Genomic DNA, 72,089 nt, shown 5'->3' with positions numbered 1-72,089 from the left:
GCAGGATATATGTTGCTGAAACTCGTAAAATTTTATTAAATAAGTTTGCAAGAAAGATATATGCCATCCTTTATTTTATACGTTACCAAGATTGTTGTATATCATTACAAAGAGTTTTATCACTCTTTATTTTAGCATATAAGTGCATTATTATCTTAAGTAGTAATGAAATAGCAAAACCTTGCCCTGGCCCTTAGTTTTATTTGCAAAGTACGTCTGTTCGAAAACTTACAATAGATGAAGTTTGCGAATTGTGGGTATTACCTATGTTTTGGTCCTATTTAATAAAAAGTGTAGACGACAGTGCATATTACAAAATATTGCTTTAAGCACAATAAATTGTCTTTCCAATGATAGCCCATAAGCTAGGTTATAGTAAAAAGTAAACTCAGGAGATGACTTACAAGACGACACATTTAACAAAAACACATACGAGTCGGCAATACTGTGACTTTACGGTACCCTTCAAAACATGACAGCAAATAAAATAGATTTCATACAAAAAATTACCTTTTGTAATATATCTAGGTAAAAATTCGGTAGAATTTGAGATTGGCAGTGACAGTAATTTGCAATATAAACTTAGGGGTGTGGGGTAAGTTTTGGTCTTATTTCCTGAACACTAAGGAAGATATTGTATATTACAACATGTCATATCAAAGAAGAATAAATTACCTTTATAATGATAACCCACTAGCCACGTTATGTTAAAAAATAAGCTCAGCAGATGACTTACAAGAAGACAGATTTTAAAAAAACGTATGCGAGTTGGCAATACTGTGATATTGCTATATCATTCAAAATATGACTGTTACAGCTACAGTATCCCGATATTTTTTCTGTTAAAAAGTTTATTTCAAGTTTTTAACATGTACCTGTATTAAATAATTAGATATTACTCCCTAATATTTTTCTTCGTTCAGCGAAGGAAAATACGAGTGACGTTATGACCGTGTCACCACGAGTCAAAGACGAGTGGTGACACGGTCATTACGTCACGAGTATTTTCCGAGCTGAACGAAGAAAAATATTAGGAAATAATATACTTATCACATGCACAAGCCAAGAATTCGTTAATTTTGAAAAGTAAAGAAGTTTTCCATAACGATTCCGCGTTTAAACTTTTGAACTACTTTAGGAATAATATCAATACGCCGTGCGCAAGTTGTCAATCATTTCCAGTCGTCCGTCGCGTGAGCGAGGAGCACGGCGTTCACGTTCGTTCGTGTATGGAGCAAATGCCAGACGACCTCTCGGTCTACACGTACCTTCCGCAAAGTTATACACTATTTTAAACATAGCATAGACCTAGAAATTTACCTCAGACGAAGATACGCTATTTTTGTGGGACAAAATCGACTGAATCTCGACGGCGCATATACTGTAAACGTCGCGCCCGATCCTGGTTGTAATGCTTACGGAATCCACGGTAACGCGACCAGTTTCGAGTTCGTTGTTCCGCAAATTATTTATGTAGTTCCTTCGGAACTTACAGGCGGTACACTCTTGTGTATACATTTTTCGAATTATCATTGTCGTAGTTTGAGAAAATATCAATTTCATTTCATGACTTTTTGAGGCCTGGACATCGCACTTGACCCCCTTATGCAGTGGAAACCGTATGTATACCACATGAAAGTGCACAGTGCGTCGAAAGTTCAAGGCGGGGTCTATACGAATACGAACCCCCGTGCATATTGGCGACAAAACTAAAACACGAGGACTCAAAATTTGCCCAGTTGATGTATTTTGTCATACTCTAGTAATCATGACTAATGTTAGAGTATGACAAAATACATCAACTGGGCAAATTTTGAGTCCTCGTGTTTTAGTTTTGTCGCCAATATGCACGGGGGTTCGTATTCGTATAGACCCGCCTTGAACTGACGAACAGGATATAAGACTAGATACACAGAGTTATCTGAACTTTGGAAAAGTGCAGGAATGCATGTACACAAATGGTTGTCAAATTCAGAAGGAGTTTTGGAGCAGATACCAACCAAAGACAGAGCATTTGAAGTTGATATAGACAAAGGTAATTTGCCTTCAATGAAGACACTAGGAGTATGGTGGATAGCTGAAGAAGATATGTTCACTTTCAGAGCGAATCCTCCCGACCAGAACTATGATATTACTAAGCGCAGTTTTCTGAAGAAGATTGCAACATTATTTGATCCGTTGGGTTTTCTTGCGCCATTTATCATCCGAGCAAAAGTACTGCTTCAAGAAATGTGGGTAAATGGCCTAGATTGGGATGAAAACCCTGACAATAATCTCACCTTAAGAGTTCGTAAATGGTTTGATGAATAGGCAGATTTGGAGAAAGTCCAAGTTCCAAGATGTCTCCAATTACGTACTGAAAGGAGCAAGTGTCAGTAACACTACATGCGTTTATGGATGCTTCACAAGACGTCTATGGTTTTGTTGTGTATGCCAGATATAAATATCAAGACACCTCAGTTTCTTGCCGCCTGGTAGCTGCTAAAACCCATGTAGCTCCACTAACAAGCACAAGTATTCCTCGTTTGGAGTTGAATGGTGCAATCCTAGGACTGAGATTGGCAAAAAGAAGTATTTGGTATTGATATTCATAACACAATATTCTGATCTGACAGTATGAACGTTCTGTGGTGGATACAAGGTTGAAATCGAAGGTTTAAGCCTTTTGTCGCCAACAGAGTAGGTGAAATCGACATTTCGTCATGTCCCGAACAATGGAGATACATTTCAACAAAGGAGAATCCTGCTGATTTGGTAATTCAGGGAAATGACGGCCTCAGAGTTGGCCTGTTAAGAATCTTGGTGGAAAGGTCCAGAGTTTCTAGCATTATTTGAATCGGACTGGCCCATAAATCCTGTCATTAAAGGGGCAAATTCAGATGCTGAAGTTGTGTATCCTACCGATTGAATCCTGTAAGTTTTTTTCAAGTTGGACACGATTTACAGGAATTCAAGCATGGGCGTGCCGCTTTTTTGGACAATTCTAGATTGCCAAAAGAAAATTGACCAGAGGAGAATTTGGCAATGATGGTTACGGGAATGGCTACCAAGTTTGAATGCAAGGAAAAAATGGTTGAAGTCCCAGAAAGACCTACAAGTAGATGATGTGGTGTTAGTGGTATCTCCTGATGTACAACGTGGATGTTGGCCCTTGGGAAGAGTTACTGAGGTACATCCTGGTGCTGATGGACATGTGCGCATAGTCACTGTAAAAGTTGGTCGTAAAAACTGACTCGACCAATCACCAAAGTGTGCCCACTGGAACTGTGAACTTTGTACATAGACATTGAACATCAGAAAAGTTGAAACTAAAGGAGTAATCATTTCTGAGTTTATTCGAAATACGTAAATCTTGATTTGAATAACTAAATTTTCATCATGGATTATGAACATTGGCAGACAGAATCAACATGTTTACACATATTGATGAGGGGGAGAATGGAGAAAAGGACAGTTCATTCCTCCACTGAAAATTTGCATTTGAATAGCTCACTCTAAATTTGAATATAAGAGTGTCTTTAAAACCCCAGAAAGAGTTTTCTCTGTAAAGGTTATATGGTTATATGCTTGAAATGGTTTCCAAATGGTCGAAATGAAGTATTGATGTGGAAAGATTGTACTTTTTCGCAAAAGATTGAATGCTTAATTTTTATTGCAACTAAATACTTAAAAGCCGTTGCATCTAACGGACGTCCGTAAATGAAAGGAATAGGGTGAAGATGAGGATGCATTCATTATAACCATTTTTCTTAAGAGCACAGAATGGCACAGTGTTATCCCATTTCCTAAGTCTCATGTTAGGGTTCCAGGACCACTTAATGTGTAACCAGTATCACAAGTATATGTCACTGTTTGTCCATGTGAGTAGTCATCACCATTTTTCTGACCGTTTGATGGCGCCGCATCATGATCAGTACAGTCGTCAGCTGTAGTATTAAATACATGTTAATGAATTTCGAGGAACAAGTAAATTGTGATAACTAATCCATCGCACCAACTTCCAATCGAGTGTTTAGATTGACATTTCATTATAAGATTAACTAATTTTAGTTTGACTGTTTTTTAAGGCTTTACTGGACATGATTTCTTATGCCACTTGACAAAATGCTTGATACACGTTCAATACATTTACGTATATTGACGTGTATGGAACACGATATTAATTGTATACGTAACGTATATCTTTGTGTATGCAACATTTCAATACATAAATGCACGCAGCGCATATCTATGTAGAACAAGAGAATACATAATGCAGATCTTTGCACACCAAGCGTACACTGTATTTAGGTATTTTTATTAGTATATGTACCTGAATACTTAACGCATATGACACATATGCTTTAAGTATAAAGAAATTGGCCAGTGAGCATATCCGCATATGTACACTGACGAAAACAATAGCGTAAACTAGATAAATTCTATATAAAATTTCTTTTACCTGAACAAGTTGGCACAGCATTATCCCAATTTCCTAAGTCGCATGTCAGAGTTCCAGCACCACTTAATGTGTAACCACTATCACAAGTATATGTCACTGTTGTCCATGTGAGTAGTCATCACTATTTTCTGACCATTTGTTGGTGCCGCACCAGGATCAGTACAGTCGTCAGCTGTGGTATTAATTGGGTATATGCATTGATAAGTTTCTCGACCAAGGTAAAATTGTTATATTTAAATACCATAACCTTTTTAAATAGGGCATTTAGAATGAAATTTGTATCAGTAGATGAACTACCCCTAGTTTGACAGTTTTATAAGTCTCTATAGGACATGTCTTGGGATTCATATCCGCATATGTACTTCGATGAAAGAAATAGGGTACACGAGATAATAAATTGTCGTTAAGAATTTCTCTTACGTAAACAAGTTGGCACCGCATAATCCCAATTTCCTAAGTCGCATGTCAGGGTTCCATCACCACTTAATGTGTAACCAGTATCACAAGTATATGTCACTGTTTGTCCATGTGAGTAGTCATCACCATTTTTCTGACCGTTTGTTGGTGCCGCACCAGGATCAGTACAGTCGTCAGCTGTGATATTAAGTATACATATTGATGAGTTTCTCCACAAAGGTAAATTGTTATAATTAAATGTTGTAACATCTTAAACTGGAATTTAGAATGAAATTTGAATCATCAAATTAGCTAATTGACATTTGAGTGCTTTTCCTGGACTTTAAAGAACATGTCTTCGGATTCATATTCGCATATGTACTCCGATGAAAGCAATACGCTTCATGTGATGATACATTGTCTGTAAGAGTTTCTCTTACGTAAACAAGTAGGCACAGCATTATCCCAATTTCCTAAGTCGCATGTGAGGGTTCCATCACCACTTATTGTGTAACCACTATCACAAGTATATGTCACTGTTTGTTCATGTGAGTAGTCATCACCATTTTTCTGACCGTTTGTTGGTGCCGCACCAGGATCAGAACAGTCGTCAGCTGTGGTATTGAGTATACATATTGGTGAGTTTCTCAAAAAGTTAAATAATTATAAATAAATATCATACTATTTTAAATGAGAGTTTAGAACAAATGTAAATTTGTTAATCTGATGATAGAAAAAATTTCTATCATCAGATTAACAAATTTACATTTGTGTGATTTTCCTGGACTTTAAAGAACACGTCTTCGGATTCTTATCCGCATATGTATTCCGATGAAAGTAATAGGGTATGTGAGGTGATAAATTGTCTATAAGAGGTTCTCTTACGTAAGCAAGTTGGCACAGCATAATCCCAATTTCCTAAGTCGCATGTCAGGGTTCCAGCGCCACTTAACGTGTAACCAGTATCACAAGTATATGTTACTGTTTGTCCATGTGAGTAGTCATCACCATTTTCTGACCGTTTGTTGGAGCCGCACCAGGATCAGTACAGTCGTCAGCTGTGGTATTGAGTATACATATTGGTGAGTTTTTCAAGAAAGCTAAATTGTTATAACTAAAGATCAAACAATTTTAAAAGGGGTAATTTAGAATGAAATTTTTTATCTTAAGAAGAATTTCTTTTAGTTTGACTGTTTTTAAGGCTTTACAGGACATGGCTTGTGTTGCATATCAGCATACATGACAGCTTGCCCATACAAATTTCTGCTAGTGCTTCTGCCAGCTTAATAAGTTAGTGGGTGTGTGTGTCAATATGTACTGACTGATAACATGAATTTATATTGACACCTAAACCAAGCATGGCTAGTGATTGGACAGAAATGCCGTTCCACTTATCACGATTCGAACACCCTACCAAGTGTAACATTTGTTTTTTGGGTCCTAAACGCTATTTTCAGTACAACTTTAGACACGAGCTGAGCACAATCACCTAGGTTTTTTAGAGAAAGCATAACATTTTTTTATCGGCGCTTTACACTGTGTCGCATGCTTTTTCAAAGAAGCAGGTCTTTAGTCAACATTTTAAAACCAGTACTGATGCTGAACGAATATGACTAGAAAGGCTATACCACAAGGAAGCAGCAGCATCCATCTATGCAGTCGTAGTTCTCGTTTTTTCCGGACGATTATGGATTGCAACGGGAAAACTCCGATTCGTGCAACGGAAAAGAGTTTTTCCGTCGCAACGTACGAGAGCTACAGCGACATATGAGAAAGAACGATCATCATAATTTGAGTCTTGTTGGTTGAGTTTTAAGAGAAACTTCGTCACTTGAAAGGAGAGATCTGAATTCTTGTTAATGAAATCGAAAACTTTAGTGTATACACAGTCCTTCAGAACACGACTGGTTTGTCATAGCGTAATACTATCAGTAAAATTGTCCAAGGTTTATTGGTGGAGAATGGAACAAAATTGAGACATTATTCTTAAAGTTGGCCGCCAATGTTAGCCGTCAGTTTCGTACAGTCTCCGTATGTTCCCGACGTTACACGGGCTAGCCGGCATCAGAGCATTTTTCTGTTTATCTGTGGTTTAATAAAGTGAAAAAGTCAGCATATCAAACTTAGACTACAATATATCAGAATTGGACCACATATATATCTCACATGGATATACAAGGCTTACATTAGATAAAAGATAAAAACAGTAACCGCCGGCTAAGTACAAAGCTGGGATCGAGGTACGGGCCCGGATATGGGCTGAGCGAATCTTTGTCCCGGGGAACTTACAAACAGGCGAAATTGGTCAGGCTTTATTTTAGTGTAATGTCCTATTGGCCGAAATGTTCTGCAACTGTGAATGCCGAACCCTTGTCATAACAACGAAGAAACACATCAGTTTTGTAGTCATTCAAGTCACTTGAACTGGACCATTGATACATGTCATGCCGTCGTACCGATCGACACGATCGAGAGCGTAGCACTTGTCGCTGACGTGTAATGCATACCATACAATGTCAGCTTTTTGCGCACGGAAATAAGCAAGCGCGTTCATGATGACCGTTGTTTGAGGGACTGTGGGAGTTAAATACTCGAAATTATCGTGTGTCGCAAAGCATTTCTTTTCGTTTCGAGACATTATTCTCAAAGTTGGCCGCCAATGTACTTTACAACATAACATGCACTTTTAATAGTTTGCTAGTATCCGTTTCAAGTCAATGGACAAGGGACTCATTATTTGGTGTCGCCGTTTTCAACTACCGAAAATCCAGTCGTTCTAGACTGACCAGGTGGGAGTGTAGAGAAAAACGTCGAAGAGCAAAGTGTAGAACTTGGGATAAAGTGGAGATAATTGTTTGCGTTCCTGCCAGCCTTACCCGAAGCATTCATTATAGCTTTATCGCCCTCGTCCACGCTGAATATTCATAGACGTGGTGGCTATCCGATTCTAGGGGCCTGAACTGGATAGTGTCCACGTCAAATTTGTAGGGGCAAAAGCTGGAATGTATGTACCGTTATCAACGTATTAGGGTACACGAGATGGTGAATTGTCTATGAGAGGTTCTCTTACGTAAACAAGTTGCACAGCATTATCCCAATTTCCTAATTCGCATGTCAGGGTTCCAACACCACTTAATGTGTAACCAGTATCACAATTATATGTCACTGTTTGTCCATGTGAGTAGTCATCACCATTTTTCTGACCGTTTGTTGGTGCCGCACCAGGATCAGTACAGTCGTCAGCTGTGGTATTAATTGAGTATACATATTGGTGAGCTTCTCAAAAGAGCTAAATTATTATAACAATATACCACACTAATTTAAATGGGAGTTAAGAATGAAATTTCTATCATAAGATTAGCAAATTGACATTTGTGTGATTTTCCTGGACCTTAAAGAACGCGTCTTCAGATTCATGTCCGCATATGTACTCTGATGAAAGTAATAGGGTATGTGAGATGATAAATTGTCTATAAAAATTTCTCTTACGTAAACAAGTTGGCACAGCATAATCCCAATTTCCTAAGTGGCATGTCAGGGTTGCATCACCACTTAATGTGTAACCAGTGTCACAAGTATATGTCAATGTTTGTCCATTTGAGTAGTCATCGCCATTTTTCTGACCGTTTGTTGGTGCCTCACCAGGATCAGTACAGTCGTCAGCTGTGATTTTAAGTAAAAATATTGATGAGATTCTGAAATAAGGCAAATTGTTATAACTAAATATCATACGATTCTAAAAGGGAATTTTGAATTAAATTCTACTTTAAGATCAGATAATTGACTATTGACTGGTTTTCTTTACTTTAAAGAACACGTCTTCAGATTCATGTTCGCATATGTACTGTGATGAAAGTAATAGGGTATGTGAGATGATAAATTGTCTTTAAGAATTTCTCTTACGTAAACAAGTTGGCACAGCATAATCCCAATTCCTAAGTCGCATGTCAGGGTTCCAACACCACTTAATGTGTAACCAGTATCACAATTATATGTCACTGTTTGTCCATGTGAGTAGTCATCACCTTTTTTGACCGTTTGTTGGTGCCGCACCAGGATCAGTGCAGTCGTCAGCTGTGGTATTAATTGAGTATATTATTGGTGAGCTTTTCAAAAAAGCTAATTTATTATGACTACATATCACACTAATTTAAATGGGAGTTAAGAATAAAATTGTTATCATCAGTTTAGCAAATTGATATTTGTGTGATTTTCCTGGACTTTAAAGAACACGTCTTTAGTTTCATGTCCGCATATGTACTCTGATGAAAGTAATAGGGTATGTGAGATGATAAATTGTCTATAAGAATTTCTCTTACGTAAACAAGTTGGGACAGTGTTATCCCAATTTCCTAAGTCGCATGTGAGGGTTCCATCACCACTTAATGTATAACCAGTATCACAAGTATATGTCACTGTTTGTCCATGTGAGTAGTCATCACCATTTTTCTGACCGTTTGTTGGTGCTGAACCAGGATCAGGACAGTCGTCAGCTGTAATATTAAGGATACATATTGGAGTGTGTTTCATGAAAGGTAAATTGTTACAACTAATAATCGTAAAATTCAAATCGGAATTTAGAATGAAATTCGTATCGTAAGATTAGCTTTTTAATATATGACTGATTTTCCAGGACTTTACAGAACATGTCTTCGGATTCATATTCGCATATGTACTCCGATGGAAGTAATACGCTGCATATGATGATAAATTGTCTGTAAGAGTTTCCCTTACGTAAACAAGTAGGCACAGCATAATCCCAATTTCCTAAGTCGCATGTGAGGGTTCCAGCACCACTTAATGTGTAACCAGTATCACAAGTATATGTCACTGTTTGTCCATGTGAGTAGTCATCACCATTTTCTGACCGTTTGTTGGTGCCGCACCAGGATCAGTACAGTCGTCAGCTGTGGTATCGAGTGTACATATTGGTGAGTTTCTCAGAAAAGCTAAATTATTATAACGGAATATCACACTAATATAAAAGCGAATTAAGAATGAAAACTGTGTATCATAAGATTAGCAAATGACATTTGTGTGGTTTTCCTGGACTTTAAAGAACACGTCTTCAGATTCATGTCCGCATATGTACTCTGATGAAAGTAATAGGGTATGTGAGATGATAAATTGTCTTTAAGAATTTCTCTTACGTAAACAAGTTGGCACAGCATAATCCCAATTTCCTAAGTCGCATGTCAGGGTTGCATCACCACTTAATGTGTAACCAGTATCACAAGTATATGTCACTGTTTGTCCATGTGAGTAGTCATCACCGCTTTTCTGACCGTTTGTTGGTGCCGCACCAGGATCAGTGCAGTCGTCAGCTGTGGTATCGAGTGTACATATTGGTGAGTTTCTTAGAACAGCTAAATTATTATAAAGGAATATCACACTACTATAAAAGCGAGTTAAGGTGAAGTACTACGAATTACGTCAAAATTAGGTTGTGGTGTCATTTTCTTGAAACTTTGCACAAATATTCTTGGAAGTTATGCAAGTGCAAAAATGAAATAAAAAATGGGGGTCACCACGCTCGTTTCCATGGAAACGGACGTTAAAATGGCGTCGTCAGAAATAAATAAAAATGATATAATTCACTTAAACTAAAGAAAGCAATTATAAAACGCTTAGCAAATGAGTTAATTTTAATAAATACCAAGACTTAAGATCCATATCTATCGAATGTATAGTTTTCATGATGTTTGTAAAGAAATTTTAACATAAGTATCGATTACAAAATGACGATATCGAAATTATATCACTACATAATTTTCGAACTTTCTTCCTGTCGCTTTGAATGGTGTCATTTTGACCAAACTTGGCGAATAAAATCCTGACAGAATACCATTTAGTTTACACTTTTAATAAAAGGGTGTCACCACGCTACTTTTTACAATATCTCCAGTTGAATGGGTAATATGCGCCATGTAAATGGGAGAGAAATGTTAATTTTCGCTCATATTGAATAAAAACCAGCTTCCTAGGGGGTCAAAATATGACAAGGTTATAGGTCACATGTATTTCTAAGAGACTGGGTCAAAAAAATTAGGTAAAAGCCCAATTTCAACAATGACAGGTGATGTTAAATACATGCGCTACAAAATAACCCATTTGCGGCAGGCTGGAGTTAAATCTGCGCAGAAACGTTCTAAAGCGTGTGCGCGTCCGAATTCGTCGCGCTTTACCTTAAAAATGAAATTTCTATCATAAGATTAGAAAATTGACACTTGTGTGATGTTCCTGGACTTAAATGAACATGTGTTCGTGTTAATATCCGCATATATACTCCGGTGAAACCTATATGGTACACGAGATGATAAATTGCCTATAAGAGGTTCTCTTACGTAAACAAGTTGGCACAGCATTATCCCAAACTCCCAAGTCGCATGTGAGGGTTCCATCACCACTAATGTATAACCAGTATCACAAGTATATGTCACTGTTTGTCCATGTGAGTAGTCATCACCGTTTTTCTGACCGTTTGTTGGTGCCGCACCAGGATCAGCACAGTCGTCAGCTGTGGTATTGAGTATACATATTGGTGACGTTCTCAAAGAAGCTAAATCATTATAACTAAATATCACACTAATTGAAAAGGGTGTTAAGAATGAAATTTCTATCATAAGATTAGCAAATTGACATTTGTGTGATGTTCCTGGACTTAAACGAATATGTGTTCGTGTTAATATCCGCAATATACTCCGGTGAAACCTATATGGTACACGAGATGATAAATTGTCTATAAGAGGTTCTCTTACGTAAGCAAGTTGGCACAGCATTATCCCAAACTCCAAAGTCGCATGTCAGGGTTCCATCACCACTTAATGTGTAACCAGTATCACAAGTATATGTCACTGTTGTCCATGTGAGTAGTCATTACCATTTTTCTGACCGTTTGTTGGTGCTGCACCAGGATCAGTGCAGTCGTCAGCTGTGGTATCGAGGATACATATTGGTGAGTTTCTCAAAAAGCTAAATTATTATAACGGAATATCACACTAATTTAAAACGGAGTTAAGAATGAAATTTCTATCATAAGATCAGCAAATTGACATTTGTGTGGTTTTCCTTGACTTTAAAGAACATACGTTTGGATTCATATCCGCATATGTATTCCGATGAAAGCAATAGGGTACACGAGATGATAAATTGTCCATGAGAGGTTCTCTTACGTAAGCAAGTTGGCACAGCATTATCCCAAACTCCTAAGTCGCATGTCAGGGTTCCATCATCACTTAATGTGTAACCAGTATCACAAGTATATGTCACTGTTTGTCCATGTGAGTAGTCATCACCATTTTTCTGACCGTTTGTTGGTGCCGCACCAGGATCAGTGCAGTCGTCAGCTGTGGTATCGAGGATACATATTGGTGAGTTCTCAAAAAAGCTAAATTATTATAACGGAATATCACACTAATTTAAATGGGCGTAAGAATACAATTGTTATCATAAGTTTAGCAAATTGATATTTGTGTGATTTCCTGGACTTTAAAGAACACGTCTTCAGATTCATGTTCGCATATGTACTCTGATGAAAGTAATAGGGTACACGAGATGATAAATTGTCTTCAAGAATTTCTCTACGTAAACAAGTTGGCACAGCATAATCCCAATTTCCTAAGTCGCATGTCAGGGTTGCATCACCACTTAATGTGTAACCAGTATCACAAGTATATGTCACTGTTTGTCCATGTGAGTAGTCATCACCATTTTTCTGACCGTTTGTTGGTGCCGCACCAGGATCAGTGCAGTCGTCAGCTGTGGTATCGAGGATACATATTGGTGAGTTTCTCAAAAAAGCTAAATTATTATAACGGAATATCACACTAATTTAAAACGGAGTTAAGAATGAAATTTCTATCATAAGATTAGCAAATTGACATTTGTATGATTTTCTGGACTTTAAAGAACATATGTTCGGATGCATAACCATGTATATGTCACTGTTTGTCCATGTGAGTAGTCATCACCATTTTTCTGACCGTTTGTTGGTGCCGCACCAGTATCAGTGCAGTCGTCACCTGTGGTATTAATTGAGTATACATGGTGAGCTTCTCAAAAAGCTAATTATTATGACTATATATCACACTAATTTAAATGGGCGTTAAGAATACAATTGTTATCATAAGTTTAGCAAATTGATATTTGTGTGATTTTCCTGGGCTTTAAAGAACACGTCTTCAGATTCATGTCCGCATATGTACTCTGATGAAAGTAATAGGGTATGTGAGATGATAAATTGTCGTTAAGAATTTCTCTTACGTAAACAAGTTGGCACAGCATTATCCCAATTTCCTAAGTCGCATGTCAGGGTGCAGCACCACTTAATGTGTAACCAGTATCACAAGTATATGTCACTGTTTGTCCATGTGAGTAGTCATCACCATTTTTCTGACCGTTTGTTGGTGCCGCACCAGGATCAGTACAGTCGTCAGCTGTGATGTGAAGTAAAAATATTGATGAGATTCTGAAATAAGGCAAATTGTTATAACTAAATATCATACGATTCTAAAAGGGAATTTTGAATTAAATTCTACTTTACGATCAGATAATTGACAATTGACTGGTTTTTCTTTACTTTAAAGAACACTTAAAACGTATATGTACTCCGATAAAAGTAATAGGGTACATGAGATGATAAATTGTCTATAGGAGTTTCTCTTACGTAAACAAGTTGGCACAGCATAATCCCAATTCCTAAGTCGCATGTCAGGGTTGCATCACCACTTAATGTGTAACCAGTATCACAAGTATATGTCACTGTTTGTCCATGTGAGTAGTCATCACCATTTTTCTGACCGTTGTTGGTGCCGCACCAGGATCAGTGCAGTCGTCAGCTGTGGTATTAATTGAGTATACATGGTGAGCTTCTCAAAAAGCTAATTTATTATGACTATATATCACACTAATTTAAATGGGCGTTAAGAATACAATTGTTATCATAAGTTAGAAAATTGATATTTGTGTGATTTTCCTGGACTTTAAAGAACACGTCTTCAGATTCATGTCCGCATATGTACTCTGATGAAAGTAATAGGGTATGTGAGATGATAAATTGTCTTTAAGAATTTCTCTTACGTAAACAAGTTGGCACAGCATAATCCCAATTTCCTAAGTCGCATGTCAGGGTTGCATCACCACTTAATGTGTAACCAGTATCACAAGTATATGTCACTGTTTGTCCATGTGAGTAGTCATCACCATTTTCTGACCGTTTGTTGGTGCCGCACCAGGATCAGTGCAGTCGTCAGCTGTGATATCGAAGTAAAAATATGATGAGATTCTGAAAAAGGCAAATTGTTATAACTAAATATCATACTAATTTAAAAGGGAATTTAGAATGAAATTCTACATTAGATCAGCAAATTGACATTTGTTGGTTTTCTGTACTTTAAAGAATACTTGAAAACGCTATATGTACTCCGATGAAAGTAATAGGGTACATGAGATGATAAATTGTCTATAAGAAGTTCTCTTACGTAAACAAGTTGGCACAGCATTATCCCAAACTCCTAAGTCGCATGTCAGGGTTGCATCACCACTTAATGTGTAACCAGTATCACAAGTATATGTCACTGTTTGTCCATGTGAGTAGTCATCACCATTTTCTGACCGTTTGTTGGTGCCGCACCAGGATCAGTGCAGTCGTCAGCTGTGTTATCGAGGTTACATATTGGTGAGTTTCTCAGAAAAGCTAAATTATTATAACGGAATATCACACTAATATAAAAGCGAATTAAGAATGAAAAATGTGTATCATGAGATTCGCAAATTGACATTTGTGTGTTTTCCTGGACTTTAAAGAACACGTCTTCAGATTCATGTCCGCATATGTACTCTGATGAAAGTAATAGGGTATGTGAGATGATAAATTGTCTTTAAGAATTTCTCTTACGTAAACAAGTTGGCACAGCATAATCCCAATTTCCTAAGTCGCATGTCAGGGTTGCATCACCACTTAATGTGTAACCAGTATCACAAGTATATGTCACTGTTTGTCCATGTGAGTAGTCATCACCGCTTTTCTGACCGTTTGTTGGTGCCGCACCAGGATCAGTGCAGTCGTCAGCTGTGGTATCGAGTGTACATATTGGTGAGTTTCTCAGAAAAGCTAAATTATTATAAAGGAATATCACACTAATATAAAAGCGAGTAAGAATGAAAATGTTGTATCATGAGATTAGCAAATTGACATTTGTGTGTTTTCCTGGACTTAAAGAACATGTTGTTCGGATTCATATCCGCATATGTACTCTGATGAAGTATTAGGGTATACGAGATGATAAATTGTCTTTAAGAGTTTCTCTTACGTAAACAAGTTGGCACAGCATTATCCCAATTCCTAAGTCGCATGTCAGGGTTGCATCACCACTTAATGTGTAACCAGTATCACAAGTATATGTCACTGTTTGTCCATGTGAGTAGTCATCACCGTTTTTCTGACCGTTTGTTGGTGCCGCACCAGGATCAGTGCAGTCGTCAGCTGTGGTATCGAGTATACATATTGGTGAGGTTCTCAAAAAGTTAAATATTATAACGGAATATCACACTAATTTAAACGGAGTTAAGAATGAAATTTCTATCATAAGATTAGCAAATTGACATTTGTGTGGTTTCCTGGACTTAAACGACATACGTTTGGATTCATATCCGCATTTATTCCGATGAAAGCAATAGGGTACACGAGATGATAAATTGTCTATAGAGGTTCTCTTACGTAAGCAAGTTGGCACAGCATTATCCCAAACTCCTAAGTCGCATGTCAGGTTCCATCACCACTTAATGTGTAACCAGTATCACAAGTATATGTCACTGTTTGTCCATGTGAGTAGTCATCACCATTTTTCTGACCGTTTGTTGGTGCGCACCAGGATCAGTGCAGTCGTCAGCTGTGTTATCGAGTGTACATATTGGTGAGTTTCTCAGAAAAGCTAAATTATTATAACGGAATATCACACTAATATAAAAGCGAATTAAGAATGAAAAATGTGTATCATGAGATTCGCAAATTGACATTTGTGTGGTTTTCCTGGACTTTAAAGAACACGTCTTCAGATTCATGTCCGCATATGTACTCTGATGAAAGTAATAGGGTATGTGAGATGATAAATTGTCTTTAAGAATTTCTCTTACGTAAACAAGTTGGCACAGCATAATCCCAATTTCCTAAGTCGCATGTCAGGGTTGCATCACCACTTAATGTGTAACCAGTATCACAAGTATATGTCACTGTTTGTCCATGTGAGTAGTCATCACCATTTTTCTGACCGTTTGTTGGTGCCGCACCAGGATCAGTGCAGTCGTCAGCTGTGGTATCGAGGATAATATTGGTGAGTTTCTCAAAAAAGTTAAATTATTATAACGGAATATCACACTAATTTAAACGGAGTTAAGAATGAAATTTCTATCATAAGATTAGCAAATTGACATTTGTGTGGTTTTCCTGGACTTTAAAGAACATACGTTTGGATTCATATCCGCATTTGTATTCCGATGAAAGCAATAGGGTACACGAGATGATAAATTGTCTATAAGAGGTTCTCTTACGTAAGCAAGTTGGCACAGCATTATCCCAAACTCCTAATTCGCATGTCAGGGTTCCACACCACTTAATGTGTAACCAGTATCACAAGTATATGTCACTGTTTGTCCATGTGAGTAGTCATCACCGCTTTTCTGACCGTTTGTTGGTGCCGCACAGGATCAGTGCAGTCGTCAGCTGTGTTATCGAGTGTACATATTGGTGAGTTTCTCAGAAAAGCTAAATTATTATAACGGAATATCACACTAATATAAAAGCGAATATAAAGAATGAAAAATGTGTATCATGAGATTCGCAAATTGACATTTGTGTGGTTTTCCTGGACTTTAAAGAACGCGTCAAGACGTCTTCAGATTCATGTCCGCATATGTACTCTGATGAAAGTAATAGGGTATGTGAGATGATAAATTGTCTTTAAGAATTTCTCTTACGTAAACAAGTTGGCACAGCATAATCCCAATTTCCTAAGTCGCATGTCAGGGTTGCATCACCACTTAATGTGTAACCAGTATCACAAGTATATGTCACTGTTTGTCCATGTGAGTAGTCATCACCATTTTTCTGACCGTTTGTTGGTGCCGCACCAGGATCAGTGCAGTCGTCAGCTGTGGTATCGAGGATACATATTGGTGAGTTTCTCAAAAAAGTTAAATTATTATAACGGAATATCACACTAATTTAAAACGGAGTTAAGAATGAAATTTCTATCATAAGATTAGCAAATTGACATTTGTGTGGTTTTCCTGGACTTTAAAGAACATACGTTTGGATTCATATCCGCATTGTATTCCGATGAAAGCAATAGGGTACACGAGATGATAAATTGTCTATAAGAGGTTCTCTTACGTAAGCAAGTTGGCACAGCATTATCCCAAACTCCTAAGTCGCATGTCAGGGTTCCATCACCACTTAATGTGTAACCAGTATCACAAGTATATGTCACTGTTTGTCCATGTGAGTAGTCATCACCGCTTTTCTGACCGTTTGTTGGTGCCGCACCGGGATCAGTGCAGTCGTCAGCTGTGTTATCGAGTGTACATATTGGTGAGTTTCTCAGAAAAGCTAAATTATTATAACGGAATATCACACTAATATAAAAGCGAATTAAGAATGAAAAATGTGTATCATGAGATTCGCAAATTGACATTTGTGTGGTTTTCCTGGACTTTAAAGAACACGTCTTCAGATTCATGTCCGCATATGTACTCTGATGAAAGTAATAGGGTATGTGAGATGATAAATTGTCTTTAAGAATTTCTCTTACGTAAACAAGTTGGCACAGCATAATCCCAATTTCCTAAGTGGCATGTCAGGGTTGCATCACCACTTAATGTGTAACCAGTATCACAAGTATATGTCACTGTTTGTCCATGTGAGTAGTCATCACCATTTTCTGACCGTTTGTGGTGCCGCACCAGGATCAGTGCAGTCGTCAGCTGTGGTATCGAGGATACATATTGGTGAGTTTCTCAAAAAAGTTAAATTATTATAACGGAATATCACACTAATTTAAAACGGAGTTAAGAATGAAATTTCTATCATAAGATTAGCAAATTGACATTTGTGTGGTTTTCCTGGACTTTAAAGAACATACGTTTGGATTCATATCCGCATTTGTATTCCGATGAAAGCAATAGGGTACACGAGATGATAAATTGTCTATAAGAGGTTCTCTTACGTAAGCAAGTTGGCACAGCATTATCCCAAACTCCTAATTCGCATGTCAGGGTTGCATCACCACTTAATGTGTAACCAGTATCACAAGTATATGTCACTGTTTGTCCATGTGAGTAGTCATCACCGCTTTTCTGACCGTTTGTTGGTGCCGCACCAGGATCAGTGCAGTCGTCAGCTGTGTATCGAGTGTACATATTGGTGAGTTTCTCAGAAAAGCTAAATTATTATAACGGAATATCACACTAATATAAAAGCGAATAAAGAATGAAAAATGTGTATCATGAGATTCGCAAATTGACATTTGTGTGGTTTTCCTGGACTTTAAAGAACGCGTCTAAGAACGCGTCTTCAGATTCATGTCCGCATATGTACTCTGATGAAAGTAATAGGGTATGTGAGATGATAAATTGTCTTTAAGAATTTCTCTTACGTAAACAAGTTGGCACAGCATAATCCCAATTTCCTAAGTCGCATGTCAGGGTTGCATCACACTTAATGTGTAACCAGTATCACAAGTATATGTCACTGTTTGTCCATGTGAGTAGTCATCACCATTTTTCTGACCGTTTGTTGGTGCCGCACCAGGATCAGTGCAGTCGTCAGCTGTGGTATCGAGGATACATATTGGTGAGTTTCTCAAAAAAGTTAAATTATTATAACGGAATATCACACTAATTTAAAACGGAGTTAAGAATGAAATTTCTATCATAAGATTAGCAAATTGACATTTGTGTGGTTTTCCTGGACTTTAAAGAACATACGTTTGGATTCATATCCGCATTGTATTCCGATGAAAGCAATAGGGTACACGAGATGATAAATTGTCTATAAGAGGTTCTCTTACGTAAGCAAGTTGGCACAGTATTATCCCAAACTCCTAATTCGCATGTCAGGGTTCAATCACCACTTAATGTGTAACCAGTATCACAAGTATATGTCACTGTTTGTCCATGTGAGTAGTCATCACCGCTTTTCTGACCGTTTGTTGGTGCCGCACCGGATCAGTGCAGTCGTCAGCTGTGTTATCGAGTGTACATATTGGTGAGTTTCTCAGAAAAGCTAAATTATTATAACGGAATATCACACTAATAAAGCGAATTAAGAATGAAAAATGTGTATCATGAGATTCGCAAATTGACATTTGTGTGGTTTCCCGGACTTTAAAGAACACGTCTTCAGATTCATGTCCGCATATGTACTCTGATGAAAGTAATAGGGTATGTGAGATGATAAATTGTCTTTAAGAATTTCTCTTACGTAAACAAGTTGGCACAGCATAATCCCAATTTCCTAAGTCGCATGTCAGGGTTGCATCACCACTTAATGTGTAACCAGTATCACAAGTATATGTCACTGTTTGTCCATGTGAGTAGTCATCACCATTTTTCTGACCGTTTGTTGGTGCCGCACCAGGATCAGTGCAGTCGTCAGCTGTGGTATCGAGGATACATATTGGTGAGTTTCTCAAAAAAGCTAAATTATTATAACGGAATATCACACTAATTTAAAACGGAGTTAAGAATGAAATTTCTATCATAAGATTAGCAAATTGACATTTGTGTGGTTTTCCTGGACTTTAAAACATACGTTTGGATTCATATCCGCATTGTATTCCGATGAAAGCAATAGGGTACACGAGATGATAAATTGTCTATGAGAGGTTCTCTACGTAAGCAAGTTGGCACAGCATTATCCCAAACTCCTAATTCGCATGTCAGGGTTGCATCACCACTTAATGTGTAACCAGTATCACAAGTATATGTCACTGTTTGTCCATGTGAGTAGTCATCACCGCTTTTCTGACCGTTTGTTGGTGCCGCACCAGGATCAGTGCAGTCGTCAGCTGTGTTATCGAGTGTACATATTGGTGAGTTTCTCAGAAAAGCTAAATTATTATAACGGAATATCACACTAATATAAAAGCGAATTAAGAATGAAAAATGTGTATCATGAGATTCGCAAATTGACATTTGTGTGGTTTCCTGGACTTTAAAGAACACGTCTTCAGATTCATGTCCGCATATGTACTCTGATGAAAGTAATAGGGTATGTGAGATGATAAATTGTCTTTAAGAATTTCTCTTACGTAAACAAGTTGGCACAGCATAATCCCAATTTCCTAAGTCGCATGTCAGGGTTGCATCACCACTTAATGTGTAACCAGTATCACAAGTATATGTCACTGTTTGTCCATGTGAGTAGTCATCACCATTTTTCTGACCGTTTGTTGGTGCGCACCAGGATCAGTGCAGTCGTCAGCTGTGTTATCGAGTGTACATATTGGTGAGTTTCTCAGAAAAGCTAAATTATTATAACGGAATATCACACTAATATAAAACGAAGTAAGAATGAAAAATGTGTATCATGAGATTCGCAAATTGACATTTGTGTGGTTTTCCTGGACTTTAAAGAACACGTCTTCAGATTCATGTCCGCATATGTACTCTGATGAAAGTAATAGGGTATGTGAGATGATAAATTGTCTTTAAGAATTTCTCTTACGTAAACAAGTTGGCACAGCATAATCCCAATTTCCTAAGTCGCATGTCAGGGTTGCATCACCACTTAATGTGTAACCAGTATCACAAGTATATGTCACTGTTTGTCCATGTGAGTAGTCATCACCATTTTCTGACCGTTTGTTGGTGCCGCACCAGGATCAGTGCAGTCGTCAGCTGTGGTATCGAGGATACATATTGGTGAGTTTCTCAAAAAAGTTAAATTATTATAACGGAATATCACATAATTTAAAACGGAGTTAAGAATGAAAGTTTCTATCATAAGATTAGCAAATTGACATTTGTGTGGTTTTCCTGGACTTTAAAGAACATACGTTTGGATTCATATCCGCATTTGTATTCCGATGAAAGCAATAGGGTACACGAGATGATAAATTGTCTATGAGAGGTTCTCTTACGTAAGCAGGTTGGCACAGCATTATCCCAAACTCCTAATTCGCATGTCAGGGTTGCATCACCACTAATGTGTAACCAGTATCACAAGTATATGTCACTGTTTGTCCATGTGAGTAGTCATCACCGCTTTTCTGACCGTTTGTTGGTGCCGCACCAGGATCAGTGCAGTCGTCAGCTGTGTTATCGAGTGTACATATTGGTGAGTTTCTCAGAAAAGCTAAATTATTATAACGGAATATCACACTAATATAAAAGCGAATTAAGAATGAAATGTGTATCATGAGATTCGCAAATTGACATTTGTGTGGTTTTCCTGGACTTTAAAGAACACGTCTTCAGATTCATGTCCGCATATGTACTCTGATGAAAGTAATAGGGTATGTGAGATGATAAATTGTCTTTAAGAATTTCTCTTACGTAAACAAGTTGGCACAGCATAATCCCAATTTCCTAAGTCGCATGTCAGGGTTGCATCACCACTTAATGTGTAACCAGTATCACAAGTATATGTCACTGTTTGTCCATGTGAGTAGTCATCACCATTTTTCTGACCGTTTGTTGGTGCCGCACCAGGATCAGTGCAGTCGTCAGCTGTGGTATCGAGGATACATATTGGTGAGTTCTCAAAAAAGTTAAATTATTATAACGGAATATCACACTAATTTAAAACGGAGTTAAGAATGAAATTTCTATCATAAGATTAGCAAATTGACATTTGTGTGGTTTTCCTGGACTTTAAAGAACATACGTTTGGATTCATATCCGCATTTGTATTCCGATGAAAGCAATAGGGTACACGAGATGATAAATTGTCTATAAGAGGTTCTCTTACGTAAGCAAGTTGGCACAGTATTATCCAAACTCCTAAGTCGCATGTCAGGGTTCCATCACCACTTAATGTGTAACCAGTATCACAAGTATATGTCACTGTTTGTCCATGTGAGTAGTCATCACCGCTTTTCTGACCGTTTGTTGGTGCCGCACCAGGATCAGTGCAGTCGTCAGCTGTGTTATCGAGTGTACATATTGGTGAGTTTCTCAGAAAAGCTAAATTATTATAACGGAATATCACACTAATATAAAAGCGAATTAAGAATGAAAAATGTGTATCATGAGATTCGCAAATTGACTTGTGTGGTTTTCCTGGACTTTAAAGAACACGTCTTCAGATTCATGTCCGCATATGTACTCTGATGAAAGTAATAGGGTATGTGAGATGATAAATTGTCTTTAAGAATTTCTCTTACGTAAACAAGTTGGCACAGCATAATCCCAATTTCCTAAGTCGCATGTCAGGGTTGCATCACCACTTAATGTGTAACCAGTATCACAAGTATATGTCACTGTTTGTCCATGTGAGTAGTCATCACCGCTTTTCTGACCGTTTGTTGGTGCCGCACCAGGATCAGTGCAGTCGTCAGCTGTGGTATCGAGGATACATATTGGTGAGTTTCTCAAAAAAGTTAAATTATTATAACGGAATATCACACTAATTTAAAACGGAGTTAAGAATGAAAATTTCTATCATAAGATTAGCAAATTGACATTTGTGTGGTTTTCCTGGACTTTAAAGAACATACGTTTGGATTCATATCCGCATTTGTATTCCGATGAAAGCAATAGGGTACACGAGATGATAAATTGTCTATGAGAATTTCTCTTACGTAAACAGGTTGGCACAGCATATCCCAAATCCTAATTCGCATGTCAGGGTTGCATCACCACTTAATGTGTAACCAGTATCACAAGTATATGTCACTGTTTGTCCATGTGAGTAGTCATCACCATTTTCTGACCGTTTGTTGGTGCCGCACCAGGATCAGTGCAGTCGTCAGCTGTGGTATCGAGGATACATATTGGTGAGTTTCTCAAAAAAGTTAAATTATTATAACGGAATATCACACTAATTTAAAACGGAGTTAAGAATGAAATTTCTATCATAAGATTAGCAAATTGACATTTGTGTGGTTTTCCTGGACTTTAAAGAACATACGTTTGGATTCATATCCGCATTTGTATTCCGATGAAAGCAATAGGGTACACGAGATGATAAATTGTCTATAAGAGGTTCTCTTACGTAAGCAAGTTGGCACAGTATTATCCCAAACTCCTAATTCGCATGTCAGGGTTCCATCACCACTTAATGTGTAACCAGTATCACAAGTATATGTCACTGTTTGTCCATGTGAGTAGTCATCACCGCTTTTCTGACCGTTTGTTGGTGCCGCACCAGGATCAGTGCAGTCGTCAGCTGTGTTATCGAGTGTACATATTGGTGAGTTTCTCAGAAAAGCTAAATTATTATAACGGAATATCACACTAATATAAAAGCGAATTAAGAATGAAAAATGTGTATCATGAGATTCGCAAATTGACATTTGTGTGGTTTTCCTGGACTTTAAAGAACACGTCTTCAGATTCATGTCCGCATATGTACTCTGATGAAAGTAATAGGGTATGTGAGATGATAAATTGTCTTTAAGAATTTCTCTTACGTAAACAAGTTGGCACAGCATAATCCCAATTTCCTAAGTCGCATGTCAGGGTTGCATCACCACTTAATGTGTAACCAGTATCACAAGTATATGTCACTGTTTGTCCATGTGAGTAGTCATCACCATTTTTCTGACCGTTTGTTGGTGCCGCACCAGGATCAGTGCAGTCGTCAGCTGTGGTATCGAGGATACATATTGGTGAGTTTCTCAAAAAAGTTAAATTATTATAACGGAATATCACACTAATTTAAAACGGAGTTAAGAATGAAATTTCTATCATAAGATTAGCAAATTGACATTTGTGTGGTTTTCCTGGACTTTAAAGAACATACGTTTGGATTCATATCCGCATTTGTATTCCGATGAAAGCAATAGGGTACACGAGATGATAAATTGTCTATAAGAGGTTCTCTTACGTAAGCAAGTTGGCACAGCATTATCCCAAACTCCTAATTCGCATGTCAGGGTTGCATCACCACTTAATGTGTAACCAGTATCACAAGTATATGTCACTGTTTGTCCATGTGAGTAGTCATCACCGCTTTTCTGACCGTTTGTTGGTGCCGCACCAGGATCAGTGCAGTCGTCAGCTGTGTTATCGAGTGTACATATTGGTGAGTTTCTCAGAAAAGCTAAATTATTATAACGGAATATCACACTAATATAAAAGCGAATTAAGAATGAAAAATGTGTATCATGAGATTCGCAAATTGACATTTGTGTGGTTTTCCTGGACTTTAAAGAACACGTCTTCAGATTCATGTCCGCATATGTACTCTGATGAAAGTAATAGGGTATGTGAGATGATAAATTGTCTTTAAGAATTTCTCTTACGTAAACAAGTTGGCACAGCATAATCCCAATTTCCTAAGTCGCATGTCAGGGTTGCATCACCACTTAATGTGTAACCAGTATCACAAGTATATGTCACTGTTTGTCCATGTGAGTAGTCATCACCATTTTTCTGACCGTTTGTTGGTGCCGCACCAGGATCAGTGCAGTCGTCAGCTGTGGTATCGAGGATACATATTGGTGAGTTTCTCAAAAAAGTTAAATTATTATAACGGAATATCACACTAATTTAAAACGGAGTTAAGAATGAAGTTTCTATCATAAGATTAGCAAATTGACATTTGTGTGGTTTTCCTGGACTTTAAAGAACATACGTTTGGATTCATATCCGCATTTGTATTCCGATGAAAGCAATAGGGTACACGAGATGATAAATTGTCTATGAGAGGTTCTCTTACGTAAGCAAGTTGGCACAGCATTATCCCAAACTCCTAATTCGCATGTCAGGGTTGCATCACCACTTAATGTGTAACCAGTATCACAAGTATATGTCACTGTTTGTCCATGTGAGTAGTCATCACCGCTTTTCTGACCGTTTGTTGGTGCCGCACCAGGATCAGTGCAGTCGTCAGCTGTGTTATCGAGTGTACATATTGGTGAGTTTCTCAGAAAAGCTAAATTATTATAACGGAATATCACACTAATATAAAAGCGAATAAGAATGAAAAATGTGTATCATGAGATTCGCAAATTGACATTTGTGTGGTTTTCCTGGACTTTAAAGAACACGTCTTCAGATTCATGTCCGCATATGTACTCTGATGAAAGTAATAGGGTATGTGAGATGATAAATTGTCTTTAAGAATTTCTCTTACGTAAACAAGTTGGCACAGCATAATCCCAATTTCCTAAGTCGCATGTCAGGGTTGCATCACCACTTAATGTGTAACCAGTATCACAAGTATATGTCACTGTTTGTCCATGTGAGTAGTCATCACCATTTTTCTGACCGTTTGTTGGTGCCGCACCAGGATCAGTGCAGTCGTCAGCTGTGGTATCGAGGATACATATTGGTGAGTTTCTCAAAAAAGTTAAATTATTATAACGGAATATCACACTAATTTAAAACGGAGTTAAGAATGAATTTCTATCATAAGATTAGCAAATTGACATTGTGTGGTTTTCCTGGACTTTAAAGAACATACGTTTGGATTCATATCCGCATTTGTATTCCGATGAAAGCAATAGGGTACACGAGATGATAAATTGTCTATGAGAGGTTCTCTTACGTAAGCAGGTTGGCACAGCATTATCCCAAACTCCTAATTCGCATGTCAGGGTTCCATCACCACTTAATGTGTAACCAGTATCACAAGTATATGTCACTGTTTGTCCATGTGAGTAGTCATCACCGCTTTCTGACCGTTTGTTGGTGCCGCACCAGGATCAGTGCAGTCGTCAGCTGTGTTATCGAGTGTACATATTGGTGAGTTTCTCAGAAAAGCTAAATTATTATAACGGAATATCACACTAATATAAAAGCGAATTAAGAATGAAAAATGTGTATCATGAGATTCGCAAATTGACATTTGTGTGGTTTTCCTGGACTTTAAAGAACACGTCTTCAGATTCATGTCCGCATATGTACTCTGATGAAAGTAATAGGGTATGTGAGATGATAAATTGTCTTTAAGAATTTCTCTTACGTAAACAAGTTGGCACAGCATAATCCCAATTTCCTAAGTCGCATGTCAGGGTTGCATCACCACTTAATGTGTAACCAGTATCACAAGTATATGTCACTGTTTGTCCATGTGAGTAGTCATCACCATTTTTCTGACCGTTTGTTGGTGCCGCACCAGGATCAGTGCAGTCGTCAGCTGTGGTATCGAGGATACATATTGGTGAGTTTCTCAAAAAAGTTAAATTATTATAACGGAATATCACACTAATTTAAAACGGAGTTAAGAATGAAATTTCTATCATAAGATTAGCAAATTGACATTTGTGTGGTTTTCCTGGACTTTAAAGAACATACGTTTGGATTCATATCCGCATTTGTATTCCGATGAAAGCAATAGGGTACACGAGATGATAAATTGTCTATGAGAGGTTCTCTTACGTAAGCAAGTTGGCACAGCATTATCCCAAACTCCTAATTCGCATGTCAGGGTTCCATCACCACTTAATGTGTAACCAGTATCACAAGTATATGTCACTGTTTGTCCATGTGAGTAGTCATCACCGCTTTTCTGACCGTTTGTTGGTGCCGCACCAGGATCAGTGCAGTCGTCAGCTGTGTTATCGAGTGTACATATTGGTGAGTTTCTCAGAAAAGCTAAATTATTATAACGGAATATCACACTAATATAAAAGCGAATTAAGAATGAAAAATGTGTATCATGAGATTCGCAAATTGACATTTGTGTGGTTTTCCTGGACTTTAAAGAACACGTCTTCAGATTCATGTCCGCATATGTACTCTGATGAAAGTAATAGGGTATGTGAGATGATAAATTGTCTTTAAGAATTTCTCTTACGTAAACAAGTTGGCACAGCATAATCCCAATTCCTAAGTCGCATGTCAGGGTTGCATCACCACTTAATGTGTAACCAGTATCACAAGTATATGTCACTGTTTGTCCATGTGAGTAGTCATCACCATTTTTCTGACCGTTTGTGGTGCCGCACCAGGATCAGTGCAGTCGTCAGCTGTGGTATCGAGGATACATATTGGTGAGTTTCTCAAAAAAGTTAAATTATTATAACGGAATATCACACTAATTTAAAACGGAGTTAAGAATGAAATTTCTATCATAAGATTAGCAAATTAACATTTGTTGTTTTCCTGGACTTTAAAGAACATACGTTTGGATTCATATCCGCATTTGTATTCCGATGAAAGCAATAGGGTACACGAGATGATAAATTGTCTATAAGAGGTTCTCTTACGTAAGCAAGTTGGCACAGCATTATCCCAAACTCCTAATTCGCATGTCAGGGTTCCATCACCACTTAATGTGTAACCAGTATCACAAGTATATGTCACTGTTTGTCCATGTGAGTAGTCATCACCGCTTTTCTGACCGTTTGTTGGTGCCGCACCAGGATCAGTGCAGTCGTCAGCTGTGTTATCGAGTGTACATATGGTGAGTTTCTCAGAAAAGCTAAATTATTATAACGGAATATCACACTAATATAAAAGCGAATTAAGAATGAAAAATGTGTATCATGAGATTCGCAAATTGACATTTGTGTGGTTTTCCTGGACTTTAAAGAACACGTCTTCAGATTCATGTCCGCATATGTACTCTGATGAAAGTAATAGGGTATGTGAGATGATAAATTGTCTTTTAAGAATTTCTCTTACGTAAACAAGTTGGCACAGCATAATCCCAATTCCTAAGTCGCATGTCAGGGTTGCATCACCACTTAATGTGTAACCAGTATCACAAGTATATGTCACTGTTTGTCCATGTGAGTAGTCATCACCATTTTTCTGACCGTTTGTTGGTGCCGCACCAGGATCAGTGCAGTCGTCAGCTGTGGTATCGAGGATACATATTGGTGAGTTTCTCAAAAAAGTTAAATTATTATAACGGAATATCACACTAATTTAAAACGGAGTTAAGAATGAATTTCTATCATAAGATTAGCAAATTGACATTTGTGTGGTTTTCCTGGACTTTAAAGAACATACGTTTGGATTCATATCCGCATTTGTATTCCGATGAAAGCAATAGGGTACACGAGATGATAAATTGTCTATGAGAGGTTCTTACGTAAGCAAGGTTGGCACAGCATTATCCCAAACTCCTAATTCGCATGTCAGGGTTCCATCACCACTTATGTGTAACCAGTATCACAAGTATATGTCACTGTTTGTCCATGTGAGTAGTCATCACCGCTTTTCTGACCGTTTGTTGGTGCCGCACCAGGATCAGTGCAGTCGTCAGCTGTGTTATCGAGTGTACATATTGGTGAGTTTCTCAGAAAAGCTAAATTATTATAACGGAATATCACACTAATATAAAAGCGAATTAAGAATGAAAAATGTGTATCATGAGATTCGCAAATTGACATTTGTGTGGTTTTCCTGGACTTTAAAGAACACGTCTTCAGATTCATGTCCGCATATGTACTCTGATGAAAGTAATAGGGTATGTGAGATGATAAATTGTCTTTAAGAATTTCTCTTACGTAAACAAGTTGGCACAGCATAATCCCAATTTCCTAAGTCGCATGTCAGGGTTGCATCACCACTTAATGTGTAACCAGTATCACAAGTATATGTCACTGTTTGTCCATGTGAGTAGTCATCACCATTTTTCTGACCGTTTGTTGGTGCCGCACCAGGATCAGTGCAGTCGTCAGCTGTGGTATCGAGGATACATATTGGTGAGTTTCTCAAAAAAGTTAAATTATTATAACGGAATATCACACTAATTTAAAACGGAGTTAAGAATGAAATTTCTATCATAAGATTAGCAAATTGACATTTGTGTGGTTTTCCTGGACTTTAAAGAACATACGTTTGGATTCATATCCGCATTTGTATTCCGATGAAAGCAATAGGGTACACGAGATGATAAATTGTCTATAAGAGGTTCTCTTACGTAAGCAAGTTGGCACAGCATTATCCCAAACTCCTAATTCGCATGTCAGGGTTCCATCACCACTTAATGTGTAACCAGTATCACAAGTATATGTCACTGTTTGTCCATGTGAGTAGTCATCACCGCTTTTCTGACCGTTTGTTGGTGCCGCACCAGGATCAGTGCAGTCGTCAGCTGTGTTATCGAGTGTACATATTGGTGAGTTTCTCAGAAAAGCTAAATTATTATAACGGAATATCACACTAATATAAAAGCGAATTAAGAATGAAAAATGTGTATCATGAGATTCGCAAATTGACATTTGTGTGGTTTTCCTGGACTTTAAAGAACACGTCTTCAGATTCATGTCCGCATATGTACTCTGATGAAAGTAATAGGGTATGTGAGATGATAAATTGTCTTTAAGAATTTCTCTTACGTAAACAAGTTGGCACAGCATAATCCCAATTTCCTAAGTCGCATGTCAGGGTTGCATCACCACTTAATGTGTAACCAGTATCACAAGTATATGTCACTGTTTGTCCATGTGAGTAGTCATCACCATTTTTCTGACCGTTTGTTGGTGCCGCACCAGGATCAGTGCAGTCGTCAGCTGTGGTATCGAGGATACATATTGGTGAGTTTCTCAAAAAAGTTAAATTATTATAACGGAATATCACACTAATTTAAAACGGAGTTAAGAATGAAATTTCTATCATAAGATTAGCAAATTGACATTTGTGTGGTTTTCCTGGACTTTAAAGAACATACGTTTGGATTCATATCCGCATTTGTATTCCGATGAAAGCAATAGGGTACACGAGATGATAAATTGTCTATAAGAGGTTCTCTTACGTAAGCAAGTTGGCACAGCATTATCCCAAACTCCTAATTCGCATGTCAGGGTTCCATCACCACTTAATGTGTAACCAGTATCACAAGTATATGTCACTGTTTGTCCATGTGAGTAGTCATCACCGCTTTTCTGACCGTTTGTTGGTGCCGCACCAGGATCAGTGCAGTCGTCAGCTGTGTTATCGAGTGTACATATTGGTGAGTTTCTCAGAAAAGCTAAATTATTATAACGGAATATCACACTAATATAAAAGCGAATTAAGAATGAAAAATGTGTATCATGAGATTCGCAAATTGACATTTGTGTGGTTTTCCTGGACTTTAAAGAACACGTCTTCAGATTCATGTCCGCATATGTACTCTGATGAAAGTAATAGGGTATGTGAGATGATAAATTGTCTTTAAGAATTTCTCTTACGTAAACAAGTTGGCACAGCATAATCCCAATTTCCTAAGTCGCATGTCAGGGTTGCATCACCACTTAATGTGTAACCAGTATCACAAGTATATGTCACTGTTTGTCCATGTGAGTAGTCATCACCATTTTTCTGACCGTTTGTTGGTGCCGCACCAGGATCAGTGCAGTCGTCAGCTGTGGTATCGAGGATACATATTGGTGAGTTTCTCAAAAAAGTTAAATTATTATAACGGAATATCACACTAATTTAAAACGGAGTTAAGAATGAAATTTCTATCATAAGATTAGCAAATTGACATTTGTGTGGTTTTCCTGGACTTTAAAGAACATACGTTTGGATTCATATCCGCATTTGTATTCCGATGAAAGCAATAGGGTACACGAGATGATAAATTGTCTATGAGAGGTTCTCTTACGTAAGCAGGTTGGCACAGCATTATCCCAAACTCCTAATTCGCATGTCAGGGTTCCATCACCACTTAATGTGTAACCAGTATCACAAGTATATGTCACTGTTTGTCCATGTGAGTAGTCATCACCGCTTTTCTGACCGTTTGTTGGTGCCGCACCAGGATCAGTGCAGTCGTCAGCTGTGTTATCGAGTGTACATATTGGTGAGTTTCTCAGAAAAGCTAAATTATTATAACGGAATATCACACTAATATAAAAGCGAATTAAGAATGAAAAATGTGTATCATGAGATTCGCAAATTGACATTTGTGTGGTTTTCCGGACTTTAAAGAACACGTCTTCAGATTCATGTCCGCATATGTACTCTGATGAAAGTAATAGGGTATGTGAGATGATAAATTGTCTTTAAGAATTTCTCTTACGTAAACAAGTTGGCACAGCATAATCCCAATTTCCTAAGTCGCATGTCAGGGTTGCATCACCACTTAATGTGTAACCAGTATCACAAGTATATGTCACTGTTTGTCCATGTGAGTAGTCATCACCATTTTTCTGACCGTTTGTTGGTGCCGCACCAGGATCAGTGCAGTCGTCAGCTGTGGTATCGAGGATACATATTGGTGAGTTTCTCAAAAAAGTTAAATTATTATAACGGAATATCACACTAATTTAAAACGGAGTTAAGAATGAAATTTCTATCATAAGATTAGCAAATTGACATTTGTGTGGTTTTCCTGGACTTTAAAGAACATACGTTTGGATTCATATCCGCATTTGTATTCCGATGAAAGCAATAGGGTACACGAGATGATAATTGTCTATGAGAGGTTCTCTTACGTAAGCAAGGTTGGCACAGCATTATCCCAAACTCCTAATTCGCATGTCAGGGTTCCATCACCACTTAATGTGTAACCAGTATCACAAGTATATGTCACTGTTTGTCCATGTGAGTAGTCATCACCGCTTTCTGACCGTTTGTTGGTGCCGCACCAGGATCAGTGCAGTCGTCAGCTGTGTTATCGAGTGTACATATTGGTGAGTTTCTCAGAAAAGCTAAATTATTATAACGGAATATCACACTAATATAAAAGCGAATTAAGAATGAAAAATGTGTATCATGAGATTCGCAAATTGACATTTGTGTGGTTTTCCTGGACTTTAAAGAACACGTCTTCAGATTCATGTCCGCATATGTACTCTGATGAAAGTAATAGGGTATGTGAGATGATAAATTGTCTTTAAGAATTTCTCTTACGTAAACAAGTTGGCACAGCATAATCCCAATTTCCTAAGTCGCATGTCAGGGTTGCATCACCACTTAATGTGTAACCAGTATCACAAGTATATGTCACTGTTTGTCCATGTGAGTAGTCATCACCATTTTTCTGACCGTTTGTTGGTGCCGCACCAGGATCAGTGCAGTCGTCAGCTGTGGTATCGAGGATACATATTGGTGAGTTTCTCAAAAAAGTTAAATTATTATAACGGAATATCACACTAATTTAAAACGGAGTTAAGAATGAAGTTTCTATCATAAGATTAGCAAATTGACATTTGTGTGGTTTTCCTGGACTTTAAAGAACATACGTTTGGATTCATATCCGCATTTGTATTCCGATGAAAGCAATAGGGTACACGAGATGATAAATGTCTATGAGAGGTTCTCTTACGTAAGCAGGTTGGCACAGCATTATCCCAAACTCCTAATTCGCATGTCAGGGTTCCATCACCACTTAATGTGTAACCAGTATCACAAGTATATGTCACTGTTTGTCCATGTGAGTAGTCATCACCGCTTTTCTGACCGTTTGTTGGTGCCGCACCAGGATCAGTGCAGTCGTCAGCTGTGTTATCGAGTGTACATATTGGTGAGTTTCTCAGAAAAGCTAAATTATTATAACGGAATATCACACTAATATAAAAGCGAATTAAGAATGAAAAATGTGTATCATGAGATTCGCAAATTGACATTTGTGTGGTTTTCCTGGACTTTAAAGAACACGTCTTCAGATTCATGTCCGCATATGTACTCTGATGAAAGTAATAGGGTATGTGAGATGATAAATTGTCTTTAAGAATTTCTCTTACGTAAACAAGTTGGCACAGCATAATCCCAATTTCCTAAGTCGCATGTCAGGGTTGCATCACCACTTAATGTGTAACCAGTATCACAAGTATATGTCACTGTTTGTCCATGTGAGTAGTCATCACCATTTTTCTGACCGTTTGTTGGTGCCGCACCAGGATCAGTGCAGTCGTCAGCTGTGGTATCGAGGATACATATTGGTGAGTTTCTCAAAAAAGTTAAATTATTATAACGGAATATCACACTAATTTAAAACGGAGTTAAGAATGAAATTTCTATCATAAGATTAGCAAATTGACATTTGTGTGGTTTTCCTGGACTTTAAAGAACATACGTTGGATTCATATCCGCACTTGTATTCCGATGAAAGTAATAGGGTACACGAGATGATAAATTGTCTATGAGAGGTTCTCTTACGTAAGCAGGTTGGCACAGCATTATCCCAAACTCCTAATTCGCATGTCAGGGTTGCATCACCACTTAATGTGTAACCAGTATCACAAGTATATGTCACTGTTGTCCATGTGAGTAGTCATCACCGCTTTTCTGACCGTTTGTTGGTGCCGCACCAGGATCAGTGCAGTCGTCAGCTGTGTTATCGAGTGTACATATTGGTGAGTTTCTCAGAAAAGCTAAATTATTATAACGGAATATCACACTAATATAAAAGCGAATTAAGAATGAAAAATGTGTATCATGAGATTCGCAAATTGACATTTGTGTGGTTTTCCTGGACTTTAAAGAACACGTCTTCAGATTCATGTCCGCATATGTACTCTGATGAAAGTAATAGGGTATGTGAGATGATAAATTGTCTTTAAGAATTCTCTTACGTAAACAAGTTGGCACAGCATAATCCCAATTTCCTAAGTCGCATGTCAGGGTTGCATCACCACTTAATGTGTAACCAGTATCACAAGTATATGTCACTGTTTGTCCATGTGAGTAGTCATCACCATTTTTCTGACCGTTTGTTGGTGCCGCACCAGGATCAGTGCAGTCGTCAGCTGTGGTATCGAGGATACATATTGGTGAGTTTCTCAAAAAAGTTAAATTATTATAACGGAATATCACACTAATTTAAAACGGAGTTAAGAATGAAATTTCTATCATAAGATTAGCAAATTGACATTTGTGTGTTTTTCCTGGACTTTAAAGAACATACGTTTGGATTCATATCCGCATTTGTATTCCGATGAAAGTAATAGGGTACACGAGATGATAAATTGTCTATGAGAGGTTCTCTTACGTAAGCAGGTTGGCACAGCATTATCCAAACTCCTAATTCGCATGTCAGGGTTGCATCACCACTTAATGTGTAACCAGTATCACAAGTATATGTCACTTTTGTCCATGTGAGTAGTCATCACCGCTTTTCTGACCGTTTGTTGGTGCCGCACCAGGATCAGTGCAGTCGTCAGCTGTGTTATCGAGTGTACATATTGGTGAGTTTCTCAGAAAAGCTAAATTATTATAACGGAATATCACACTAATATAAAAGCGAATTAAGAATGAAAAATGTGTATCATGAGATTCGCAAATTGACATTTGTGTGGTTTTCTGGACTTTAAAGAACACGTCTTCAGATTCATGTCCGCATATGTACTCTGATGAAAGTAATAGGGTATGTGAGATGATAAATTGTCTTTAAGAATTTCTCTTACGTAAACAAGTTGGCACAGCATAATCCCAATTCCTAAGTCGCATGTCAGGGTTGCATCACCACTTAATGTGTAACCAGTATCACAAGTATATGTCACTGTTGTCCATGTGAGTAGTCATCACCATTTTTCTGACCGTTTGTTGGTGCCGCACCAGGATCAGTGCAGTCGTCAGCTGTGGTATCGAGGATACATATTGGTGAGTTTCTCAAAAAAGTTAAATTATTATAACGGAATATCACACTAATTTAAAACGGAGTTAAGAATGAAATTTCTATCATAAGATTAGCAAATTAACATTTGTGTGGTTTTCCTGGACTTTAAAGAACATACGTTTGGATTCATATCCGCATTTGTATTCCGATGAAAGCAATAGGGTACACGAGATGATAAATTGTCTATAAGAGGTTCTCTTACGTAAGCAAGTTGGCACAGTATTATCCCAAACTCCTAAGTCGCATGTCAGGGTTCCATCACCACTTAATGTGTAACCAGTATCACAAGTATATGTCACTGTTTGTCCATGTGAGTAGTCATCACCGCTTTTCTGACCGTTTGTTGGTGCCGCACCAGGATCAGTGCAGTCGTCAGCTGTGTTATCGAGTGTACATATTGGTGAGTTTCTCAGAAAAGCTAAATTATTATAACGGAATATCACACTAATATAAAAGCGAATTAAGAATGAAAAATGTGTATCATGAGATTCGCAAATTGACATTTGTGTGGTTTTCCTGGACTTTAAAGAACACGTCTTCAGATTCATGTCCGCATATGTACTCTGATGAAAGTAATAGGGTATGTGAGATGATAAATTGTCTTTAAGAATTTCTCTTACGTAAACAAGTTGGCACAGCATAATCCCAATTTCCTAAGTCGCATGTCAGGGTTGCATCACCACTTAATGTGTAACCAGTATCACAAGTATATGTCACTGTTTGTCCATGTGAGTAGTCATCACCATTTTTCTGACCGTTTGTTGGTGCCGCACCAGGATCAGTGCAGTCGTCAGCTGTGGTATCGAGGATACATATTGGTGAGTTTCTCAAAAAAGTTAAATTATTATAACGGAATATCACACTAATTTAAAACGGAGTTAAGAATGAAGTTTCTATCATAAGATTAGCAAATTGACATTTGTGTGGTTTTCCTGGACTTAAAGAACATACTTGGATTCATATCCGCATTTGTATTCCGATGAAAGCAATAGGGTACACGAGATGATAAATTGTCTATGAGAGGTTCTCTTACGTAAGCAGGTTGGCACAGCATTATCCCAAACTCCTAATTCGCATGTCAGGGTTGCATCACCACTTAATGTGTAACCAGTATCACAAGTATATGTCACTGTTTGTCCATGTGAGTAGTCATCACCGCTTTTCTGACCGTTTGTTGGTGCCGCACCAGGATCAGTGCAGTCGTCAGCTGTGTTATCGAGTGTACATATTGGTGAGTTTCTCAGAAAAGCTAAATATTTATAACGGAATATCACACTAATATAAAAGCGAATTAAGAATGAAAAATGTGTATCATGAGATTCGCAAATTGACATTTGTGTGGTTTTCCTGGACTTTAAAGAACACGTCTTCAGATTCATGTCCGCATATGTACTCTGATGAAAGTAATAGGGTATGTGAGATGATAAATTGTCTTTAAGAATTTCTCTTACGTAAACAAGTTGGCACAGCATAATCCCAATTTCCTAAGTCGCATGTCAGGGTTGCATCACCACTTAATGTGTAACCAGTATCACAAGTATATGTCACTGTTTGTCCATGTGAGTAGTCATCACCGCTTTTCTGACCGTTTGTTGGTGCCGCACCAGGATCAGTGCAGTCGTCAGCTGTGGTATCGAGGATACATATTGGTGAGTTTCTCAAAAAGTTAAATTATTATAACGGAATATCACACTAATTTAAAACGGAGTTAAGAATGAAATTTCTATCATAAGATTAGCAAATTGACATTTGTGTGGTTTCCTGGACTTTAAAGAACATACGTTTGGATTCATATCCGCATTGTATTCCGATGAAAGCAATAGGGTACACGAGATGATAAATTGTCTATGAGAGGTTCTCTTACGTAAGCAGGTTGGCACAGCATTATCCCAAACTCCTAATTCGCATGTCAGGGTTGCATCACCACTTAATGTGTAACCAGTATCACAAGTATATGTCACTGTTTGTCCATGTGAGTAGTCATCACCGCTTTTCTGACCGTTTGTTGGTGCCGCACCAGGATCAGTGCAGTCGTCAGCTGTGTTATCGAGTGTACATATTGGTGAGTTTCTCAGAAAAGCTAAATTATTATAACGGAATATCACACTAATATAAAGCGAATTAAGAATGAAAAATGTGTATCATGAGATTCGCAAATTGACATTTGTGTGGTTTTCCTGGACTTTAAAGAACACGTCTTCAGATTCATGTCCGCATATGTACTCTGATGAAAGTAATAGGGTATGTGAGATGATAAATTGTCTTTAAGAATTTCTCTTACGTAAACAAGTTGGCACAGCATAATCCCAATTTCCTAAGTCGCATGTCAGGGTTGCATCACCACTTAATGTGTAACCAGTATCACAAGTATATGTCACTGTTTGTCCATGTGAGTAGTCATCACCATTTTTCTGACCGTTTGTTGGTGCCGCACCAGGATCAGTGCAGTCGTCAGCTGTGGTATCGAGGATACATATTGGTGAGTTTCTCAAAAAAGTTAAATTATTATAACGGAATATCACACTAATTTAAAACGGAGTTAAGAATGAAGTTTCTATCATAAGATTAGCAAATTGACATTTGTGTGGTTTTCCTGGACTTTAAAGAACATACGTTTGGATTCATATCCGCATTTGTATTCCGATGAAACAATAGGGTACACGAGATGATAAATTGTCTATGAGAGGTTCTCTTACGTAAGCAGGTTGGCACAGCATTATCCCAAACTCCTAATTCGCATGTCAGGGTTGCATCACCACTTAATGTGTAACCAGTATCACAAGTATATGTCACTGTTTGTCCATGTGAGTAGTCATCACCGCTTTTCTGACCGTTTGTTGGTGCCGCACCAGGATCAGTGCAGTCGTCAGCTGTGTTATCGAGTGTACATATTGGTGAGTTTCTCAGAAAAGCTAAATTATTATAACGGAATATCACACTAATATAAAAGCGAATTAAGAATGAAAAATGTGTATCATGAGATTCGCAAATTGACATTTGTGTGGTTTTCCTGGACTTTAAAGAACACGTCTTCAGATTCATGTCCGCATATGTACTCTGATGAAAGTAATAGGGTATGTGAGATGATAAATTGTCTTTAAGAATTTCTCTTACGTAAACAAGTTGGCACAGCATAATCCCAATTTCCTAAGTCGCATGTCAGGGTTGCATCACCACTTAATGTGTAACCAGTATCACAAGTATATGTCACTGTTTGTCCATGTGAGTAGTCATCACCATTTTTCTGACCGTTTGTTGGTGCCGCACCAGGATCAGTGCAGTCGTCAGCTGTGTATCGAGGATACATATTGGTGAGTTTCTCAAAAAAGTTAAATTATTATAACGGAATATCACACTAATTTAAAACGGAGTTAAGAATGAAATTTCTATCATAAGATTAGCAAATTGACATTTGTGTGGTTTTCCTGGACTTTAAAGAACATACGTTTGGATTCATATCCGCATTTGTATTCCGATGAAAGCAATAGGGTACACGAGATGATAAATTGTCTATAAGAGGTTCTCTTACGTAAGCAAGTTGGCACAGCATTATCCCAAACTCCTAAGTCGCATGTCAGGGTTGCATCACCACTTAATGTGTAACCAGTATCACAAGTATATGTCACTGTTTGTCCATGTGAGTAGTCATCACCGCTTTTCTGACCGTTTGTTGGTGCCGCACCAGGATCAGTGCAGTCGTCAGCTGTGTTATCGAGTGTACATATTGGTGAGTTTCTCAGAAAAGCTAAATTATTATAACGGAATATCACACTAATATAAAAGCGAATTAAGAATGAAAAATGTGTATCATGAGATTCGCAAATGACATTTGTGGTTTTCCTGGACTTTAAAGAACACGTCTTCAGATTCATGTCCGCATATGTACTCTGATGAAAGTAATAGGGTATGTGAGATGATAAATTGTCTTTAAGAATTTCTCTTACGTAAACAAGTTGGCACAGCATAATCCCAATTTCCTAAGTCGCATGTCAGGGTTGCATCACCATTAATGTGTAACCAGTATCACAAGTATATGTCACTGTTTGTCCATGTGAGTAGTCATCACCATTTTTCTGACCGTTTGTTGGTGCCGCACCAGGATCAGTGCAGTCGTCAGCTGTGTATCGAGGATACATATTGGTGAGTTTCTCAAAAAAGTTAAATTATTATAACGGAATATCACACTAATTTAAAACGGAGTTAAGAATGAAATTTCTATCATAAGATTAGCAAATTGACATTTGTGTGGTTTCCTGGACTTTAAAGAACATACGTTTGGATTCATATCCGCATTTGTATTCCGATGAAAGCAATAGGGTACACGAGATGATAAATTGTCTATGAGAGGTTCTCTTACGTAAGCAGGTTGGCACAGCATTATCCCAAACTCCTAATTCGCATGTCAGGGTTCCATCACCACTTAATGTGTAACCAGTATCACAAGTATATGTCACTGTTTGTCCATGTGAGTAGTCATCACCGCTTTTCTGACCGTTTGTTGGTGCCGCACCAGGATCAGTGCAGTCGTCAGCTGTGTTATCGAGTGTACATATTGGTGAGTTTCTCAGAAAAGCTAAATTATTATAACGGAATATCACACTAATATAAAAGCGAATTAAGAATGAAAAATGTGTATCATGAGATTCGCAAATTGACATTTGTGTGGTTTTCCTGGACTTTAAAGAACACGTCTTCAGATTCATGTCCGCATATGTACTCTGATGAAAGTAATAGGGTATGTGAGATGATAAATTGTCTTTAAGAATTTCTCTTACGTAAACAAGTTGGCACAGCATAATCCCAATTTCCTAAGTCGCATGTCAGGGTTGCATCACCACTTAATGTGTAACCAGTATCACAAGTATATGTCACTGTTTGTCCATGTGAGTAGTCATCACCATTTTTCTGACCGTTTGTTGTGCCGCACCAGGATCAGTGCAGTCGTCAGCTGTGGTATCGAGGATACATATTGGTGAGTTTCTCAAAAAAGTTAAATTATTATAACGGAATATCACACTAATTTAAAACGGAGTTAAGAATGAAATTTCTATCATAAGATTAGCAAATTAACATTTGTGTGGTTTTCCTGGACTTTAAAGAACATACGTTTGGATTCATATCCGCATTTGTATTCGATGAAAGCAATAGGGTACACGAGATGATAAATTGTCTATAAGAGGTTCTCTTACGTAAGCAAGTTGGCACAGTATTATCCCAAACTCCTAAGTCGCATGTCAGGGTTCCATCACCACTTAATGTGTAACCAGTATCACAAGTATATGTCACTGTTTGTCCATGTGAGTAGTCATCACCGCTTTTCTGACCGTTTGTTGGTGCCGCACCAGGATCAGTGCAGTCGTCAGCTGTGTTATCGAGTGTACATATTGGTGAGTTTCTCAGAAAAGCTAAATTATTATAACGGAATATCACACTAATATAAAAGCGAATTAAGAATGAAAAATGTGTATCATGAGATTCGCAAATTGACATTTGTGTGGTTTTCCTGGACTTTAAAGAACACGTCTTCAGATTCATGTCCGCATATGTACTCTGATGAAAGTAATAGGGTATGTGAGATGATAAATTGTCTTTAAGAATTTCTCTTACGTAAACAAGTTGGCACAGCATAATCCCAATTTCCTAAGTCGCATGTCAGGGTTGCATCACCACTTAATGTGTAACCAGTATCACAAGTATATGTCACTGTTTGTCCATGTGAGTAGTCATCACCATTTTTCTGACCGTTTGTTGGTGCCGCACCAGGATCAGTGCAGTCGTCAGCTGTGGTATCGAGGATACATATTGGTGAGTTTCTCAAAAAAGTTAAATTATTATAACGGAATATCACACTAATTTAAAACGGAGTTAAGAATGAAATTTCTATCATAAGATTAGCAAATTGACATTTGTGTGGTTTTCCTGGACTTTAAAGAACATACGTTTGGATTCATATCCGCACTTGTATTCCGATGAAAGAATAGGGTACACGAGATGATAAATTGTCTATGAGAGGTTCTCTTACGTAAGCAGGTTGGCACAGCATTATCCCAAACTCCTAATTCGCATGTCAGGGTTGCATCACCACTTAATGTGTAACCAGTATCACAAGTATATGTCACTGTTTGTCCATGTGAGTAGTCATCACCGCTTTTCTGACCGTTTGTTGGTGCCGCACCAGGATCAGTGCAGTCGTCAGCTGTGTTATCGAGTGTACATATTGGTGAGTTTCTCAGAAAAGCTAAATTATTATAACGGAATATCACACTAATAAAAGCGAATTAAGAATGAAAAATGTGTATCATGAGATTCGCAAATTGACATTTGTGTGGTTTTCCTGGACTTTAAAGAACACGTCTTCAGATTCATGTCCGCATATGTACTCTGATGAAAGTAATAGGGTATGTGAGATGATAAATTGTCTTTAAGAATTTCTCTTACGTAAACAAGTTGGCACAGCATAATCCCAATTTCCTAAGTCGCATGTCAGGGTTGCATCACCACTTAATGTGTAACCAGTATCACAAGTATATGTCACTGTTTGTCCATGTGAGTAGTCATCACCATTTTTCTGACCGTTTGTTGGTGCCGCACCAGGATCAGTGCAGTCGTCAGCTGTGGTATCGAGGATACATATTGGTGAGTTTCTCAAAAAAGTTAAATTATTATAACGGAATATCACACTAATTTAAAACGGAGTTAAGAATGAAATTTCTATCATAAGATTAGCAAATTGACATTTGTGTGGTTTTCCTGGACTTTAAAGAACATACGTTTGGATTCATATCCGCATTTGTATTCCGATGAAAGCAATAGGGTACACGAGATGATAAATTGTCTATGAGAGGTTCTCTTACGTAAGCAGGTTGGCACAGCATTATCCCAAACTCCTAATTCGCATGTCAGGGTTGCATCACCACTTAATGTGTAACCAGTATCACAAGTATATGTCACTGTGTCCATGTGAGTAGTCATCACCGCTTTTCTGACCGTTTGTTGTGCCGCACCAGGATCAGTGCAGTCGTCAGCTGTGTTATCGAGTGTACATATTGGTGAGTTTCTCAGAAAAGCTAAATTATTATAACGGAATATCACACTTATATAAAAGCGAATTAAGAATGAAAAATGTGTATCATGAGATTCGCAAATTGACATTTGTGTGGTTTTCCTGGACTTTAAAGAACACGTCTTCAGATTCATGTCCGCATATGTACTCTGATGAAAGTAATAGGGTATGTGAGATGATAAATTGTCTTTAAGAATTTCTCTTACGTAAACAAGTTGGCACAGCATAATCCCAATTTCCTAAGTCGCATGTCAGGGTTGCATCACCACTTAATGTGTAACCAGTATCACAAGTATATGTCACTGTTTGTCCATGTGAGTAGTCATCACCATTTTTCTGACCGTTTGTTGGTGCCGCACCAGGATCAGTGCAGTCGTCAGCTGTGGTATCGAGGATACATATTGGTGAGTTTCTCAAAAAAGTTAAATTATTATAACGGAATATCACACTAATTTAAAACGGAGTTAAGAATGAAATTTCTATCATAAGATTAGCAAATTGACATTTGTGTGGTTTTCCTGGACTTTAAAGAACATACGTTTGGATTCATATCCGCATTTGTATTCCGATGAAAGCAATAGGGTACACGAGATGATAAATTGTCTATGAGAGGTTCTCTTACGTAAGCAAGTGGCACAGTATTATCCCAAACTCCTAAGTCGCATGTCAGGGTTCCATCACCACTTAATGTGTAACCAGTATCACAAGTATATGTCACTGTTTGTCCATGTGAGTAGTCATCACCGCTTTTCTGACCGTTTGTTGGTGCCGCACCAGGATCAGTGCAGTCGTCAGCTGTGTTATCGAGTGTACATATGGTGAGTTTCTCAGAAAAGCTAAATTATTATAACGGAATATCACACTAATATAAAAGCGAATTAAGAATGAAAAATGTGTATCATGAGATTCGCAAATTGACATTTGTGTGGTTTTCTGGACTTTAAAGAACACGTCTTCAGATTCATGTCCGCATATGTACTCTGATGAAAGTAATAGGGTATGTGAGATGATAAATGTCTTTAAGAATTTCTCTTACGTAAACAAGTTGGACAGCATAATCCCAATTTCCTAAGTCGCATGTCAGGGTTGCATCACCACTTAATGTGTAACCAGTATCACAAGTATATGTCACTGTTTGTCCATGTGAGTAGTCATCACCATTTTTCTGACCGTTTGTTGGTGCCGCACCAGGATCAGTGCAGTCGTCAGCTGTGGTATCGAGGATACATATTGGTGAGTTTCTCAAAAAAGTTAAATTATTATAACGGAATATCACACTAATTTAAAACGGAGTTAAGAATGAAGTTTCTATCATAAGATTAGCAAATTGACATTTGTGTGGTTTTCCTGGACTTTAAAGAACATACGTTGGATTCATATCCGCATTTGTATTCCGATGAAAGCAATAGGGTACACGAGATGATAAATTGTCTATGAGAGGTTCTCTTACGTAAGCAGGTTGGCACAGCATTATCCCAAACTCCTAATTCGCATGTCAGGGTTGCATCACCACTTAATGTGTAACCAGTATCACAAGTATATGTCACTGTTTGTCCATGTGAGTAGTCATCACCGCTTTTCTGACCGTTTGTTGGTGCCGCACCAGGATCAGTGCAGTCGTCAGCTGTGTTATCGAGTGTACATATTGGTGAGTTTCTCAGAAAAGCTAAATTATTATAACGGAATATCACACTAATATAAAAGCGAATTAAGAATGAAAAATGTGTATCATGAGATTCGCAAATTGACATTTGTGTGGTTTCCTGGACTTTAAAGAACACGTCTTCAGATTCATGTCCGCATATGTACTCTGATGAAAGTAATAGGGTATGTGAGATGATAAATTGTCTTTAAGAATTTCTCTTACGTAAACAAGTTGGCACAGCATAATCCCAATTTCCTAAGTCGCATGTCAGGGTTGCATCACCACTTAATGTGTAACCAGTATCACAAGTATATGTCACTGTTTGTCCATGTGAGTAGTCATCACCATTTTTCTGACCGTTTGTTGGTGCCGCACCAGGATCAGTGCAGTCGTCAGCTGTGGTATCGAGGATACATATTGGTGAGTTTCTCAAAAAAGTTAAATTATTATAACGGAATATCACACTAATTTAAAACTGAGTTAAGAATGAAATTTCTATCATAAGATTAGCAAATTGACATTTGTGTGGTTTTCCTGGACTTTAAAGAACATACGTTTGGATTCATATCCGCATTGTATTCCGATGAAAGCAATAGGGTACACGAGATGATAAATTGTCTATGAGAGGTTCTCTTACGTAAGCAGGTTGGCACAGCATTATCCCAAACTCCTAATTCGCATGTCAGGGTTGCATCACCACTTAATGTGTAACCAGTATCACAAGTATATGTCACTGTTTGTCCATGTGAGTAGTCATCACCGCTTTTCTGACCGTTTGTTGGTGCCGCACCAGGATCAGTGCAGTCGTCAGCTGTGTTATCGAGTGTACATATTGGTGAGTTTCTCAGAAAAGCTAAATTATTATAACGGAATATCACACTAATATAAAAGCGAATTAAGAATGAAAAATGTGTATCATGAGATTCGCAAATTGACATTTGTGTGGTTTTCCTGGACTTTAAAGACACGTCTTCAGATTCATGTCCGCATATGTACTCTGATGAAAGTAATAGGGTATGTGAGATGATAAATTGTCTTTAAGAATTTCTCTTACGTAAACAAGTTGGCACAGCATAATCCCAATTTCCTAAGTCGCATGTCAGGGTTGCATCACCACTTAATGTGTAACCAGTATCACAAGTATATGTCACTGTTTGTCCATGTGAGTAGTCATCACCATTTTTCTGACCGTTTGTTGGTGCCGCACCAGGATCAGTGCAGTCGTCAGCTGTGGTATCGAGGATACATATTGGTGAGTTTCTCAAAAAAGTTAAATTATTATAACGGAATATCACACTAATTTAAAACGAGTTAAGAATGAAGTTTCTATCATAAGATTAGCAAATTGACATTTGTGTGGTTTTCCTGGACTTTAAAGAACATACGTTTGGATTCATATCCGCATTTGTATTCCGATGAAAGCAATAGGGTACACGAGATGATAAATTGTCTATGAGAGGTTCTCTTACGTAAGCAGGTTGGCACAGCATTATCCCAAACTCCTAATTCGCATGTCAGGGTTGCATCACCACTTAATGTGTAACCAGTATCACAAGTATATGTCACTGTTTGTCCATGTGAGTAGTCATCACCGCTTTTCTGACCGTTTGTTGGTGCCGCACCAGGATCAGTGCAGTCGTCAGCTGTGTTATCGAGTGTACATATTGGTGAGTTTCTCAGAAAAGCTAAATTATTATAACGGAATATCACACTAATATAAAAGCGAATTAAGAATGAAAAATGTGTATCATGAGATTCGCAAATTGACATTTGTGTGGTTTTCTGGACTTTAAAGAACACGTCTTCAGATTCATGTCCGCATATGTACTCTGATGAAAGTAATAGGGTATGTGAGATGATAAATTGTCTTTAAGAATTTCTCTTACGTAAACAAGTTGGCACAGCATAATCCCAATTTCCTAAGTCGCATGTCAGGGTGCATCACCACTTAATGTGTAACCAGTATCACAAGTATATGTCACTGTTTGTCCATGTGAGTAGTCATCACCATTTTCTGACCGTTTGTTGGTGCCGCACCAGGATCAGTGCAGTCGTCAGCTGTGGTATCGAGGATACATATTGGTGAGTTTCTCAAAAAGTTAAATTATTATAACGGAATATCACACTAATTTAAAACGGAGTAAGAATGAAATTTCTATCATAAGATTAGCAAATTAACATTTGTGTGGTTTTCCTGGACTTTAAAGAACATACGTTTGGATTCATATCCGCATTTGTATTCCGATGAAAGCAATAGGGTACACGAGATGATAAATTGTCTATGAGAGGTTCTCTTACGTAAGCAAGTTGGCACAGCATTATCCCAAACTCCTAATTCGCATGTCAGGGTTGCATCACCACTTAATGTGTAACCAGTATCACAAGTATATGTCACTGTTTGTCCATGTGAGTAGTCATCACCGCTTTTCTGACCGTTTGTTGGTGCCGCACCAGGATCAGTGCAGTCGTCAGCTGTGTTATCGAGTGTACATATTGGTGAGTTTCTCAGAAAAGCTAAATTATTATAACGGAATATCACACTAAATAAAAGCGAATTAAGAATGAAAAATGTGTATCATGAGATTCGCAAATTGACATTTGTGTGGTTTTCCTGGACTTTAAAGAACACGTCTTCAGATTCATGTCCGCATATGTACTCTGATGAAAGTAATAGGGTATGTGAGATGATAAATTGTCTTTAAGAATTTCTCTTACGTAAACAAGTTGGCACAGCATAATCCCAATTTCCTAAGTCGCATGTCAGGGTTGCATCACCACTTAATGTGTAACCAGTATCACAAGTATATGTCACTGTTTGTCCATGTGAGTAGTCATCACCATTTTTTGACCGTTTGTTGGTGCCGCACCAGGATCAGTGCAGTCGTCAGCTGTGGTATCGAGGATACATATTGGTGAGTTTCTCAAAAAAGTTAAATTATTATAACGGAATATCACACTAATTTAAAACGGAGTTAAGAATGAAATTCTATCATAAGATTAGCAAATTGACATTTGTGTGGTTTTCCTGGACTTTAAAGAACATACGTTTGGATTCATATCCGCATTTGTATTCCGATGAAAGCAATAGGGTACACGAGATGATAAATTGTCTATGAGAGGTTCTCTTACGTAAGCAGGTTGGCACAGCATTATCCCAAACTCCTAATCGCATGTCAGGGTTCCATCACCACTTAATGTGTAACCAGTATCACAAGTATATGTCACTGTTTGTCCATGTGAGTAGTCATCACCGCTTTTCTGACCGTTTGTTGGTGCCGCACCAGGATCAGTGCAGTCGTCAGCTGTGTTATCGAGTGTACATATTGGTGAGTTTCTCAGAAAAGCTAAATTATTATAACGGAATATCACACTAATATAAAAGCGAATTAAGAATGAAAAATGTGTATCATGAGATTCGCAAATTGACATTTGTGTGGTTTTCCTGGACTTTAAAGAACACGTCTTCAGATTCATGTCCGCATATGTACTCTGATGAAAGTAATAGGGTATGTGAGATGATAAATTGTCTTTAAGAATTTCTCTTACGTAAACAAGTTGGCACAGCATAATCCCAATTCCTAAGTCGCATGTCAGGGTTGCATCACCACTTAATGTGTAACCAGTATCACAAGTATATGTCACTGTTTGTCCATGTGAGTAGTCATCACCATTTTTCTGACCGTTTGTTGGTGCCGCACCAGGATCAGTGCAGTCGTCAGCTGTGGTATCGAGGATACATATTGGTGAGTTTCTCAAAAAAGTTAAATTATTATAACGGAATATCACACTAATTTAAAACGGAGTTAAGAATGAAATTTCTATCATAAGATTAGCAAATTGACATTTTGTGTGGTTTCCTGGACTTTAAAGAACATACGTTTGGATTCATATCCGCATTTGTATTCCGATGAAAGCAATAGGGTACACGAGATGATAAATTGTCTATAAGAGGTTCTCTTACGTAAGCAGGTTGGCACAGTATTATCCCAAACTCCTAAGTCGCATGTCAGGGTTGCATCACCACTTAATGTGTAACCAGTATCACAAGTATATGTCACTGTTTGTCCATGTGAGTAGTCATCACCGCTTTTCTGACCGTTTGTTGGTGCCGCACCAGGATCAGTGCAGTCGTCAGCTGTGTTATCGAGTGTACATATTGGTGAGTTTCTCAGAAAAGCTAAATTATTATAACGGAATATCACACTAATATAAAAGCGAATTAAGAATGAAAAATGTGTATATGAGATTCGCAAATTGACATTTGTGTGGTTTCCTGGACTTTAAAGAACACGTCTTCAGATTCATGTCCGCATATGTACTCTGATGAAAGTAATAGGGTATGTGAGATGATAAATTGTCTTTAAGAATTTCTCTTACGTAAACAAGTTGGCACAGCATAATCCCAATTTCCTAAGTCGCATGTCAGGGTTGCATCACCACTTAATGTGTAACCAGTATCACAAGTATATGTCACTGTTGTCATGTGAGTAGTCATCACCATTTTTCTGACCGTTTGTTGGTGCCGCACCAGGATCAGTGCAGTCGTCAGCTGTGGTATCGAGGATACATATTGGTGAGTTTCTCAAAAAAGTTAAATTATTATAACGGAATATCACACTAATTTAAAACGGAGTTAAGAATGAAATTTCTATCATAAGATTAGCAAATTGACATTTGTGTGGTTTCCTGGACTTTAAAGAACATACGTTTGGATTCATATCCGCATTTGTATTCCGATGAAAGCAATAGGGTACACGAGATGATAAATTGTCTATGAGAGGTTCTCTTACGTAAGCAGGTTGGCACAGCATTATCCCAAACTCCTAATTCGCATGTCAGGGTTCCATCACCACTTAATGTGTAACCAGTATCACAAGTATATGTCACTGTTTGTCCATGTGAGTAGTCATCACCGCTTTTCTGACCGTTTGTTGGTGCCGCACCAGGATCAGTGCAGTCGTCAGCTGTGTTATCGAGTGTACATATTGTGAGTTTCTCAGAAAAGCTAAATTATTATAACGGAATATCACACTAATATAAAGCGAATTAAGAATGAAAAATGTGTATCATGAGATTCGCAAATTGACATTTGTGTGGTTTTCCTGGACTTTAAAGAACACGTCTTCAGATTCATGTCCGCATATGTACTCTGATGAAAGTAATAGGGTATGTGAGATGATAAATTGTCTTTAAGAATTTCTCTTACGTAAACAAGTTGGCACAGCATAATCCCAATTTCCTAAGTCGCATGTCAGGGTTGCATCACCACTTAATGTGTAACCAGTATCACAAGTATATGTCACTGTTTGTCCATGTGAGTAGTCATCACCATTTTTCTGACCGTTTGTTGGTGCCGCACCAGGATCAGTGCAGTCGTCAGCTGTGGTATCGAGGATACATATTGGTGAGTTTCTCAAAAAAGTTAAATTATTATAACGGAATATCACACTAATTTAAAACGGAGTTAAGAATGAAATTTCTATCATAAGATTAGCAAATTACATTTGTGTGGTTTTCCTGGACTTTAAAGAACATACGTTTGGATTCATATCCGCATTTGTATTCCGATGAAAGCAATAGGGTACACGAGATGATAAATTGTCTATGAGAGGTTCTCTTACGTAAGCAGGTTGGCACAGCATTATCCCAAACTCCTAATTCGCATGTCAGGGTTCATCACCACTTAATGTGTAACCAGTATCACAAGTATATGTCACTGTTTGTCCATGTGAGTAGTCATCACCGCTTTTCTGACCGTTTGTTGGTGCCGCACCAGGATCAGTGCAGTCGTCAGCTGTGTTATCGAGGTTACATATGGTGAGTTTCTCAGAAAAGCTAAATTATTATAACGGAATATCACACTAATATAAAAGCGAATTAAGAATGAAAAATGTGTATCATGAGATTCGCAAATTGACATTTGTGTGGTTTTCCTGGACTTTAAAGAACACGTCTTCAGATTCATGTCCGCATATGTACTCTGATGAAAGTAATAGGGTATGTGAGATGATAAATTGTCTTTAAGAATTCTCTTACGTAAACAAGTTGGCACAGCATAATCCCAATTTCCTAAGTCGCATGTCAGGGTTGCATCACCACTTAATGTGTAACCAGTATCACAAGTATATGTCACTGTTTGTCCATGTGAGTAGTCATCACCATTTTTCTGACCGTTTGTTGGTGCCGCACCAGGATCAGTGCAGTCGTCAGCTGTGGTATCGAGGATACATATTGGTGAGTTTCTCAAAAAGTTAAATTATTATAACGGAATATCACACTAATTTAAAACGGAGTTAAGAATGAAGTTTCTATCATAAGATTAGCAAATTGACATTTGTGTGGTTTTCCTGGACTTTAAAGAACATACGTTTGGATTCATATCCGCATTTGTATTCCGATGAAAGCAATAGGGTACACGAGATGATAAATTGTCTATGAGAGGTTCTCTTACGTAAGCAGGTTGGCACAGCATTATCCCAAACTCCTAATTCGCATGTCAGGGTTGCATCACCACTTAATGTGTAACCAGTATCACAAGTATATGTCACTGTTTGTCCATGTGAGTAGTCATCACCGCTTTTCTGACCGTTTGTGGTGCCGCACCAGGATCAGTGCAGTCGTCAGCTGTGTTATCGAGTGTACATATTGGTGAGTTTCTCAGAAAAGCTAAATTATTATAACGGAATATCACACTAATATAAAAGCGAATTAAGAATGAAAAATGTGTATCATGAGATTCGCAAATTGACATTTGTGTGGTTTTCCTGGACTTTAAAGAACACGTCTTCAGATCATGTCCGCATATGTACTCTGATGAAAGTAATAGGGTATGTGAGATGATAAATTGTCTTTAAGAATTTCTCTTACGTAAACAAGTTGGCACAGCATAATCCCAATTTCCTAAGTCGCATGTCAGGGTTGCATCACCACTTAATGTGTAACCAGTATCACAAGTATATGTCACTGTTTGTCCATGTGAGTAGTCATCACCATTTTTCTGACCGTTTGTTGGTGCCGCACCAGGATCAGTGCAGTCGTCAGCTGTGGTATCGAGGATACATATTGGTGAGTTTCTCAAAAAGTTAAATTATTATAACGGAATATCACACTAATTTAAAACGGAATTAAGAATGAATTTCTGTCATAAGATTAGCAAATTGACATTTGTGTGGTTTTCCTGGACTTTAAAGAACATACGTTTGGATTCATATCCGCATTTGTATTCCGATGAAAGCAATAGGGTACACGAGATGATAAATTGTCTATGAGAGGTTCTCTTACGTAAGCAGGTTGGCACAGCATTATCCCAAACTCCTAATTCGCATGTCAGGGTTGCATCACCACTAATGTGTAACCAGTATCACAAGTATATGTCACTGTTTGTCCATGTGAGTAGTCATCACCGCTTTTCTGACCGTTTGTTGGTGCCGCACCAGGATCAGTGCAGTCGTCAGCTGTGTTATCGAGTGTACATATTGGTGAGTTTCTCAGAAAAGCTAAATTATTATAACGGAATATCACACTAATATAAAAGCGAATTAAGAATGAAAAATGTGTATCATGAGATTCGCAAATTGACATTTGTGTGGTTTTCCTGGACTTTAAAGAACACGTCTTCAGATTCATGTCCGCATATGTACTCTGATGAAAGTAATAGGGTATGTGAGATGATAAATTGTCTTTAAGAATTTCTCTTACGTAAACAAGTTGGCACAGCATAATCCCAATTTCCTAAGTCGCATGTCAGGGTTGCATCACCACTTAATGTGTAACCAGTATCACAAGTATATGTCACTGTTTGTCCATGTGAGTAGTCATCACCATTTTCTGACCGTTTGTTGGTGCCGCACCAGGATCAGTGCAGTCGTCAGCTGTGGTATCGAGGTACATATTGGTGAGTTTCTCAAAAAAGTTAAATTATATAACGGAATATCACACTAATTTAAAACGGAGTTAAGAATGAAGTTTCTATCATAAGATTAGCAAATTGACATTTGTGTGGTTTTCCTGGACTTTAAAGAACATACGTTGGATTCATATCCGCATTTGTATTCCGATGAAAGCAATAGGGTACACGAGATGATAAATTGTCTATAAGAGGTTCTCTTACGTAAGCAAGTTGGCACAGCATTATCCCAAACTCCTAAGTCGCATGTCAGGGTTCCATCACCACTTAATGTGTAACCAGTATCACAAGTATATGTCACTGTTTGTCCATGTGAGTAGTCATCACCGCTTTTCTGACCGTTTGTTGGTGCCGCACCAGGATCAGTGCAGTCGTCAGCTGTGTTATCGAGTGTACATATTGGTGAGTTTCTCAGAAAAGCTAAATTATTATAACGGAATATCACACTAATATAAAAGCGAATTAAGAATGAAAAATGTGTATCATGAGATTCGCAAATTGACATTTGTGTGGTTTTCCTGGACTTTAAAGAACACGTCTTCAGATTCATGTCCGCATATGTACTCTGATGAAAGTAATAGGGTATGTGAGATGATAAATTGTCTTTAAGAATTTCTCTTACGTAAACAAGTTGGCACAGCATAATCCCAATTTCCTAAGTCGCATGTCAGGGTTGCATCACCACTTAATGTGTAACCAGTATCACAAGTATATGTCACTGTTTGTCATGTGAGTAGTCATCACCATTTTTCTGACCGTTTGTTGGTGCCGCACCAGGATCAGTGCAGTCGTCAGCTGTGGTATCGAGGATACATATTGGTGAGTTTCTCAAAAAAGTTAAATTATTATAACGGAATATCACACTAATTTAAAACGGAGTTAAGAATGAAATTTCTATCATAAGATTAGCAAATTGACATTTGTGTGGTTTTCCGAGACTTTAAAGAACATACGTTTGGATTCATATCCGCATTGTATTCGATGAAAGCAATAGGGTACACGAGATGATAAATTGTCTATGAGAGGTTCTCTTACGTAAGCAGGTTGGCACAGCATTATCCCAAACTCCTAATTCGCATGTCAGGGTTGCATCACCACTTAATGTGTAACCAGTATCACAAGTATATGTCACTGTTTGTCCATGTGAGTAGTCATCACCGCTTTCTGACCGTTTGTTGGTGCCGCACCAGGATCAGTGCAGTCGTCAGCTGTGTTATCGAGTGTACATATTGGTGAGTTTCTCAGAAAAGCTAAATTATTATAACGGAATATCACACTAATATAAAAGCGAATTAAGAATGAAAAATGTGTATCATGAGATTCGCAAATTGACATTTGTGTGGTTTTCCTGGACTTTAAAGAACACGTCTTCAGATTCATGTCCGCATATGTACTCTGATGAAAGTAATAGGGTATGTGAGATGATAAATTGTCTTTAAGAATTTCTCTTACGTAAACAAGTTGGCACAGCATAATCCCAATTTCCTAAGTCGCATGTCAGGGTTGCATCACCACTTAATGTGTAACCAGTATCACAAGTATATGTCACTGTTTGTCCATGTGAGTAGTCATCACCATTTTTCTGACCGTTTGTTGGTGCCGCACCAGGATCAGTGCAGTCGTCAGCTGTGGTATCGAGGATACATATTGGTGAGTTTCTCAAAAAAGTTAAATTATTATAACGGAATATCACACTAATTTAAACGGAGTTAAGAATGAAATTTCTATCATAAGATTAGCAAATTGACATTTGTGTGGTTTTCCTGGACTTTAAAGAACATACGTTTGGATTCATATCCGCATTTGTATTCCGATGAAAGCAATAGGGTACACGAGATGATAAATTGTCTATAAGAGGTTCTCTTACGTAAGCAAGTTGGCACAGTATTATCCCAAACTCCTAAGTCGCATGTCAGGGTTGCATCACCACTTAATGTGTAACCAGTATCACAAGTATATGTCACTGTTTGTCCATGTGAGTAGTCATCACCGCTTTTCTGACCGTTTGTTGGTGCCGCACCAGGATCAGTGCAGTCGTCAGCTGTGTTATCGAGTGTACATATTGGTGAGTTTCTCAGAAAAGCTAAATTATTATAACGGAATATCACACTAATATAAAAGCGAATTAAGAATGAAAAATGTGTATCATGAGATTCGCAAATTGACATTTGTGTGGTTTTCCTGGACTTTAAAGAACAGTCTTCAGATTCATGTCCGCATATGTACTCTGATGAAAGTAATAGGGTATGTGAGATGATAAATTGTCTTTAAGAATTTCTCTTACGTAAACAAGTTGGCACAGGCATAATCCCAATTTCCTAAGTCGCATGTCAGGGTTGCATCACCACTTAATGTGTAACCAGTATCACAAGTATATGTCACTGTTTGTCCATGTGAGTAGTCATCACCATTTTCTGACCGTTTGTTGGTGCCGCACCAGGATCAGTGCAGTCGTCAGCTGTGGTATCGAGGATACATATTGGTGAGTTTCTCAAAAAAGTTAAATTATTATAACGGAATATCACACTAATTTAAAACGGAGTTAAGAATGAAGTTTCTATCATAAGATTAGCAAATTGACATTTGTGTGGTTTTCCTGGACTTTAAAGAACATACGTTTGATTCATATCCGCATTTGTATTCCGATGAAAGCAATAGGGTACACGAGATGATAAATTGTCTATAAGAGGTCTCTTACGTAAGCAAGTTGGCACAGCATTATCCCAAACTCCTAATCGCATGTCAGGGTTGCATCACCACTTAATGTGTAACCAGTATCACAAGTATATGTCACTGTTTGTCCATGTGAGTAGTCATCACCGCTTTCTGTTTCTGACCGTTGTTGGTGCCGCACCAGGATCAGTGCAGTCGTCAGCTGTGTTATCGAGTGTACATATTGGTGAGTTTCTCAGAAAAGCTAAATTATTATAACGGAATATCACACTAATATAAAAGCGAATTAAGAATGAAAAATGTGTATCATGAGATTCGCAAATTGACATTTGTGTGGTTTTCCTGGACTTTAAAGAACACGTCTTCAGATTCATGTCCGCATATGTACTCTGATGAAAGTAATAGGGTATGTGAGATGATAAATTGTCTTTAAGAATTTCTCTTACGTAAACAAGTTGGCACAGCATAATCCCAATTTCCTAAGTCGCATGTCAGGGTTGCATCACCACTTAATGTGTAACCAGTATCACAAGTATATGTCACTGTTTGTCCATGTGAGTAGTCATCACCATTTTTCTGACCGTTTGTTGGTGCCGCACCAGGATCAGTGCAGTCGTCAGCTGTGGTATCGAGGATACATATTGGTGAGTTTCTCAAAAAAGTTAAATTATTATAACGGAATATCACACTAATTTAAAACGGAGTTAAGAATGAAATTTCTATCATAAGATTAGCAAATTGACATTTGTGTGGTTTTCCTGGACTTTAAAGAACATACGTTTGGATTCATATCCGCATTTGTATTCCGATGAAAGCAATAGGGTACACGAGATGATAAATTGTCTATGAGAGGTCTCTTACGTAAGCAAGTTGGCACAGCATTATCCCAAACTCCTAATTCGCATGTCAGGGTTGCATCACCACTTAATGTGTAACCAGTATCACAAGTATATGTCACTGTTTGTCCATGTGAGTAGTCATCACCGCTTTTCTGACCGTTTGTTGGTGCCGCACCAGGATCAGTGCAGTCGTCAGCTGTGTTATCGAGTGTACATATTGGTGAGTTTCTCAGAAAAGCTAAATTATTATAACGGAATATCACACTAATATAAAAGCGAATTAAGAATGAAAAATGTGTATCATGAGATTCGCAAATTGACATTTGTGTGGTTTTCCTGGACTTTAAAGAACACGTCTTCAGATTCATGTCCGCATATGTACTCTGATGAAAGTAATAGGGTATGTGAGATGATAAATTGTCTTTAAGAATTTCTCTTACGTAAACAAGTGGCACAGCATAATCCCAATTTCCTAAGTCGCATGTCAGGGTTGCATCACCACTTAATGTGTAACCAGTATCACAAGTATATGTCACTGTTTGTCCATGTGAGTAGTCATCACCATTTTTCTGACCGTTTGTTGGTGCCGCACCAGGATCAGTGCAGTCGTCAGCTGTGGTATCGAGGATACATATTGGTGAGTTTCTCAAAAAAGTTAAATTATTATAACGGAATATCACACTAATTTAAAACGGAGTTAAGAATGAAATTTCTATCATAAGATTAGCAAATTGACATTTGTGTGTTTTCCTGGACTTTAAAGAACATACGTTTGGATTCATATCCGCATTGTATTCCGATGAAAGCAATAGGGTACACGAGATGATAAATTGTCTATGAGAGGTTCTCTTACGTAAGGCAAGTTGGCACAGCATTATCCCAAACTCCTAATTCGCATGTCAGGGTTGCATCACCACTTAATGTGTAACCAGTATCACAAGTATATGTCACTGTTTGTCCATGTGAGTAGTCATCACCGCTTTTCTGACCGTTTGTTGGTGCCGCACCAGGATCAGTGCAGTCGTCAGCTGTGTTATCGAGTGTACATATTGGTGAGTTTCTCAGAAAAGCTAAATTATTATAACGGAATATCACACTAATATAAAAGCGAATTAAGAATGAAAAATGTGTATCATGAGATTCGCAAATTGACATTTGTGTGGTTTTCCTGGACTTAAAGAACACGTCTTCAGATTCATGTCCGCATATGTACTCTGATGAAAGTAATAGGGTATGTGAGATGATAAATTGTCTTTAAGAATTTCTCTTACGTAAACAAGTTGGCACAGCATAATCCCAATTTCCTAAGTCGCATGTCAGGGTTGCATCACCACTTAATGTGTAACCAGTATCACAAGTATATGTCACTGTTTGTCCATGTGAGTAGTCATCACCATTTTTCTGACCGTTTGTTGGTGCCGCACCAGGATCAGTGCAGTCGTCAGCTGTGGTATCGAGGATACATATTGGTGAGTTTCTCAAAAAGTTAAATTATTATAACGGAATATCACACTAATTTAAAACGGAGTTAAGAATGAAATTTCTATCATAAGATTAGCAAATTAACATTGTGTGGTTTTCCTGGACTTTAAAGAAACATACGTTTGGATTCATATCCGCATTTGTATTCGATGAAAGCAATAGGGTACACGAGATGATAAATTGTCTATAAGAGGTTCTCTTACGTAAGCAAGTTGGCACAGTATTATCCCAAACTCCTAAGTCGCATGTCAGTGTTCCATCACCACTTAATGTGTAACCAGTATCACAAGCATATGTCACTGTTTGTCCATGTGAGTAGTCATCACCGCTTTTCTGACCGTTTGTTGGTGCCGCACCAGGATCAGTGCAGTCGTCAGCTGTGTTATCGAGGTACATATTGGTGAGTTTCTCAGAAAAGCTAAATATTATAACGGAATATCACACTAATATAAAAGCGAATTAAGAATGAAAAATGTGTATCATGAGATTCGCAAATTGACATTTGTGTGGTTTTCCTGGACTTTAAAGAACACGTCTTCAGATTCATGTCCGCATATGTACTCTGATGAAAGTAATAGGGTATGTGAGATGATAAATTGTCTTTAAGAATTTCTCTTACGTAAACAAGTTGGCACAGCATAATCCCAATTTCCTAAGTCGCATGTCAGGGTTGCATCACCACTTAATGTGTAACCAGTATCACAAGTATATGTCACTGTTTGTTCATGTGAGTAGTCATCACCATTTTTCTGACCGTTTGTTGGTGCCGCACCAGGATCAGTGCAGTCGTCAGCTGTGGTATCGAGGATACATATTGGTGAGTTTCTCAAAAAAGTTAAATTATTATAACGGAATATCACACTAATTTAAAACGGAGTTAAGAATGAAATTTCTATCATAAGATTAGCAAATTGACATTTGTGTGGTTTTCCTGGACTTTAAAGAACATACGTTTGGATTCATATCCGCATTTGTATTCCGATGAAAGCAATAGGGTACACGAGATGATAAATTGTCTATGAGAGGTTCTCTTACGTAAGCAAGTTGGCACAGCATTATCCCAAACTCCTAATTCGCATGTCAGGGTTCCATCACCACTTAATGTGTAACCAGTATCCAAGTATATGTCACTGTTTGTCCATGTGAGTAGTCATCACCACTTTTCTGACCGTTTGTTGGTGCCGCACCAGGATCAGTGCAGTCGTCAGCTGTGTTATCGAGGTGTACATATTGGTGAGTTTCTCAGAAAAGCTAAATTATATAACGGAATATCACACTAATATAAAAGCGAATTAAGAATGAAAAATGTGTATCATGAGATTCGCAAATTGACATTTGTGTGGTTTTCCTGGACTTTAAAGACACGTCTTCAGATTCATGTCCGCATATGTACTCTGATGAAAGTAATAGGGTATGTGAGATGATAAATGTCTTTAAGAATTTCTCTTACGTAAACAAGTTGGCACAGCATAATCCCAATTTCCTAAGTCGCATGTCAGGGTTGCATCACCACTTAATGTGTAACCAGTATCACAAGTATATGTCACTGTTTGTCCATGTGAGTAGTCATCACCATTTTCTGACCGTTTGTTGGTGCCGCACCAGGATCAGTGCAGTCGTCAGCTGTGGTATCGAGGATACATATTGGTGAGTTTCTCAAAAAAGTTAAATTATTATAACGGAATATCACACTAATTTAAAACGGAGTTAAGAATGAAATTTCTATCATAAGATTAGCAAATTACATTTGTGTGGTTTTCTGGACTTTAAAGAACATACGTTTGGATTCATATCCGCATTTGTATTCCGATGAAAGCAATAGGGTACACGAGATGATAAATTGTCTATAAGAGGTTCTCTTACGTAAGCAAGTTGGCACAGTATTATCCCAAACTCCTAAGTCGCATGTCAGGGTTCCATCACCACTTAATGTGTAACCAGTATCACAAGTATATGTCACTGTTTGTCCATGTGAGTAGTCATCACCGCTTTTCTGACCGTTTGTTGGTGCCGCACCAGGATCAGTGCAGTCGTCAGCTGTGTTATCGAGTTACATATTGGTGAGTTTCTCAGAAAAGCTAAATTATTATAACGGAATATCACACTAATATAAAAGCGAATTAAGAATGAAAAATGTGTATCATGAGATTCGCAAATTGACATTTGTGTGTTTTCTGGACTTTAAAGAACACGTCTTCAGATTCATGTCCGCATATGTACTCTGATGAAAGTAATAGGGTATGTGAGATGATAAATTGTCTTTAAGAATTTCTCTTACGTAAACAAGTTGGCACAGCATAATCCCAATTTCCTAAGTCGCATGTCAGGGTTGCATCACCACTTAATGTGTAACCAGTATCACAAGTATATGTCACTGTTTGTCCATGTGAGTAGTCATCACCTTTTTCTGACCGTTTGTTGGTGCCGCACCAGGATCAGTGCAGTCGTCAGCTGTGGTATCGAGGATACATATTGGTGAGTTTCTCAAAAAAGTTAAATTATTATAACGGAATATCACACTAATTTAAAACGGAGTTAAGAATGAAATTTCTATCATAAGATTAGCAAATTACATTTGTGTGGTTTCCTGGACTTTAAAGAACATACGTTTGGATTCATATCCGCATTTGTATTCCGATTGAAAGCAATAGGGTACACGAGATGATAAATTGTCTATGAGAGGTTCTCTTACGTAAGCAAGTTGGCACAGCATTATCCCAAACTCCTAATTCGCATGTCAGGGTTGCATCACACTTAATGTGTAACCAGTATCACAAGTATATGTCACTGTTTGTCCATGTGAGTAGTCATCACCGCTTTTCTGACCGTTTGTGGTGCCGCACCAGGATCAGTGCAGTCGTCAGCTGTGTTATCGAGTGTACATATTGGTGAGTTTCTCAGAAAAGCTAAATTATTATAACGGAATATCACACTAATATAAAAGCGAATTAAGAATGAAAAATGTGTATCATGAGATTCGCAAATTGACATTTGTGTGGTTTTCCTGGACTTTAAAGAACACGTCTTCAGATTCATGTCCGCATATGTACTCTGATGAAAGTAATAGGGTATGTGAGATGATAAATTGTCTTTAAGAATTTCTCTTACGTAAACAAGTTGGCACAGCATAATCCCAATTTCCTAAGTCGCATGTCAGGGTTGCATCACCACTTAATGTGTAACCAGTATCACAAGTATATGTCACTGTTTGTCCATGTGAGTAGTCATCACCATTTTTTGACCGTTTGTTGGTGCCGCACCAGGATCAGTGCAGTCGTCAGCTGTGGTATCGAGGATACATATTGGTGAGTTTCTCAAAAAAGTTAAATTATTATAACGGAATATCACACTAATTTAAAACGGAGTTAAGAATGAAATTTCTATCATAAGATTAGCAAATTGACATTTGTGTGTTTTCTGGACTTTAAAGAACATACGTTTGGATTCATATCCGCATTGTATTCCGATGAAAGCAATAGGGTACACGAGATGATAAATTGTCTATGAGAGGTTCTCTTACGTAAGCAAGTTGGCACAGCATTATCCCAAACTCCTAATTCGCATGTCAGGGTTGCATCACCACTTAATGTGTAACCAGTATCACAAGTATATGTCACTGTTTGTCCATGTGAGTAGTCATCACCGCTTTTCTGACCGTTTGTTGGTGCCGCACCAGGATCAGTGCAGTCGTCAGCTGTGTTATCGAGTTACATATTGGTGAGTTTCTCAGAAAAGCTAAATTATTATAACGGAATATCACACTAATATAAAAGCGAATTAAGAATGAAAAATGTGTATCATGAGATTCGCAAATGACATTTGTGTGGTTTTCCTGGACTTTAAAGAACACGTCTTCAGATTCATGTCCGCATATGTACTCTGATGAAAGTAATAGGGTATGTGAGATGATAAATTGTCTTTAAGAATTCTCTTACGTAAACAAGTTGGCACAGCATAATCCCAATTTCCTAAGTCGCATGTCAGGGTTGCATCACCACTTAATGTGTAACCAGTATCACAAGTATATGTCACTGTTTGTCCATGTGAGTAGTCATCACCATTTTTTGACCGTTTGTTGGTGCCGCACCAGGATCAGTGCAGTCGTCAGCTGTGGTATCGAGGATACATATTGGTGAGTTTCTCAAAAAAGTTAAATTATTATAACGGAATATCACACTAATTTAAAACGGAGTTAAGAATGAAATTTCTATCATAAGATTAGCAAATTGACATTTGTGTGGTTTTCCTGGACTTTAAAGAACATACGTTTGGATTCATATCCGCATTTGTATTCCGATGAAAGCAATAGGGTACACGAGATGATAAATTGTCTATGAGAGGTTCTCTTACGTAAGCAAGTTGGCACAGCATTATCCCAAACTCCTAATTCGCATGTCAGGGTTGCATCACCACTTAATGTGTAACCAGTATCACAAGTATATGTCACTGTTTGTCCATGTGAGTAGTCATCACCGCTTTTCTGACCGTTTGTTGGTGCCGCACCAGGATCAGTGCAGTCGTCAGCTGTGTTATCGAGGATACATATTGGTGAGTTTCTCAAAAAAGTTAAATTATTATAACGGAATATCACACTAATTTAAAACGGAGTTAAGAATGAAATTTCTATCATAAGATTAGCAAATTAACATTTGTGTGGTTTTCCTGGACTTTAAAGAACATACGTTGGATTCATATCCGCATTTGTATTCCGATGAAAGCAATAGGGTACACGAGATGATAAATTGTCATAAGAGGTTCTCTTACGTAAGCAAGTTGGCACAGCATTATCCCAAACTCCTAAGTCGCATGTCAGGGTTGCATCACCACTTAATGTGTAACCAGTATCACAAGTATATGTCACTGTTTGTCCATGTGAGTAGTCATCACCATTTTTCTGACCGTTTGTTGGTGCCGCACCAGGATCAGTGCAGTCGTCAGCTGTGTTATCGAGTGTACATATTGGTGAGTTTCTCAGAAAAGCTAAATTATTATAACGGAATATCACACTAATATAAAAGCGAATTAAGAATGAAAAATGTGTATCATGAGATTCGCAAATTGACATTTGTGTGGTTTTCCTGGACTTTAAAGAACACGTCTTCAGATTCATGTCCGCATATGTACTCTGATGAAAGTAATAGGGTATGTGAGATGATAAATTGTCTTTAAGAATTTCTCTTACGTAAACAAGTTGGCACAGCATAATCCCAATTTCCTAAGTCGCATGTCAGGGTTGCATCACCACTTAATGTGTAACCAGTATCACAAGTATATGTCACTGTTTGTCCATGTGAGTAGTCATCACCATTTTTCTGACCGTTTGTTGGTGCCGCACCAGGATCAGTGCAGTCGTCAGCTGTGGTATCGAGGATACATATTGGTGAGTTCTCAAAAAAGTTAAATTATTATAACGGAATATCACACTAATTTAAAACGGAGTTAAGAATGAAATTTCTATCATAAGATTAGCAAATTGACATTTGTGTGGTTTTCCTGGACTTTAAAGAACATACGTTTGGATTCATATCCGCATTTGTATTCCGATGAAAGCAATAGGGTACACGAGATGATAAATTGTCTATGAGAGGTTCTCTTACGTAAGCAAGTTGGCACAGCATAATCCCAAATTCCTAATCGCATGTCAGGGTTGCATCACCACTTAATGTGTAACCAGTATCACAAGTATATGTCACTGTTTGTCCATGTGAGTAGTCATCACCGCTTTTCTGACCGTTTGTTGGTGCCGCACCAGGATCAGTGCAGTCGTCAGCTGTGTTATCGAGGATACATATTGGTGAGTTTCTCAGAAAAGCTAAATTATTATAACGGAATATCACACTAATATAAAAGCGAATTAAGAATGAAAAATGTGTATCATGAGATTCGCAAATTGACATTTGTGTGGTTTTCCTGACTTTAAAGAACACGTCTTCAGATTCATGTCCGCATATGTACTCTGATGAAAGTAATAGGGTATGTGAGATGATAAATTGTCTTTAAGAATTTCTCTTACGTAAACAGTTGGCACAGCATAATCCCAATTTCCTAAGTCGCATGTCAGGGTTGCATCACCACTTAATGTGTAACCAGTATCACAAGTATATGTCACTGTTTGTCCATGTGAGTAGTCATCACCATTTTTCTGACCGTTTGTTGGTGCCGCACCAGGATCAGTGCAGTCGTCAGCTGTGGTATCGAGGATACATATTGGTGAGTTTCTCAAAAAAGTTAAATTATTATAACGGAATATCACACTAATTTAAAACGGAGTTAAGAATGAAATTTCTATCATAAGATTAGCAAATTAACATTTGTGTGGTTTTCTGGACTTTAAAGAACATACGTTTGGATTATATCCGCATTTGTATTCCGATGAAAGCAATAGGGTACACGAGATGATAAATTGTCTATAAGAGGTTCTCTTACGTAAGCAAGTTGGCACAGCATTATCCAAACTCCTAAGTCGCATGTCAGGGTTCCATCACCACTTAATGTGTAACCAGTATCACAAGTATATGTCACTGTTTGTCCATGTGAGTAGTCATCACCGCTTTTCTGACCGTTTGTTGGTGCCGCACCAGGATCAGTGCAGTCGTCAGCTGTGTTATCGAGTTACATATTGGTGAGTTTCTCAGAAAAGCTAAATTATTATAACGGAATATCACACTAATATAAAAGCGAATTAGAATGAAAAATGTGTATCATGAGATTCGCAAATTGACATTTGTGTGGTTTTCCTGGACTTTAAAGAACACGTCTTCAGATTCATGTCCGCATATGTACTCTGATGAAAGTAATAGGGTATGTGAGATGATAAATTGTCTTTAAGAATTTCTCTTACGTAAACAAGTTGGCACAGCATAATCCCAATTCCTAAGTCGCATGTCAGGGTTGCATCACCACTTAATGTGTAACCAGTATCACAAGTATATGTCACTGTTTGTCCGTGTGAGTAGTCATCACCATTTTTCTGACCGTTTGTTGGTGCCGCACCAGGATCAGTGCAGTCGTCAGCTGTGGTATCGAGGATACATATTGGTGAGTTTCTCAAAAAAGCTAAATTATTATAACGGAATATCACATAATTTAAAACGGAGTTAAGAATGAAATTTCTATCATAAGATTAGCAAATTGACATTTGTGTGATTTTCCTGGACTTTAAAGAACATACGTTTGGATTCATATCCGCATATGTATTCCGATGAAAGCAATAGGGTACACGAGATGATAAATTGTCTATGAGAGGTTCTCTTACGTAAGCAAGTTGGCACAGCATTATCCCAAACTCCTAATTCGCATGTCAGGGTTGCATCACCACTTAATGTGTAACCAGTATCACAAGTATATGTCACTGTTTGTCCATGTGAGTAGTCATCACCGCTTTTCTGACCGTTTGTTGGTGCCGCACCAGGATCAGTGCAGTCGTCAGCTGTGTTATCGAGGTACATATTGGTGAGTTTCTCAGAAAAGCTAAATTATTATAACGGAATATCACACTAATATAAAAGCGAATTAAGAATGAAAATGTGTATCATGAGATTCGCAAATTGACATTTGTGTGGTTTTCCTGGACTTTAAAGAACACGTCTTCAGATTCATGTCCGCATATGTACTCTGATGAAAGTAATAGGGTATGTGAGATGATAAATTGTCTTTAAGAATTTCTCTTACGTAAACAAGTTGGCACAGCATAATCCCAATTTCCTAAGTCGCATGTCAGGGTTGCATCACCACTTAATGTGTAACCAGTATCACAAGTATATGTCACTGTTTGTCCATGTGAGTAGTCATCACCATTTTTTGACCGTTTGTTGGTGCCGCACCAGGATCAGTGCAGTCGTCAGCTGTGGTATCGAGGATACATATTGGTGAGTTTCTCAAAAAGTTAAATTATTATAACGGAATATCACACTAATTTAAAACGGAGTTAAGAATGAAATTTCTATCATAAGATAGCAAATTAACATTTGTGTGGTTTCCTGGACTTTAAAGAACATACGTTTGGATTCATATCCGCATTTGTATTCGATGAAAGCAATAGGGTACACGAGATGATAAATTGTCTATAAGAGGTTCTCTTACGTAAGCAAGTTGGCACAGCATTATCCCAAACTCCTAAGTCGCATGTCAGTGTTGCATCACCACTTAATGTGTAACCAGTATAAGTATATGTCACTGTTTGTCCATGTGAGTAGTCATCACCGCTTTTCTGACCGTTTGTTGGTGCCGCACCAGGATCAGTGCAGTCGTCAGCTGTGGTATCGAGGATACATATTGTGTAGTTTCTCAAAAAAGTTAAATTATTATAACGGAATATCACACTAATTTAAAACGGAGTTAAGAATGAAATTTCTATCATAAGATTAGCAAATTAACATTTGTGTGGTTTTCCTGGACTTTAAAGAACATACGTTTGGATTCATATCCGCATTTGTATTCCGATGAAAGCAATAGGGTACACGAGATGATAAATTGTCTATGAGAGGTTCTCTTACGTAAGCAAGTTGGCACAGCATTATCCCAAACTCCTAATTCGCATGTCAGGGTTCCATCACCACTTAATGTGTAACCAGTATCACAAGTATATGTCACTGTTTGTCCATGTGAGTAGTCATCACCGCTTTTCTGACCGTTTGTTGGTGCCGCACCAGGATCAGTGCAGTCGTCAGCTGTGTTATCGAGTGTACATATTGGTGAGTTTCTCAGAAAAGCTAAATTATTATAACGGAATATCACACTAATATAAAAGCAAATTAAGAATGAAAAATGTGTATCATGAGATTCGCAAATTGACATTTGTGTGATTTTCCCGGACTTTAAAGAACACGTCTTCAGATTCATGTCCGCATATGTACTCTGATGAAAGTAATAGGGTATGTGAGATGATAAATTGTCTTTAAGAATTTCTCTTACGTAAACAAGTTGGCACAGCATAATCCCAATTTCCTAAGTCGCATGTCAGTGTTGCATCACCACTTAATGTGTAACCAGTATCACAAGTATATGTCACTGTTTGTCCATGTGAGTAGTCATCACCATTTTTCTGACCGTTTGTTGGTGCCGCACCAGGATCAGTGCAGTCGTCAGCTGTGGTATCGAGGATACATATTGGTGAGTTTCTCAAAAAAGCTAAATTATTATAACGGAATATCACACTAATTTAAAACGGAGTTAAGAATGGAATTTCTATCATAAGATTAGCAAATTGACATTTGTGTGATTTTCCTGGACTTTAAACAACATACGTTTGGATTCATATCTGCATATGTATTCCGATGAAAGCAATAGGGTACACGAGATGATAAATTGTCTATGAGAGGTTCTCTTACGTAAGCAAGTTGGCACAGCATTATCCCAAACTCCTAATTCGCATGTCAGGGTTGCATCACCACTTAATGTGTAACCAGTATCACAAGTATATGTCACTGTTTGTCCATGTGAGTAGTCATCACCGCTTTTCTGACCGTTTGTTGGTGCCGCACCAGGATCAGTGCAGTCGTCAGCTGTGTTATCGAGTGTACATATTGGTTAGTTTCTCAAAAAAGTTACATTATTATAACGGAATATCACACTAATTTAAAACGGAGTTAAGAATGAAATTTCTATCATAAGATTAGCAAATTAACATTTGTGTGGTTTTCCTGGATTTAAAGAACATACGTTTGGATTCATATCCGCATTTGTATTCCGATGAAAGCAATAGGGTACACGAGATGATAAATTGTCTTTAAGAGGTTCTCTTACGTAAGCAAGTTGGCACAGTATTATCCCAAACTCCTAAGTCGCATGTGAGTGTTCCATCACCACTTAATGTGTAACCAGTATCACAAGCATATGTCACTGTTTGTCCATGTGAGTAGTCATCACCGCTTTTCTGACCGTTTGTTGGTGCCGCACCAGGATCAGTGCAGTCATCAGCTGTGTTATCGAGTGTACATATTGGTGAGTTTCTCAGAAAAGCTAAATTATTATAACGGAATATCACACTAATATAAAGCGAATTAAGAATGAATAATGTGTATCATGAGATTCGCAAATTGACATTTGTGTGGTTTTCCCGGACTTTAAAGAACACGTCTTCAGATTCATGTCCGCATATGTACTCTGATGAAAGTAATAGGGTATGTGAGATGATAAATTGTCTTTAAGAATTTCTCTTACGTAAACAATTTGGCACAGCATAATCCCAATTTCCTAAGTCGCATGTCAGGGTTGCATCACCACTTAATGTGTAACCATTATCACAAGTATATGTCACTGTTTGTCCGTGTGAGTAGTCGTCACCATTTTTCTGACCGTTTGTTGGTGCCGCACCAGGATCAGTGCAGTCGTCAGCTGTGGTATCGAGGATACATATTGGTGAGTTTCTCAAAAAAGTTAAATTATTATAACGGAATATCACACTAATTTAAAACGGAGTTAAGAATGGAATTTCTATCATAAGATTAGCAAATTGACATTTGTGTGATTTTCCTGGACTTTAAACAACATACGTTTGGATTCATATCCGCATATGTATTCCGATGAAAGCAATAGGGTACACAAGATGATAAATTGTCTATGAGAGGTTCTCTTACGTAAGCAAGTTGGCACAGCATTATCCCAAACTCCTAATTCGCATGTCAGGGTTGCATCACCACTTAATGTGTAACCAGTATCACAAGTATATGTCACTGTTTGTCCATGTGAGTAGTCATCACCGCTTTTCTGACCGTTTGTTGGTGCCGCACCAGGATCAGTGCAGTCGTCAGCTGTGTTATCGAGTGTACATATTGGTGAGTTTCTCAGAAAAGCTAAATTATTATAACGGAATATCACACTAATATAAAAGCGAATTAAGAATGAAAAATGTGTATCATGAGATTCGCAAATTGACATTTGTGTGGTTTTCCTGGACTTTAAGAACACGTCTTCAGATTCATGTCCGCATATGTACTCTGATGAAAGTAATAGGGTATGTGAGATGATAAATTGTCTTTAAGAATTTCTCTTACGTAAACAAGTTGGCACAGCATAATCCCAATTTCCTAAGTCGCATGTCAGGGTTGCATCACCACTTAATGTGTAACCAGTATCACAAGTATATGTCACTGTTTGTCCATGTGAGTAGTCATCACCATTTTTCTGACCGTTTGTTGGTGCCGCACCAGGATCAGTGCAGTCGTCAGCTGTGGTATCGAGGATACATATTGGTGAGTTTCTCAAAAAAGTAAATTATTATAACGGAATATCACATTAATTTAAAACGGAGTTAAGAATGAAATTTCTATCATAAGATTAGCAAATTAACATTTATGTGGTTTTCCTGGACTTTAAAGAACAAACGTTGGATTCATATCCGCATTTGTATTCGATGAAAGCAATAGGGTACACGAGATGATAAATTGTCTATAAGAGGTTCTCTTACGTAAGCAAGTTGGCACAGTATTATCCCAAACTCCTAATTCGCATGTCAGGGTTCCATCACCACTTAATGTGTAACCAGTATCACAAGTATATGTCACTGTTTGTCCATGTGAGTAGTCATCACCGCTTTTCTGACCGTTTGTTGGTGCCGCACCGGGATCAGTGCAGTCGTCAGCTGTGTTATCGAGGATACATATTGGTGAGTTTCTCAAAAAAGCTAAATATTATAACGGAATATCACACTAATTTAAAACGGAGTTGAGAATGGAATTTCTATCATAAGATTAGCAAATTGACATTTGTGTGATTTTCCTGGACTTTAAACAACATACGTTTGGATTCATATCCGTATATGTATTCCGATGAAAGCAATAGGGTACACAAGATGATAAATTGTCTATGAGAGGTTCTCTTACGTAAGCAAGTTGGCACAGCATTATCCCAAACTCCTAATTCGCATGTCAGGGTTGCATCACCACTTAATGTGTAACCAGTATCACAAGTATATGTCACTGTTTGTCCATGTGAGTAGTCATCACCGCTTTTCTGACCGTTTGTTGGTGCCGCACCAGGATCAGTGCAGTCGTCAGCTGTGTTATCGAGTGTACATATTGGTGAGTTTTCAGAAAAGCTAAATTATTATAACGGAATATCACACTAATATAAAAGCGAATTAAGAATGAAAAATGTGTATCATGAGATTCGCAAATTGACATTTGTGTGGTTTTCCTGGACTTAAAGAACACGTCTTCAGATTCATGTCCGCATATGTACTCTGATGAAAGTAATAGGGTATGTGAGATGATAAATTGTCTTTAAGAATTTCTCTTACGTAAACAAGTTGGCACAGCATAATCCCAATTTCCTAAGTCGCATGTCAGGGTTGCATCACCACTTAATGTGTAACCAGTATCACAAGTATATGTCACTGTTTGTCCATGTGAGTAGTCATCACCATTTTTCTGACCGTTTGTTGGTGCCGCACCAGGATCAGTGCAGTCGTCAGCTGTGGTATCGAGGATACATATTGGTGAGTTTCTCAAAAAAGCTAAATTATTATAACGGAATATCACAGTAATTTAAAACGGAGTTAAGAATGAAATTTCTATCATAAGATTAGCAAATTGACATTTGTGTGGTGTTCCTGGACTTTAAACAACATACGTTTGGATTCATATCCGCATTTGTATTCCGATGAAAGCAATAGGGTACACGAGATGATAAATTGTGTATAAGAGGTTCTCTTACGTAAGCAAGTTGGCACAGCATTATCCCAAACTCCTAATTCGCATGTCAGGGTTGCATCACCACTTAATGTGTAACCAGTATCACAAGTATATGTCACTGTTTGTCCATGTGAGTAGTCATCACCGCTTTTCTGACCATTTGTTGGTGCTGCACCAGGATCAGTGCAGTCGTCAGCTGTGTTATCGAGTGTACATATTGGTGAGTTTCTCAGAAAAGCTAAATTATTATAACGGAATATCACACTAATATAAAAGTAAATAAGAATGAAAAATGTGTATCATGAGATTCGCAAATTGACATTTGTGTGGTTTTCCGGACTTTAAAGAACACGTCTTCAGATTCATGTCCGCATATGTACTCTGATGAAAGTAATAGGGTATGTGAGATGATAAATTGTCTTTAAGAATTTCTCTTACGTAAACAAGTTGGCACAGCATAATCCCAATTTCCTAAGTCGCATGTCAGGGTTGCATCACCACTTAATGTGTAACCAGTATCACAAGTATATGTCACTGTTTGTCCATGTGAGTAGTCATCACCATTTTTCTGACCGTTTGTTGGTGCCGCACCAGGATCAGTGCAGTCGTCAGCTGTGGTATCGAGGATACATATTGGTGAGTTTCTCAAAAAAGTTAAATTATTATAACGGAATATCACATTAATTTAAACGGAGTTAAGAATGAAATTTCTATCATAAGATTAGCAAATTGACATTTGTGTGGTTTTCCTGGACTTTAAAGAACATACGTTTGGATTCATATCCGCATTTGTATTCCGATGAAAGCAATAGGGTACACGAGATGATAAATTGTCTATAAGAGGTTCTCTTACGTAAGCAAGTTGGCACAGCATTATCCCAAACTCCTAATTCGCATGTCAGGGTTGCATCACCACTTAATGGTAACCAGTATCACAAGTATATGTCACTGTTTGTCCATGTGAGTAGTCATCACCGCTTTTCTGACCGTTTGTTGGTGCCGCACCGGGATCAGTGCAGTCGTCAGCTGTGTTATCGAGTGTACATATTGGTGAGTTTCTCAGAAAAGCTAAATTATTATAACCGAATATCACACTAATATAAAAGCAAATTAAGAATGAAAAATGTGTATCATGAGATTCGCAAATTGACATTTGTGTGATTTTCCCGGACTTTAAAGAACACGTCTTCAGATTCATGTCCGCATATGTACTCTGATGAAAGTAATAGGGTATGTGAGATGATAAATTGTCTTTAAGAATTTCTCTTACGTAAACAAGTTGGCACAGCATAATCCCAATTTCCTAAGTCGCATGTCAGGGTTGCATCACCACTTAATGTGTAACCAGTATCACAAGTATATGTCACTGTTTGTCCGTGTGAGTAGTCATCACCATTTTTCTGACCGTTTGTTGGTGCCGCACCAGGATCAGTGCAGTCGTCAGCTGTGGTATCGAGGATACATATTGGTGAGTTTCTCAAAAAAGCTAAATTATTATAACGGAATATCACACTAATTTAAAACGGATTAAGAATGAAATTTCTATCATAAGATTAGCAAATTGACATTTGTGTGATTTTCCTGGACTTTAAAGAACATACGTTTGGATTCATATCCGCATATGTATTCCGATGAAAGCAATAGGGTACACGAGATGATAAATTGTATATGAGAGGTTCTCTTACGTAAGCAAGTTGGCACAGCATTATCCCAATCTCCTAATTCGCATGTCAGGGTTGCATCACCACTTAATGTGTAACCAGTATCACAAGTATATGTCACTGTTTGTCCATGTGAGTAGTCATCACCGCTTTTCTGACCGTTTGTTGGTGCCGCACCAGGATCAGTGCAGTCGTCAGCTGTGTTATCGAGTGTACATATTGGTGAGTTTCTCAGAAAAGCTAAATTATTATAACGGAATATCACACTAATATAAAAGCGAATTAAGAATGAAAAATGTGTATCATGAGATTCGCAAATTGACATTTGTGTGGTGTTCCTGGACTTTAAAAAAACACGTCTTCAGATTCATGTACGCATATGTACTCTGATGAAAGTAATAGGGTATGTGAGATGATAAATTGTCTTTAAGAATTTCTCTTACGTAAACAAGTTGGCACAGCATAATCCCAATTTCCTAAGTCGCATGTCAGGGTTGCATCACCACTTAATGTGTAACCAGTATCACAAGTATATGTCACTGTTTGTCCATGTGAGTAGTCATCACCATTTTTCTGACCGTTTGTTGGTGCCGCACCAGGATCAGTGCAGTCGTCAGCTGTGGTATCGAGGATACATATTGGTGAGTTTCTCAAAAAAGTTAAATTATTATAACGGAATATAACACTAATTAAAACGGAGTTAAGAATGAAATTTCTATCATAAGATTAGCAAATTAACATTTGTGTGGTTTTCCTGGACTTTAAAGAAAATACGTTTGGATTCATATCCGCATTTGTATTCTGATGAAAGCAATAGGGTACACGAGATGATAAATTGTCTATAAGAGGTTCTCTTACGTAAGCAAGTTGGCACAGTATTATCCCAAACTCCTAAGTTGCATGTCAGGGTTCCATCACCACTTAATGTGTAACCAGTATCACAAGTATATGTCACTGTTTGTCCATGTGAGTAGTCATCACCATTTTTCTGACCGTTTGTTGGTGCCGCACCAGGATCAGTACAGTCGTCAGCTGTGGTATCGAGGATACATATTGGTGAGTTTCTCAAAAAGCTAAATTATTATAACTAATATCATACAATTTTTCAATGAATAATTTAGAATGAAATTTCTATTATAAGTAGAATAACTTTCAATTTGACTGTCGTTAAAGCTTTACAGGACATGGCTTCTGATGCATATCAGCATATGTACACTCATCAAGTATTAGGGTACACGAGATGATAAATTGTCTATAATAATTTCTCTTGCGTAAACAAGTTGGTACAGCATTATCCCAATTTCCTAAGTCCAGCGCCATTTAATGTATAACCACTATCACAGGCATATGTCACTGTTTGTCCATGTGAGTAGTCATCACCATTTTTCTGACCGTTTGTTTGTGCCGCACCAGGATCAGTACAGTCGTCAGCTATGATATGAAGTATACATTTTGATGAGTTTCTCAAGAAAGCTAAATTGTTATAACTTAATGTCGTACAATTTCAAATGGGAGTTTAGAATGAAATGTGTATTATAAGATTAGCTACTACTTAAATATCCCTCATGATTAGAATCGGAACGTGGTAAGTGACGATCTTGTTCATCACACGCCTGACCTTATAATGTTAATGCTGCATTTATTTTAGAACGTAATTTCTTTATTCGTCAATTACAAAATATACCCTAC

The 72,089-nt window shown here is 37.9% G+C and overlaps 2 protein-coding genes and 1 long non-coding RNA gene across 3 annotated transcripts; all 3 read right to left on the bottom strand.

The window, feature by feature from the left end:
- Positions 1–4,447: 4,447 nt before the first annotated feature.
- LOC139127961 (uncharacterized) lies at positions 4,448–5,889 on the bottom strand. The gene is made up of 4 exons (XR_011551162.1): positions 5,723–5,889; positions 5,278–5,451; positions 4,862–5,035; positions 4,448–4,613 (listed from the first exon to the last, which is right to left on the bottom strand). It is a non-coding gene; the product is annotated as an uncharacterized lncRNA (long non-coding RNA).
- Positions 5,890–18,531: 12,642 nt separating this feature from the next.
- Positions 18,532–63,555, bottom strand: LOC139127884 (sushi, von Willebrand factor type A, EGF and pentraxin domain-containing protein 1-like). The gene is made up of 66 exons (XM_070693740.1): positions 63,363–63,555; positions 63,008–63,121; positions 62,180–62,293; positions 61,290–61,463; positions 60,872–61,045; positions 60,458–60,631; positions 59,628–59,801; positions 57,971–58,144; positions 56,727–56,900; positions 55,897–56,070; positions 55,479–55,653; positions 54,648–54,889; positions 54,233–54,406; positions 52,981–53,154; positions 52,566–52,739; positions 51,318–51,491; positions 50,075–50,248; positions 49,244–49,417; positions 48,414–48,587; positions 47,998–48,171; positions 47,169–47,342; positions 45,506–45,679; positions 44,677–44,850; positions 44,262–44,435; positions 43,845–44,018; positions 43,430–43,603; positions 43,013–43,186; positions 41,769–41,942; positions 40,938–41,111; positions 40,522–40,695; positions 40,107–40,280; positions 39,689–39,862; positions 38,857–39,030; positions 38,029–38,202; positions 37,614–37,787; positions 37,196–37,369; positions 36,781–36,954; positions 36,364–36,537; positions 35,951–36,124; positions 35,533–35,706; positions 35,120–35,293; positions 34,702–34,875; positions 33,457–33,630; positions 32,626–32,799; positions 32,208–32,381; positions 31,793–31,966; positions 30,960–31,133; positions 30,543–30,716; positions 30,127–30,300; positions 29,709–29,882; positions 29,293–29,466; positions 28,875–29,048; positions 28,459–28,632; positions 27,211–27,384; positions 26,381–26,554; positions 25,965–26,138; positions 25,134–25,307; positions 24,717–24,890; positions 24,301–24,474; positions 23,883–24,056; positions 23,467–23,640; positions 23,049–23,222; positions 22,219–22,392; positions 21,389–21,562; positions 19,314–19,487; positions 18,532–18,659 (listed from the first exon to the last, which is right to left on the bottom strand). The coding sequence occupies exons 1-66, from the start codon at positions 63,553–63,555 to the stop codon at positions 18,532–18,534; spliced, it is 11,406 nt and encodes a 3,801-aa protein (XP_070549841.1).
- A 3,529-nt stretch (positions 63,556–67,084) lies between these two features.
- On the bottom strand, positions 67,085–71,432 carry LOC139127883 (CUB and sushi domain-containing protein 3-like; the record flags this gene model as incomplete). The annotated part of the gene is made up of 10 exons (XM_070693739.1): positions 67,085–67,275; positions 67,515–67,688; positions 67,930–68,103; positions 68,346–68,519; positions 68,762–68,935; positions 69,178–69,351; positions 70,010–70,183; positions 70,425–70,598; positions 70,844–71,017; positions 71,259–71,432. Coding segments are annotated over 10 exons (1,757 nt in total), but the record flags the coding sequence as incomplete, so codon positions are not given.
- Positions 71,433–72,089: the final 657 nt, after the last annotated feature.

The sequence above is a fragment of the Ptychodera flava genome, unplaced genomic scaffold, assembly GCF_041260155.1.
Source record: "Ptychodera flava strain L36383 unplaced genomic scaffold, AS_Pfla_20210202 Scaffold_39__1_contigs__length_1403739_pilon, whole genome shotgun sequence".
Lineage (NCBI taxonomy): Eukaryota > Metazoa > Hemichordata > Enteropneusta > Ptychoderidae > Ptychodera > Ptychodera flava.
Note: the sequence above shows the minus strand (reverse complement) of the source record. Positions and strands in the feature narration are given on the sequence as shown.

Bases quoted from the DNA above. Each gene is read 5' to 3' on its own strand.
- LOC139127884 (XM_070693740.1), bottom strand. From the start codon at position 63,555: ATGTACCTCGATAACACAGCTGACGACTGCACTGATCCTGGTGCGGCA. The intron at 40,696-40,937 runs GTAAGAGAAATT...TCGATAACACAG, and splicing joins TGCTGTGCCAACTTGTTTAC to CTGACGACTGCACTGATCCT. The intron at 27,385-28,458 runs GTAAGAGAAATT...TCGATAACACAG, and splicing joins TGCTGTGCCAACTTGTTTAC to CTGACGACTGCACTGATCCT.